This window comes from Brachypodium distachyon, chromosome 4 (genome assembly GCF_000005505.3).
Source record: "Brachypodium distachyon strain Bd21 chromosome 4, Brachypodium_distachyon_v3.0, whole genome shotgun sequence".
NCBI classification, from domain to species: domain Eukaryota; kingdom Viridiplantae; phylum Streptophyta; class Magnoliopsida; order Poales; family Poaceae; genus Brachypodium; species Brachypodium distachyon.
The window spans coordinates 9,568,332-9,638,098 of NC_016134.3; the positions used below are offsets into that span (position 1 = coordinate 9,568,332).

At 46.2% G+C, this 69,767-nt stretch overlaps 6 protein-coding genes across 9 annotated transcripts; 4 read left to right on the plus strand and 2 right to left on the minus strand.

Annotated features, from left to right (window-relative positions):
* Positions 1-36,270: 36,270 nt before the first annotated feature.
* On the minus strand, positions 36,271-42,010 carry LOC100845516. 3 transcript variants are annotated; one of them, XM_014902965.2, is made up of 10 exons: positions 41,868-42,010; positions 41,650-41,798; positions 41,494-41,564; positions 41,296-41,385; positions 40,735-40,832; positions 40,297-40,411; positions 40,090-40,166; positions 38,756-38,857; positions 38,389-38,640; positions 36,271-37,017 (listed from the first exon to the last, which is right to left on the minus strand). In XM_014902965.2, exons 1-10 carry the CDS (start codon positions 41,915-41,917, stop codon positions 36,546-36,548), a joined length of 1,476 nt encoding a protein of 491 aa, XP_014758451.1. In that variant the 5' UTR covers positions 41,918-42,010; the 3' UTR covers positions 36,271-36,545. The 3 variants fall into 3 exon arrangements, with proteins under 3 accessions (XP_014758451.1, XP_003575673.1, XP_024319120.1); XM_003575625.4 differs by having other exon boundaries at positions 40,090-40,181; XM_024463352.1 differs by lacking the exon at positions 36,271-37,017 and having other exon boundaries at positions 38,440-38,626; positions 40,090-40,181.
* Positions 42,011-42,157: 147 nt separating this feature from the next.
* LOC104584435 lies at positions 42,158-43,220 on the plus strand. Its single transcript, XM_010239096.3, has 2 exons — positions 42,158-42,294; positions 42,399-43,220. Exon 2 carries the CDS (start codon positions 42,401-42,403, stop codon positions 42,809-42,811), a length of 411 nt encoding a protein of 136 aa, XP_010237398.1. The 5' UTR covers positions 42,158-42,294; positions 42,399-42,400; the 3' UTR covers positions 42,812-43,220.
* A 290-nt stretch (positions 43,221-43,510) lies between these two features.
* Positions 43,511-50,737, minus strand: LOC100845823 (dual specificity protein kinase splA). Of its 2 annotated transcripts, none has more exons than XM_024463351.1 (13): positions 49,763-50,737; positions 48,775-49,204; positions 48,034-48,688; positions 47,453-47,493; positions 47,302-47,370; positions 46,997-47,097; positions 45,942-46,020; positions 45,376-45,474; positions 45,244-45,312; positions 45,072-45,121; positions 44,905-44,986; positions 44,238-44,332; positions 43,511-44,169 (listed from the first exon to the last, which is right to left on the minus strand). In XM_024463351.1, exons 1-13 carry the CDS (start codon positions 50,125-50,127, stop codon positions 44,043-44,045), a joined length of 2,262 nt encoding a protein of 753 aa, XP_024319119.1. In that variant the 5' UTR covers positions 50,128-50,737; the 3' UTR covers positions 43,511-44,042. The 2 variants fall into 2 exon arrangements, with proteins under 2 accessions (XP_024319119.1, XP_010237399.1); XM_010239097.3 differs by having other exon boundaries at positions 43,550-44,169; positions 48,034-48,652; positions 49,763-50,723.
* Positions 50,738-54,122: 3,385 nt separating this feature from the next.
* Positions 54,123-59,352, plus strand: LOC100822676 (ribonucleases P/MRP protein subunit POP1). The gene is made up of 10 exons (XM_010239098.3): positions 54,123-54,583; positions 55,112-55,208; positions 55,295-55,411; positions 55,490-55,720; positions 56,321-56,439; positions 56,528-57,049; positions 57,547-57,655; positions 57,910-58,457; positions 58,744-58,926; positions 59,022-59,352. Exons 1-10 carry the CDS (start codon positions 54,162-54,164, stop codon positions 59,218-59,220), a joined length of 2,547 nt encoding a protein of 848 aa, XP_010237400.1. The 5' UTR covers positions 54,123-54,161; the 3' UTR covers positions 59,221-59,352.
* Positions 59,353-59,485: 133 nt separating this feature from the next.
* On the plus strand, positions 59,486-61,598 carry LOC104584436 (uncharacterized protein KIAA0754-like). Its single transcript, XM_010239099.3, has one exon. It carries the CDS (start codon positions 59,724-59,726, stop codon positions 61,317-61,319), a length of 1,596 nt encoding a protein of 531 aa, XP_010237401.1. The 5' UTR covers positions 59,486-59,723; the 3' UTR covers positions 61,320-61,598.
* A 4,773-nt stretch (positions 61,599-66,371) lies between these two features.
* LOC100846126 (fibrous sheath CABYR-binding protein) lies at positions 66,372-68,460 on the plus strand. The gene has a single exon (XM_010239100.3). The coding sequence runs from the start codon at positions 66,409-66,411 to the stop codon at positions 68,173-68,175; it is 1,767 nt and encodes a 588-aa protein (XP_010237402.1). The 5' UTR covers positions 66,372-66,408; the 3' UTR covers positions 68,176-68,460.
* The last annotated feature ends 1,307 nt before the right edge of the window (positions 68,461-69,767 follow it).

Genomic DNA, 69,767 nt, shown 5'->3' on the forward strand with positions numbered 1-69,767 from the left:
TATACATGGCACTCCATCCTTCAGTTACTCCCTAGCTAGCTACTACATGATTAACGGTTTTCTCGCATGTGTATACAAGATTGGGGAAATGGAATATCTGTTGTTCATGGATTAAGCAAAAATCTAAATTTATGTCTTAAATTCACACGGCTACAAAACTGATGATTTCTCAAAACTGTTACATGCATCTGGAGAGAACTATTATGTTTGTGCACTCACGCTATTTTAGTATACACTTGACTAATGCATATCCAGCTTGATAAAGGCCATGTGGCAATATCTCCTTCTCCATATCCAGCATGTAACAATTAGAGAAAGAATAGATATATAGATAGAAAGGAAAAGAGGCAGGATATAATGGACACCTCGTCCCCTCCGCCGTCGCCCCCTCCCACACACACATCCCATGGAGATTCCTCACCCACCCCACCTCCGCCCCTCGTCGGGTCCTCGTCGGCAATTCAATTATCCCCATCTCGGGCTCGGACCCTATATAGCTGGCTTGGTCCCCTCCAATCACCCATGGCTTCTTGCACCCTCCCCTGGCACTTCACCGCTCAGATCGTCCGAGATGCAACTTCGGTCGCCTCCTCCAGATCTGCCACCCTGAAGCATATCGGAGCTTCCTTCGTGTCCTGGGAGCCTTCATCGCCTCCAGATCTGTCGATTCAGGGACCCCTGGGGCGATGGAGCGGTCAGATCGGTGGTGTCACCCCACGCGGTGGCCTTGCTTACTTCTAGACAGATCGACGGCGGGTGCACCTCCTTCGGCTTGCAGGGAAGAAAGCACCTCTGTAGGGCCTGACGAAGCCGCCTCAGGTGTTGGAGATGTAGATCCACCGACTCTCCTTCGGGATGGCGTCGTCGGACATCAGCTCGGCATCCCTATGATGACAGAGGCCACGCGCCAAGTCTTCATTGACGCTGTCCGCAAGCCTCTCGCGGCTTCCCCTCCATGCCAGTCCAGCAGGAATCCTGTCATTCTACATGACAGGCCAGGTTCGGCCTTTCTTGGCTCCATGTTACTTCAATTCCACTTCATGGTTTTCCTCCCCCACTCGCCGCTTTGTTGCTTTGCCTCTATCGTTTTCGCTCTGGATCACGCCACAATAATCTTAGCAAAGTTCATAATTTTTTTTGTAAAAAGTGCGTTGAACTTAAATTTTAATTGTTACCTGCATTGCTTTATGGTCCACTCGAACAGAGTCACCATTTTCAAATCTTCAGTTCTTTCATGTGATGTTCTGATTTCTTTTGTTTGTTTGATCTTTTAAGTTCGGCGTGGATGTTGTCCACATTTATGCTTGCCATAATGCTACTCTATCCCAGTGCTTGGGCCTCCATCTCTGTTGTGAGGCCCATGAAGGCCAACTTAGATTGCTCTCAAAAAAAAAAGGCCTTACCTATGTCTCAAGGCCCAATAGGGTCAACCAAGGTCCGACACACCCCCTTGGGAGCTACCTCTACTAGCTAGGCCCACTTTGCAGCCAGATGTCTCGGCTAGCTATTCTAGACCCGGAACCGCCGAGCAGTGCGCAATACCTCTGAATTTTACAGGCCCCCTCCTCCCCTGTTTTGTATTGGCCCCTGGTACACTGCTCCGGGAGGAAACAGCTACCAAGCCAGCAACCAGAAACAACATCGTACAATCAAATTGTTCTTCGAGTAACATGAAGACCTAATTATGAGAACATGATACATCATATAATAGGAATACAAATCAAACAATTCCCCGCGGGATGTTTTTTCGAGTAGACAAGCCAACCTACATGCAATGCACCTCCGCCTTCATTTTCTGCCATGGCATTAGCTCCATCCTAAAATACAAAATTCCACATGCCCCCCCCCCCTCTCCCCCCGCCGCCGGTTCACCACCCAATAAAAAACTCAGCCCTCGTATATATATGGAACAGAAAGAAAAGTTCCACACACAACCAAGTACTCCCTCCGATCCTAAATTGTTGTCGAAATATTACATGTATCTAGACGCTTTTTAAGAATAGATACATCCATATTTGGGCAAATTTGAGTCAAGAATTTAGGATCAGAGGGAGTACTTGACTACTTATATCGTTATATAACATATCACTAAATGAGAGGTAGGGTATTGATTAGGCTCACATAACCCCCTAATCTGTGATGACTAACGGTTCACTTAACCACCCCTAGATTGGGATTAGACCATCAAAACTGGGTGTTTGGAATCCTGGAACACCGACTCATACAATGGGGAAAAGGCGACACAATTCAGCCATGGTGATGGCATTGGTGATTAAACAACATTACGTTAATTCGGCCCTACGTGATGAATGCAATCGAACGGCTGCAGTGCCTTGGGGTCTTTGTTCATGCATGTGCACGTACGCCATCGTGTTGAATGCTCAGGCGCCTTGGGGTCTTCTTTCATAGAATAGAACTTTTTCCAAAAGATACATATGAATTTTCCTGAGGTGAGCAAACACTCTGAAAGTAAACTGGATTTGTTATCAATACCCTAGAAAACTCAAATATTTTTGTGCTTTCAGTGGGCCTAAAATAATAATGGATGGATAAACTATGTCAAAGATTTGTTTTTTGTGTCTCTTATCGGATTTCATTAAGTTTCCAATATCATGACCCGGGTAAATGTTTTCATGCGGTTTTTGACCGGTCATAAAATCGTTGTACGGTCTATTTTCGTGGGCTATCTTGACACCTAGCTAGTACATGTTTTTCGCCAGTCAAGAAAAATCGCTGTTCTGGCTGTTTTCGCGAGTCAGAAAAATCACTGTTCCGGACGATTTTCCGACATCATGACCCTGCTACACAGGGTCAGGCAGTTCTGAGCTTCTGACGAAAAATCACCGTTTTGGCACTTTGTGTGGGCTGCAGCCCATGTTTCTTGGGTTTTCGGTCCATTTTACGATATCGTGACTTTCGGTACAAGGTTTCGGTCCTTTTTGCACCGGTGCAAAAACAAAACCGTTTTTCGATATCGTGACCCTCGCTACACGGTTTCAGACCATTTTTGGCATATCAAGAAAATCATTGTTTTGTTCGTTTCTGTGGGCTATAGCCCTTGTTCTTGTTTTGTCCAATATAATGATCCTGGTACATGATTTTGAGCCGGTTTGGGTCGATGCAAAAGAATCACAGTTTGGGCCGATAGCTTGCATTTTTGGGTTTTCGGACGATTTTTTAGTATCATGACCCCGATAGACATTTTTGGGCTGTTTTGGGCTAGCGTACAAAAAACAAATCACCTTTTTTGGCTATTTTCTTCGACCGTTGGCTCAATGATTTTTTTTCAGTGTTTGGCTTATTTTCGGGCCATTTTGGGCCGGTGCTGAAAAAACAAAGGTTTGGCAATTTTCATGCGCTATAGCTTATGTTTTTCTTCAACCAATTTTCGATACCGTGAACGGCGATACATGGTGTCATACCTTTTTGGGCATGTCCAGAAAAATCACCGTTTTTGCTCCCATGTTGCTTTGGGTTTTCGGTCGATTTTCTGATATCGTGATCCCTGGTGCACGATATCGGGCCCTTTTTAGCTGGTGTAGAGAAAACATTGTTTTGTCAGTTTTTTTGGATTTGGGACGCACCGCTGCCGATGTAGAAAAAAACAGCATTTTGGTCGTCTTAGTTTTTTTTAGAATGATGTGTATTCAAATTCGATATCCATTGTAGGTATAGTGATTTGGGTAAAGAATCAATGAACTATAAAAGTAACTCTTAGAACTAAGAATTACATTGAAGTCTTTCAAAATAAATCTTCTCCATGGTATCAATCTTGGCAACACTAAGTACCGTCAATGCTTAGATAAAGATATATCAATCAGACCGGAGCGGCGATATCGCCATTCGAACACCTACCCAAACTTTACTACCTTCGAAAGTTTCCCAAAGCCCCTTTAGTTGCCCATGCAAGAAAAGATGGGAAACCATGAGCGTTAAATGTACTTGGACCAGAGAAGATCGCCTGAAGGTACAGGTTGTCGAACCATAAGATCTTTATTGGAATGCGAGAGAAGGATTCCAAATCCACAGAAGATCAAGCCAATAAAAGCACCGAGATATGTTTAAAAAAAACCATTTGATCCGTATGAATGGTTCTGCGTGGACACACAAGATCGGACACACCAAACTTGCGGACGGAAAAACCCTTTGGGTCAATGGCATTGCCCGGTAAAGCATGCCAAAGAAGAGGAAGAATCAGGGTATCTTTATTATAAACAACGCCGCACCTACCATCTACCAAAGCGTTGTCGACGAGGAACTCAAACGAGTAATTAAACCTTTCTTACAACCTCTAGAAAGATCGAAGGTTACCTCATGTCACACCATCAAGATGGCGACTGGAGACGAGGGGAATCGACAAATCCCTGCTGTAGCTAGCTACAACGTCGTGGTCTTCCTTTCCTCCTGGAACCTAAGCACTTGCCGCGCCAGGGGTTGTCAGGGATTATTGAGAACCGATAGTATATTCTGCAGTCTGGCACCACAAGGCCCAAATAAAAGCCCATTGAAAATGCCGAGCAAGCACCCCACCCCACTGCACCAAATCGGCAAGAGAAATTACTCCATCCAGGGGGACCAAATCGCAAAAGCTCTACTGGTTTCAGTTTCTTTCGTCTTAACACTACTACAAAACGGTCTATATGCAACGGCAGATCAGTAACGGGTCTGGCGCGACCGTTACTGATGAACAACATCAGTGTCGGTCGCGGCCGCGACCGTTACTGATGAACACAACGGGCTCTGCCCGTCCCCGCCCAGCCATACATCAGTGGCGGTCGAGCGAGACGACCGCCACTGATGAACCATCATAGCTCGCGAGTTACATCAGTGGCGGTCGGCTAAGAGGCAACCGCCACTGATGAACCACGCATCAGTAACGGTCGCCCCAACGCGACCGTTACTGATGTGCCCACAATTATCAGTAACGGTCGCCCAATTCCCGACCGCCACTGATGATCATCGTGGTTTAAATTCGCTGGGCAGAGCCACAGCTCGTCGCGCTGCGCGTCGTAACGGACCAGCTGCGGCCCCTTCACTTCCGGCGACGGCAAGGCGCTGCCCGATGGCGCCATGGCCGCCGACGAGCCCCCCAGGTAGCCCCTCCTCCCTCCCCCTTCCTCCTCTCTCCCCCCCACACCGGCGGCACCGTCTCCATGGCCGGCGGGCGGCCATGGCCGTCGAGCTCCATTTTTAGAGCTCCGGCGGCCGGCGAGCTCCGATTCTCGACCCCGAAGCTTCCCTCTCCCTCCCGATCTCTCTCGTCGGCCTCCAATTTCTCTCCGAATGTCTCTAATTTCAAATTTTTAGTTAGCTCCGGTTAATTAACACAATGATTAGGCTAACTATTTTGCTTTGTTTTTTTTCTTGTGTATTGTGTTGTAGATCGAAGGACCGTTCTTGGATGTACGCCAAGGAAAGAATCAATGCTCGATGGATAACCGAATGGACGGTCTTTTTTGGAGTCGCGAAAGGTGATATGGAACGAAAAGGACTTTTGATGATGCGTTGTCCATGTCGCAAATGTGGAAACACATGCATGATGAAGCCTGAAGATGTTCAGATGCACGTGCTGGCATTGGGTTTTGTGGAAGGTTATTCTCACTGGACTTGTCACGGGGAGGATGCGGTTGATGTCGGTAGCGGTAGCAAAGATGATGATGTCCTGCGGTATGATCTGGCGAATGATTCCGAGGAAGAAACAAGGATCGATGAGGAGGCTAATGTGGAAGGTGAAGGAGCTCCACGTGGCAGGATTGCCGAAATGCTAGATGACCGTACCTACGGGACCAGCTGGAGGACCCCGAAGATGAGGCAGAGTCTGCTCAGTTCAAAAAATTGTTGGAGGACGTAAACACATCCTTGTATGATGGAGCTGACCAAGAAAACAACGTGCTTGAAGTGACGCTCGAACTTTTGAGGCTGAAGGCAGCATCATGCTGGTCAGACAAGGGCTTCACGAACTTGTTGAGTTACCTTGCTTCGGTTTTTCCACAGCCAAACAAGTTGCCCAAGAGCACATACGAGGCGAAGAAGATTACATGCCCGCTTGGATTAGATTGCGTGAAACATCATTCATGTCCAAACGACTGCATGGTATACATTGGAGAGTACGAGAATCATGAGAGCTGCCACATATGCGGTCTATCGAGATACAAGAAGAAAAACGCCAGAGCTGGCGAAGACGATGGGGAAGAAGTGATGAAGGGCAGGCCGACAAAGACTGTCTGGTATCTTACGGCAGGTGGCCGAGTTGAGCGTTGGATGCAGAACGTTAAGGACACGAGGTATCTCGTCTATCACGATCCGGCGCAGGCTGCATTCGATCCTGACGGGCACTACCGTGTGGAGGAAGCTGGAGTCCTAAGACACCCTGCCAATGGGACTCAGTGGAGGAACTTCGACACGGCATTTCTAGATTTCATGGCAGAGCCCAGAAACCTGAGGCTCGGTCTCAGCACTGACGGGATAAATCTTTTCGAAAACATGAACAACAAGCACAACACATGGCCAGTTATCTTGTTTGTCTACAACCTTCCTCCATGGTTAAACATGAAGAGAAAGTACATCCACATGTGCATGCTCATACAGGGTCCAAAGCAGCCGGGAGCTGACCTAAATGTGTATCTGCAGCTAGTGAAGGATGAGCTGAAGCAGCTTTGGAACCCTGGCAGAGTGGTTTGGGACGCAAATAAGAGGGAGTACTTCACGATAAGAGCAGCGCTTCTGACCTGCGTGCATGACTACCCCGCGAATGGAAATAATTAATGCTAGGTGACACATGGCTACAAGGCCTGTACAAAGTGCGGGGAAAACACGACATCAGAGAAGTTGCCCGCTTCATCCAAAATTGTTTACAAGGGCCACCGAAAGTGGTTGGATGCTAAAGACCCTTGGAGGGATGACAAGGAAAGGTTCAATGGGAAGACGGAGCACGGGACAGCGCCGAAGGAGAAGTCTGGTATGCAAATCCTTGAAATTGTGAACGATCTTGAGGTTGTCCCCGAAAAGATTGCTGCGAAGAAATATAAGGAACCTGAAGGCGTCGTGTGGAAAAGGAGGTCCGTATTCTGGAACCTGGAGTACTGGGCACATTTAGAATGCCGCCACAGCATAGATGTCATGCAGGTGGAGAAAAATGTATGCGACAGCGTGCTGGGGTTGCTGATGAACATTTCAGGGAAGACGAAAGATGGACCCAATGCACGGAAGGACCTAGCACTCATGTCTATCAGGAAAGAGTTGTGGGGCAAAAATCAAGTGTCGGCAGCCGACAAGAATGGTTTTGTGACGGTGACCACGCGGTGTCGTCTTGCATGTTACAACCTGTACAAAGACGAGTTGCATAGGATGTGCCAGTGCCTGCAGGGCATTAAAGTCCCATCGAACTACTCGTCGAGCATCAAGCATCTAGTTAACATGAAGAGTCACAAGCTATCTGGCATGAAGTCTCACGACAACCATGTCATACTCACTCAGTTACTTCCAGTCGGAATCAGAGGTATCATGGAGCCGCACGTAAGGGAGACAATCATGAAGCTTTCTGACTTCTTTGACAGCATCTCACAGAAGTCAATCACCGTTAGACGATGCCAGATACTGAAAGATAGTATGATACAGATTCTGTGCGAGCTCGAGATGTTCTTCCCTCCATCATTCTTCGATATCATGGTCCATCTAATGATTCACATATGCGATGAGATCTTGTCTCTAGGGCCCTCGTTCCTGCATAACATGTATGGCCCTGAATGATACAATGGGGTTCCGAAGCGGTATGTTCGTAACAGATCGTGTCCGGAAGGTAGCATCGTGGAAGGTTTTAGTGCAGAAGAGTGCATCGAATTCTGCACGGATTGGTTGGCCGATTAGAAATCAATAGGTGTTCCCGAATCACGGCACAAGGGCAAGCTCGATGGCGAAGGTGGCCTTGGACATACATACCTTAATGTCTATGGAAGAGGAAGTGAAGCTGACTTTGAAAGAGCACATTTGGTTGTGTTGCAAACTGTCGATTGCTGCCGGCTTTATCAGGAAATGCACATGGAACAACTGCGAAATGAAAATCCTAAAAGAGGAGAAGTCTGGATCCACTGGGAGCACAATAAAACATTCGCAGCTAAGCTGAAGAATTATTGGTACGGCAGGGAGACGACCAATGTATCAGAAGAGACGGTTGCATGTTTGTCACGGGAATCTGCTTACCACGTCTCTACTTGGCAATCATATGCGATCAACGGCTATAACTTCTACGCTGCGTCTCAGGACCGTAAAAGCACGTATCAAAATAGTAGTGTAGTCATGACTTCTGAGACCGCGACCGACGACAACAGCAAAACCAAAGCGTTCTTTGGCGTTATCGAGGAGATCTAGGAATTGGAGTACTCGATCACAAAGATCCCAATGTTCCGTGTAAGATGGACCAAAGGTGACAAAGAATAAAGTCACAGGTTCACGACGATGGTGCTACCTCCTGAGATCCCTCGTTAACAAGTTGACGTGAGAAAAATCATGCAAGAGAGGAACCATGGGTCTTTGCTAAACAATGCAAGTAGGTTTTCTACATAGACGACCCGGCAAATAAAGGCCGCGTCGTAGTAAGAAGAGGGAAAAGAAGCATTGTTGGAGTGGACGGAGTTACTTCACAAGAAGACTACGAAGGTTTCCATGATCCGACGACCACCGCAGATGACGAAGAAGCGGAACGCACAATATTAATGAGGAAAAGGAGAGGGAAAAGAAGAAGTGATGGGAGCGAGAGCGAGAAAATAACACAAAAACCCTACCTCGGAAGCAGTTCTGCGAGGAGTCAAGTTATGACTTACCGAAGGAAGGAGAAGCACTAGTAGTCACATTGTAAAAATGTACACGTACTGAATATTAATGCAAACTTTGTACTAACTGAAATTATGTGTGATCCATGTACTTTTGTGTATGCATGTTAGTACATGGCTTTATGTGATGAATTTTTTTAATTAAATTTATCACAAATACTAGACAAAATGCATGAATTTATTCATCAAACTTTCACTTTTTTGTTTCATCTATTGAATGTGACAAATGCATGTCCTAAAACACTCAAAAGGATAGGTTTTAAAAAATTTAAACATTCCTGTAATTTAAATTGGTACAAAGCTCAACAAGGATACATGCACATCAGTAACGGTCGGCTGGTTAACTGCCCGTTACTGATGTGCATCTATACATCAGTGGCGGTCGCCTTCCCACGCGACCGTTACTGATGTGCATCTATACATCAGTAACGGTCGAGTGGGAGGGCGACTGCCAATGATGTACTTGGGCATATAAAAGCGAAGCGCCGAAACCCTAGCTCGTTACTTCTCGCCTGCGTGTCGCTTTCCTCTAGCAGACCAGCAGTGGGCGCTCCTCCTCCTCGGGCGAAGCCCTGCCGGACTTCCGCGCTGCCGCTCGGGGTAGGAGGCGGCGGTGGTCAGGGTCATCCAAAAAGATGAGAAACCATGCCGCCCCGTCCATCAACATAGCAGTCCGCAATGGACTTGCTAATTGGAAACCACCGCTAGAAAGTGGATGGACAAACCCAACGAGATCATCAAGAAGAAATGGCCGTCGGTAACTGATAAGGCCGAATGGGAAAAGTTCAAGAAGGAATCGTCTAACCCTGCCTTCATTGCGAAGAGTGAACGCATGAAGGCGTTGCGCGCGAGGAAGCTCTTGAACCACAGGCTAGGGAGTGCAGGGAAAGAGGGAAAGAAGAAGGTCTGGCACAAGCAGAACCGAATTCTCGAGGCGGCAGGCAGGGTGCCTCCAGTGCATGATATGCTGGAGGACCAACGTGCTAGAGAATATGCACGTCAGCACATGACACCCGAGGAGTGGGCGGGCATTGAGCCAATGCAGCCGCCTGTTAAAAAATTTACGGTAAGGGTTGACGTGCATTTAGTTGTTTTCAACGTTAATTATGACACTCCTGATCCATATAGACTCACGTCATGTCTTATATGATAATAGGAAAATACCCACAAATGGGAGAAGAGCAAGAGGTCAGAAACCTCCGACAACTCCGTGCAGAGCAAGAGGTGGGAGTCGGCTGTGACCGCCGGCTTGCAAAAGGCGGAGCACACGGGCCGTGTTCTAGAAGAAGGCGAAGGGGCCTGCTGGGATGATTATTTCCCGCCTGCTCCGAAGCGAAGCAGGGTCCAGAAAAAGCTCCCCGCTTCTTCTGAGATAATAGAACAAGCTAAGGCGGAGGCGCGAGAGCAGGCATCTATCGTGTCTCAAAACGTGTCGCAGGAATATGCAGTGCAAGCCGTCCATCATTTGGTGTCGGCATTGGCCAATGACCACCCCGCCCTTGACGCCATACTTGGGGGAGGAGTGGAAAGTTTGAGGAACCTCCTTCCTCCTCTTCCCCCGCGAAAGAGCACCCTGCTGAAGAGCAGCGCCGCCTCCGACACACGTATGGAGGACGAAGACACCTACACCCCAGGTTACAGCCCGGCTCCTAGCATGGACAACCCCCCCCCCCCCCTAACCAACCTTCCCCAAGCGAGGGCATCCGGGATAACGATCCGGGTCCGAGTGACAACATCCTTGTAAGCAATCTTTTCAAACTCTTTTTCACTCCTTACCTTCATGAATAAAGATCTTACACACATATGCGTTCTTCTTGTTATGCGCAGGCACCGGTGAAGTGTCGTATCCACGTTGACAAGCCTGGGAAGCCTGTAGGCGCCATTGGCCGCCTGATGCCCAGACAATCACCGCCACTGGTGCACGGCATTCTCATGAACGACGCACAAGTGAGTGTGATGGTGGACTCCGTCGTCGAGGAGCATCGGGATTATGCTATCCCGCTACCTTTGGAGGAAGGCGTGGATATCCTAGGTGGTTGTCCAAACTACCGCATTATGTGGCCTAGGAGCTTGGTGTTGGATATATGCCCTAGAGGCAATCATATGATGATGTTATTTCCTATGTATTCATGAGTTATTGTTGTTGTCTTTGAACATCATCACTGATATGTACCAATAAATACGTGATTTGTTTGTGAGACTATGTATTCTATGATGTTGTTCTAAATGGTCCCTGGTCATTGAGGTTATGCGGACACATAACCTAGACTAGCAATGTGAATCAGTATGATGACTATGTTTCACAAGTCATAGGGCAAGGTGTTGCGGACTGATAGCATGGACTCGACTATGAGATTGTTGAGTCGGACAGACCCGCACTGAGACACAACGAGATGATTGTCATTTGTTAGTCTCAAGTACGATGTATATGCCAGTCCTAGACCTGAGGTCATCGCATGAGCTTGGAATGTGAATCGGCCTACTTAGAGGTTGCCAAACGCTACTCCGTAACTGGGTGGTTATAAAGGTAGCTTTCGGGTTTGCTGAGAAGCATGCTGCGAGTCATGGTTGATCAAGATGGAATTTGTCCCTCCTATTCGGAGAGATATCTCTGGGCCCTCTCGAGTGATCAGATTCGGAAAGCATGGCCACGCGACTTGGGTTAAGTATTAACCCGTTCGGAAATCTGTATCACAGGAACGAGAAGAGAGTCGAGCTATCCACAAGGATGACAAACACTCGCCTTGAGATCGACACACATATCGTGAGGCAAAAGGAATGTTGCATATGACACAATTGTATGGTTCGTCAATATACCTTGTGGTCACTCGGGAGTTGGCACGTGCTGCTAGGCGCCGCTACCAACTATCGACTTGAGTCGGTGCCAGTGGACGAGTAAGGTGTTACTCGGGCCCGCAGTCCGAGCTCGTAGTCGTGTCCGACTGACCGCGAACCTGAAGGGTCACAGGCTTAAGGGGTGGGGACCGAGTTGGATCGGATCCAATTCGTATCGGGCTTAGACTCCTAACGGGCCTCAAGTGTTGAGCCCACTAGGGACGTCTATATAAGTGGAGGAGACCAACCCGGCTAGGGTTACACCAGTCCATACGCGAATTATACTCGGCCGTCACACCTCCACGCCCAAAACCTTGTGATCGGATCTAGCAGTCCGCCGCACGGAGTTCCTCCCTGTACGTGTGGATACCTCGGAGGCGCCGCACCTGCGGCGCTTGGACAAACTGCTCGTGGGATCGGCGAGGAGGAGCAGGCCGAACGACTACTCGGCATCGACACGCATCATCGACTCTACTTCCGCTACGGGTCTGCGCGTCTAGTGGTAATCTCGTGATCCATTATCTACGGCATTGATCCGGGTGGAATCGGTAGAATTTTTATTTTGTGCTAGCGTAGCCTACCGCGTTCCCCAACACTTGGTATCTCTCTACAACCAGCGTCGGCCCTCTATGACTCCATCTCCCTCCGCCCACAAAGGTACTTCTCATTCGCCGCTCAGCCTTTGCCCTAGGATACTTTTGTTGGAAATATGCCCTAGAGGCAATAATAAATTTGTTATTATCATATTTCATTGTTCTTGATAAATGTTTATTGCCCATGCTATAATTGTATTGATTGGAAACTCAAATACATGTGTGGATAAATAAACAAATACCGTGTCCCTAATACGCCTCTACTAGATTAGCTCGTTGATTAAAGATGGTTAAGGTTTCCTAACCATAGACATGTGTTGTCATTTAATAACGAGGTCATATCATTAGGAGAATGATGTGATGGACAGACCCAAAACTAAACATAGCTTTTGATCGTGTCACTTAAGTTTAAGTTGCTTATGTTTTATTATGTCAAGTATTATTTCTTTAGACCATGAGATCATGCCACTCCCTAGTACCGGAAGAATACTTTGTGGGCATCAACCGTCATCTCGTAACTGGGTGATCATAAAGGTGTTTTTCAGGTATCCCAGAAGGTGCTTGTTGGGTTGTATGGATCAAGACTGGGATTTGTCACTCCTTGTGACGGAGAGATATCTCTGGGCCCTCTCGGTAATATAACATCCTAATGAGCTTGCAAGCATGCGACTAATGTGTTTAGTTGCGGGGGTATTATATTACGGAACGAGTAAAGAGAACTTGCCGGTAACGAGATTAAACTAGGTATGGCGATACCGACGATCAAATCTCAGGCAAGTAATATATCGCGAGACAAAGAGAATTGGATACTGGATTAATTGAATCCTCGACATAGTGGTTCAACCGATGAGATCTTCGTGGAATATGTGGGAACTATTATGGACATCCAGGTCCCGCTATTGGTTATTGATATTTGATCATGTCCACATGTTCTCGAACCCGTAGGGTCACACACTTAACGTTTCATGTTGCTTGGGTTAGATGAGATAAATGATGATGATATCGAATTATGATTCGGAGTCTTGGATGGGATCCTAGACGCAACGAGGAGCTCCGGAATGTTCTGGAGATAAAGATTTATATATGGAAAGTTGTTTTCAGGGTTCTGGAAAGTTTGGAATATTTCCCGGTTTTGACCGGGAAGCTTCTAGAAGGTTCCGGAGGGATCCGGAGGGTTCCACCTTGAGGCCCACCTATCCCTGGGCTAAATGGGCCTGTGAGGGAGCACCCTGGCCTTAATGGGCCGAGGGGCTAGCCCACAGGGCCCATGCGGCCAGGAGGAGAGTCCTGGCCGCGGGAGAGTCCTGGCCGCATGAGAGTCCTGGCCGCGGGAGAGTCCTGGCCATGGGATAGTCCTGGCCGGCCACGCCTCCTCTACCCCTATATAAATAGAAGGGGGGGCAAGGGAGAGAGACACCCCAAGCTTTCAGTTGGATCTCTCTCCCCTGAGCCCTCCTCTCCTCCTCTTCTCACGCGCACGGCGTAGCCCTGCCCGTGAGAATATTCACCATAGTCACCACGCCGTCGTGCTGCCGGGATCTCGTCTACCTCTCCCTCTCGCTTGCTGGATCGAGGAAGGAGGAGATAACGTGAAGCTGAACGTGTGGATACCAAGGAGGTGCTGTCCGTTCGGCACTGAGATTGATCTCATTGAAAATTCCACTACACCAACAACGATCTCGTGATCGTAACGCTTAGCGGTCTACGAGGGTATGGTGTTCATGATCCCTCTCGTTACATACATCTAGTATATATATTCTTGGGTTTCTTCCGCTCTTCTCGTAGGAAAATTTTTGTTTCCTATGCAACGAACCCATCAACTTTCTCCTGTCGATGCCGGCGGAGGTGAAGAGCGGGCAATGTCGATGCCTGCACAGCTCAAAGACAGCCAGACCACAGGGTCGGCACAGGCTGGAAGCGTCCCTCCCACCTTCTCTCTCTTGGGTGCCGCTGAGTCCATGGGTGGCCGCAAGATTGATGACAAGTACAAGGCAGAGGAGCAGAAGGCATGGGACAGTAAGAGGAGGCATAAAAAGAGGGGGCGCGGCGGCAAGACCATCAAGGAGTCCTCCAATGTCACTCAAGATGAGATGCACCATGTGCCTGACATAACTGGAGTCTGTGAGGACAATAGGCCTGACATTCTCATCAAGAACCCATATCAAGGCCAGAGATTCGAAAACGGATCCTATTTCGTGGCTAGGGAGTTCGACCGGGTGCTTCTTTACTATCCTGGAAGACCGACGGTCACCGAAGATTCCCTGCGTGCCGTGTCCAGAGAGATGCAAGAGGTTCATCAGTTCTACATGCAAGCATCAGCTGATTCTCAACAGCATGCCCAACAGATCAATGTTAGAATCCCAAAAGACTATGGCTTCTTTGACCAAGAAACCGGGATGATTCAGGAACGTTCTATCACCTTTGGTGTGGAGTTTCAACGAACTGTTCCACCTCTCCAACCGCCAAAAGCTTGATATCAACCTCTTAAGGCTGTGGTCTGCCAACCAAAGAAGAGAACTGCGGCGATTGGAGGTCAAAAAAGTAGCCATTCTAGACCCCGCGATGTTCAACTACGGTGACATCGGTCTTGAGCCAGAAAAGGATGCCTCAAGAACCATGGCATCTAAATACTTGGTGGCATGTCTCGAGAAATTCGCGGACCACGACTTCATCCTCTTCTTCCTTAATTTGGAGTAAGTTCAATTTTATATATGGAACCGTTTGTATTTTCTAATTCAGTCTTTCTTATACACCCTTAGATACTAAAGTTTGTTTCTTTTGAAAACAGAGACCATTGGGTCACGCTACTCATTTGTTTGCCTTGGTCCGTGGCTGCTACTGATGTCATATCCTTATGGAGAATGCCAGCATGTTCAAGCCTGAGTGGAAGGGGTTAGTCGCGGCGATGGAAGAGCACTAGCAGCCCCGAATGACAATGGGACACCGACCTAAATGGGTCGTCTGTAACATTCAAAGGTAGTTCGCCCATGTCATAAACAATGAGGTCATCAAGCCTAGTGGGGACTTCTACGAACACGTGGAACAAGTCGTGTCTAGGGTTCACCCACGACAATAGATATTCAAACTTGAAATAAGATACATTTGTATTCTTTATATGCTTCTATGAAATTTTGACACTTTGTAATTATGCTTCTATGAAATTTTGACACTTTGTAATCAATGTCGTGAACTGAGATACATTTGTATTCTTTATATGTTTTATATGATGCGGCTTATATACATTTGTATAATTTAAATGATGTGATGTGATGTGATGTGATGCGGCTTTATATGTATTTTTCTGTGATGAGATACATTTTTCTGTGCTGTATATATTATTCTGTGTATTTCCTGTGTATTTTCTGTGGTTTTAATTATTATTTTAAATAACGAAAATGTATCAGTATCGGTCGCTCGACCGACACTGATGTGGCAACGCGACCGTTACTGATGATGGGTATCATCAGTAACACGAAGTTAGTAACGGCGGCCCCGACCGTTACTGATGTTGTTTTTCGACCATTAGTGATAAGCATTTCTGTAGTAGTAGACGTTGAATCCCATTTCATAAACCGTCGAGTAGATCGAGAAGCATCACCGGCGACCAAGAGATTCAGAGGAAGCCATGAAGGAGGTGGCGAGGAGAGAGAGGCTATGCAAACCTTGACAGAGAGTGTGGGAACAAAGGGTACTGCAGATGGCTAAAGTTGCGCTCACTCACGTGGCTGCGCTTATCTGGATACTGATAGTTAGATAGGTCTTCCATGAACGCAGATGTCGAAACTTACCCTTCAATGTTGCATCACTGAAGTGATACTTTCTCTCTCTCCGGTTCTCTATTGAAAGGTTCGTGAATTGCGAACGGCGGCCGATACATTGCGCCGTGTTTAGCAAAAGAATTACCGAGGAGTGCTTGTGCTTCTGTGACTTGCGTAAAAAGAAAATTGCACGGTTATTAAGGCTAATGAAAAGATGTGATCAGGAGAACAGATCCCACCAGTCAGTTTCAACATGGCACACCATCTCAAGAAATGACGGCCGCAATTTGGTCGCAGATGGCTGAAGAGATCACGTACGAATACGACCGACTGCAGAAGCGGCTTTGCTCGCGGCGGCGGCGTTGCACATGCAACAAGCGTGGGGCCCTGATTGTTTGTTTGGGTTTCTACTTCAAATTTTGATGTTTTTAACAATTTCAAAAGCATTTCTTTCGTTTACACAACCAAAAGCTGAAGCAGAAATCCGAACAAACGTTGGGCCGGCCGGGGGCGGTGCGGCTGAAAAACAGATTGGGCTCGGTAGAGCTCGGGCCGAGCCCATCTTCTCATCAGCCAGAGCGGGCTGAAGATTTGACCACCTGACCCCAGCCAAGTCGCCCCTTTCACCACCCCGGCCCAGTCCACAACGGTCAGAGCCGCACCGGGTTTGTGCGATGGTTTTGTGGAACTTATTTATACCAAAAGGTTGAGATTATGGCCGAAAAACGAGTTCACCATTGGGTGGGCGGAATGCATCCTATTACACCGAAATTAATGATGTTGCTAGTCCTCTGTTCTCCTGAGTGTATGATGGATGAAAGTCCTCTGTTCACTTCCCCCACAAAGTGTGAAACTTCAGTCGTCCAGACTCCATCCGGAGCCATTCAGTTTTCCATCAGCAAAGTCAAATACGACCTTGGATGCACAAAATATAGACCAATGGATCAAACTGTTCCTCCTACATGGTCTCGAAAGATCGTCATGTCACCAGCCCTTGTCTCAAGACAAACCGATGAATTTCAAAAGTTTCAGGCTCCATCACATTTTCTGAGGATGTATTCATGTACCTGCTATACTAACAGACATTGTACTTTGTAGACACAAAAATTAGGGACAACACTAACTTCCTTGATGTAGGTTTGCGAAAATTGCCGACACAACAATTGATTTACTGACAACAAGAGGAAGATTGTTTCTGTTTGTCTACAACACAAATTCTATATGGGCAACCGATGAAAACTCCCGTTCAGTGAAAATCTGAAAACTTCGGTCCTAAGCCGTTAGATCAAGAATACACGGTTCAGATCAGAGGTGGGACTCCCACAAGCCACTTAAACAACATTTTACGGAAAACCTCCTGCTCTTAATCTTTTTCTTGGAAACTGATTCACCGGAAAGGGGAAAAAAAAGGCACGAATTGTCTTCTATCCGTCTGGCTCTGGCGATGCCGCCGCCAGGAGGCGCTTCCCAGGCCGGGCGCTGACGCTGGCCGTCCCATGGAGAGTAAAGCAAAGCAATAACTCTGTTTTTTTCAGCAAAGCAATAACTCTGTTTTCGTCAGCAAAATAGCAGGTTCGGCAGTATGTAGCTTCAGTAACTTTCTTCAGCAAAGGAACAGGTGCAAATGCAGGTCCCGTCCCATGGAGAGTGGTCGCAGCATCAGGTCGCCGTCGCATGGAGTCTGAAGGTTGTGCCGTCGCATGGAGGTCGTGGCATGCCGTCGATTCGCCGGGTCGTGGAGGCCGCCGCCATCAGGTCAGCACCGCCGCTGCCAGTTGCGCGTGGGGAGGAGATTACCTAGGGAGAGGCCACCTCCTCCAGCGGGTGGGCCGTGGCCGAGTCGCAGTCAGGGCCGTCGATGTCGCCATGGAGGAAGGGCCGAGCTCATGGGTGGGGATTGGAGGAATTGTTACGTCGCCGCGAGGAAAATGCAGGGGGATTTGCACAAAAGTGCGTTTAGGAATTCCTACGTCTGATTTGAGCTGTGTATTCTTGATCTAACGGCTCAGGATGAAAGTTTTCAGGTTTTCACTGGACGGGAGTTTTCACCGGATACGTCACCTTCTATATGTACAAGCTGCCTGTGCATCTCTTTGCAGATTTCAATATCAGCTGAGCAAATCCAGCTAGTGAAGGTATCTCAACTTATATAGAGACACCGTGTCGTCCACCATAGCACCGCCGATCTGCAATGGTTTTCGTAGAAAGTTGTGACACCCTTACTGTTGATGGTATGAGCATCTTACCACTAGTCTTCAAAACGCCATCGGAATGATGAAACCATGGATTTTTCATGAGGGAAACAAAATGTATGAAGCGACGCATTCCTGATCACACAGAGCGAGCAGAGCATCGATCTCTCCGTGAAATATAAATATGTGCGGTTACCTGGTTTCATGGTTCGCTTGGTTATAGGTTGAGTTTCGTCCAAAGATTAGGATGCTATGTTCGATTAAGCTTGTCCACGTATGAGAGATTGGAGGCAAACAAAATGAAGCTGTATGTGATAGTTTTTCATGGACCGCGGTAGTGTATCCATGTTTCGGTAAATACGAGGCCCGTCGGAGTTGGGCAATATCCAACACTCAACGCCTGACTGATTCCATGTCTTCCCGTCTCCATCCCAAAGTCACCGACTTTAACACCGTCCGGCCAGAATCCTCCCCTTTCTGGGCCTTCTTCACTCACTTTGTCGTCCGTCCGTCGAGGTTAGCAGCAGTGCAAAGATCTTACTGTCGAGTAGATCAAGAACCATCACCAACGGCTAATAGAGGAGGAGGACCATGTGATTAGCAGTGGAAGACTGCCGGTGTGCTGCACCGTCGAGGGGCGTCTCTACGGCCAGGAAGAACAAGATGCAGCAACCTCGGCCAGCGCCTATGTCGGACCACAGACGAGGCGGCGCCCGCGTTGCCTGTCCATGGCGGCGACCGGCGGCGCGGCTGACAAACAGACTGGGCTCCGTGCAGCTCAACCACCCCGGCCCAGTCCACCACGGTCACAGCATCACAGGTGGTTTTTTTTAAGAAAAAGAACTACCGAAAACCAGCAATTATGTGCCACAAACCCCTTCAGTGTTATGGTTTTGTGCAAAAACAAATATTTATCGCATGGATTTGTGCAATTTATTAGTACCAAAAGGATGAGATTAAGGCCGAAAAACGAGTTCGCCATTGGCTGGGCGTAATGCATCCTCTGACCCCTAAAGAATGCACCTTCTTTTTAGCAAAACAATGTCATTAATTACGACATAACCAAATAGTCCAGAAAACTGTTGCGGCCTACTAAAATGAGGGGACGCAAATTCTTGTCCACCCCAACAACTAAGGATAAAAAATGTGAACCATATTGTTTGGAAGTACAATATTAAAAGCCAAATTGACTGCTCTCCAAGCAACCTTTGCCATTGTGCAGTCAAGAAAAAGGTGTTGGATAGTCTCTTGTTCATAGCAGAAAACACAACGAGTGTCCCCTTGCCACCTATGCTTAATCGAGTTGTCATTTGTTAGTATAACCCCCCGACAAATAAACCAAAGACTTTTGAGCGGTAGCTTTATTAGACGCCAAAATAATTTCGATCTAAAGCGGACCCATATGTTCATAAATCTTGAATACATTGACTTAACGAAAAAAATCACTAAGGTAAGGAGGTTCCATCGGATGGAGTCTTGTTCGGTCGTTAAATTAACTGAAGCAACCGGAACAATAATTTGGTTCCATGCCTCAAGGTGGTGGCCGAGCAATGTTCGGCGGAACTCAACATGTGGGTGAGAGACTCCAAGAACCAAAGCCACCGTGACATGTTGTGTTCAACTAAGCTTGCCCACATATGAGAGATTGGAGGCAAACAAAATAAAGCAGCGTGTGACAATTTTTCCTGGACCGCGGCAATGTATCCGTCTTTGACTCACTAGGAGGCCCATCAGAGTTGCGCAATATCCAACACTGAACGCCCGACTTCTCCGATATCGCGGCCATGCCCATCCCAAAGTAACCGAGGTTAACAGCGTCCGGCCGGAATGTTCTGCTTCCTCAGCCTTCCTCCCTCCCTCCGTCGTCTCTCCGTCGAGGTTAGCATGAGGTGAGAGAGCCGGAGAAAAGCATGAAGGAGGTAGCGAGAAGGGGAGGCTATGCAAACCTTGATCGGTGGGACGGGAACAGAGGGTATGGCTAAAGTTGGGCTTATGTGGCTGCACTTAATTATCTGGATAATAGCTAGCTAGATATGTCTTCCATGATTGTAGATGTCAAAACTTCAGGTTACATGCATGTTGGGTTTTTGAAAGAAAGGAAAAAGCACAAAACCGGCAAGTGCCACCAGCCCCTTCAATACGATGGTGGTGAGATTTTAGGCCCAAGAAACGAGTTCTTCACTGGCTGGGGTAATGCATCCTCGGGCACCAAAATGAATGATGTTACTAGTCCTTGGAGTGTTTGCTCTCGTTTGAAACTAGCAGAGGGATGCCAGAATTCAGCAACAGAAAGCCAACGAATATGGATGAATTCTTGTCGCTCTTAGTTAGCCTTCCAAGTTCCAATGTTTGTTCCATTCAAATAACTTTTAACTTTGTATGTTCTTGATTGAATGTAGAAATTGTATGTTCATTCGTTAGGTGCTGGTCATTATATTTGGCTTCTGTCCACATCGGTTGTTTACCTGTATTCCCCTGAACATGATGGATCAAAGTCCTTTATTCTGATCTCTGCTACAGTTTAGGGGAAAACCCTAGCGCCCCATCAACCACTCATGCGACTCCCACGGCGATTTCCCGCCGCCACCCCCAACCACCCCGTTCTCCGCCCATCTCTCTCCCTGCCGCTGCCGCCAGCGGCCGCCGGCCGGTCCGCAGTGGCGGCAGGGCCTTCTAGCCGCTGTCCTTCCATCTCCTCCTCTCACCCCTCTTCCCTCCCCTCTCTCTAACATGCGTGGCGGCATGTTTCTGACGACGGGGGCCAGACGTGCTGCGGTCCGATTCCTGCAACGAAGGTTGGGCTTGCGGTGGTGCTAGCGCGCAGTCCTCGTGTTTAGACAAAGAATTACAAGAAGTTCTCCTGTGATACAAATAAAATCGAAGAGAAAATTACGCAAAACCACCACCTTTGAGGCACATCTCTAGAAAAGCCACCTTTTTTTATTTTTTTCAAATCACCACCACTTTTGTGGTCCGCTGTACTCCCACGCACTGATTTCGTTGTTGATCGTGTTTTGACGGTATTAACAGTGGGCCCCACCTGTCGGTGCCACCGTGGCGCCATGCTGTACAAACCGTCCGAGCTGTCCTAACCAGAATGCACCAAAGATGCTCGTTGGACCTGGGTTCTGTCTCGAAGAAGACGAAGGCATCCGCCCTCGCTGCGGTTCTCGCCGCCTCACAACCAGATCCCAAGCCTATGCCGGTGTAGGCTGCCACCGTCGGCCACCCATAGCCCCATGCGAACCATGGCATCCGGCACCTGGTCATAGAAGAACTCGAGCTGGCCGACGAAGGTGAACACCTCGCCGGCGCTGATGACGAAGTACTGTGGCACCTGCCGGAAGATGGAGAAGCCACGGGTTCCGATGACGTGGAGGCGGACGAGCTCGAGGATCCCGGCCGTGAGCATGGCGAGGATGGAGATCACGGCACGCTCTACCGCCACCCGCGCCCCGGCGACTCCCCGCTCATCCTTGCCGCGCAGGTGCTCGTCGCCGCCGCCTGCAAGTGGAATCTCCTCGAGCCGCGAGCCGCTGTACGAGACCCCCGACAAGGAGTCCAGAATCGAGGGCAGCCACAAGCTCGAGCGCGCCCACGACGGCGACGTGCTGGCGGCGGCGACGGTCTCCGATGCGGGCAGATTCCGGTGCGAGCCTTTGCGGCGAGGGATTCGAAAAGTCGACGCGGTGCTCCCGCGTGCGGCGTCTCGACATGGTTGCCTCGGGAGGAGGATTTTGGATGCGGCGGCTCTTGGGGAAGAGAAAGAGCGGAGGGGGAAGAAGAGAGCTACCAAGGGACACCCCGGTCGCGTCGACCCCTCCCGGCGCCGCTCGCGCCGACGCGCTTGCCGTCGCTGCTAGCTAGCCGCCGCCTGCGCTTCTGGCGCAGCCTGCACCTTGCCACCTCAACGGCATCATCAGCCACGAGCGCGTCCCACGGGTGCTGCAGCTCGGCTTGAGGAGAAAATGAGGGAGGGACGATGGGGAGAAGGAGAGCGTGGGGAGGGGAAGAGAGGTGAAGCCCGGGGCCGGGGGATAAGAAGATGGAGACGGGCGGCAGGGCCAGCCGGAGCAGTGGCCGCAGGACAGAGATTGGACGGCAAGGGGACGGGACCAATTTGTGCAGGACAGATATGGGACAGCTCTTGCAATGTGGCGTCACGGTGGCACCGACAGGTGGGTCTCCTGTCAGTTTTACCGTCAAAATGCAATCAACAACGAAATCCATCAGACCGCAAAAGTGATGGTAATTTGAAAAAAATAAAAAAATGTGGCTTTCTTATAAATGTGTCTCAAATGCAGAGGTTTTGCGTAATTTTCTCTAAAATTGAATGATTATTGAAGCTAATGAAAAGATGTGATTAGCAGTGGACTACCGCCGGTGTGCTGACTCTACGGCCAGGAAGAGAATGCTCTGCTCTTGTGCTGATGGGGCCAGCAATATGATGCAGCAGCGTCAGCACAGCACAGGGCTGACAAACAGAGACTGGCTCGGTGCAGCTCGGCCCGAGCCCATCTTCTCATCAGCCCGAGCAGAGCTGAATTTCCCAACGCGTTTAGCAGTCCGGGCGGAGCCTGGCTCGAGGCCCAGAGCGGCCCGAAGATTTGACCACCCCGGCTGAGTTTGTTTGCCAGCCCGTTTGACCACCCTGGCCCGGTCCACCACGGTCACAGGTGGTATTTTGAAGAAAAAAAAATACTCCAGCAATTATATGCCACCAGCCCCTTCAGTGACGTGATGGTTCAGTGCAATTTATTACATTACTAGCGAGAGGATGAGATTAAGGCCCAAAATTGATAGAGTTCACCATTAATTGGCTGGGTGTAATGCGTCCTCTGACACCCAAATGATATTACTCCGTATTAATCTTTGGAGCGTTTGCTCATTTGAAACTAGCAAAATGATCCTCCACATGGCAAGTAAGCCAATAAATTTGTATGCATTCTCGTTGCTCTTACCTTTCCGAGTTCAAATTGTTCATTTTATTCAAAGCCCTTTTCAGTTCATATGTTCATATGTTAGGTTCATATATTAGGTACTTTGTACATTATATCTGGCTTCTGTCCTATCCACCTCGGTTATTTAACTTGTACGACGGATGGAAGTCCTCTGTTCCCCTCAAAGGAAACTTCACTCGTCCAGGCTCCATCTGGATCAAACTGTTCCTCCTACATGGCCTCCAAAGATCACCATGTCACGATACTGCCTCTGGCCACCAAAAATTGTAGGACACAAGCTGCCTACCAAAAAATCCTTTACTTGCGAACTTGGGTTTTTTCGAAAAAATCAGATTGTTCTCAGAAGCACAACCTTGGACCAAAAACCATAGATCGTGCCTTTCTTGGCTACATATATACTCCTTGAAGCAGTGGAAAGCACTCTGTTTTCACATATCTCACCATCCACGGGTCTCACCAAACACGAAACATGGACTGAAACTCACTAGACACGACCCACTAAACTGTGGCAAGCCAATTATGTCATGGATAACATGGTTCGTATGTTCAGCCTGACCATGCACTTGCAAAAAAAATTAGGTCCTCTATCTCTGGCGGACAAATTAACATTTTGTTTCCCTCCAATCCCCCAACCCTCGGGTTGATATGGTACGTACAGTGTGACCAACTGACCATTACTGAATCTATCTGGAGTACAAAGAGCTAAAAGGGCTTATACGTCCTCGATTCTTCCCTTGATGGGTGTGTATGTCTATGTCAATTCGAGGCACAATCACTGCTAGATCAACTCAGCTAGAATTTGCGAATATATAGCTTCAAGACCTCCCACTTAATTACTATTCCCTCTGTTCCTAAATACTTGTCGTGGTTTTAGTGCAAATTTACACTAAAACCACGACGAAGTATTTAGGAATGGAGGAAGTAGCTTGCAAACGGCACCAAAGTTGTGAGGAGGCCTTCTCACAACTATCATCATATATCCATGTTTGACTCTGAGGAGAAGGGTTGTTCGATGCCGAAATCTCTCTACAGCATGCATGTTGCTTGCTGTTCCTTTGTGGGAGTTGTGATTTCTTGGCTGTTGATGCATGCATGGGCATCGATCTTACCATTATGTTTCAAAACGCCATTCGAATGATGAAAGCATGGATCTTTCATGAGGGAAACAAAATGTATGAAGCGGCGCATTCCTGACGCAGAGAGAGCAGAGCATCTCGATATATGCAATATAAATATGTGTAGTTACCTGATTTCGTGGTTCGCTGGGTTATGGGTTGACTTTGGTCCAAAAATTAGGATGCTGTGCTCATTAAGTTTGTTCACGTACGTACGAGAGATTGGAGGCAAACAAAATAAAGCAAAGCAGCATGTGACAACTTTTCATGGACCGCGGGAGTGTAGCTATGTTTGAGTCAGTATGAGGCATGTCGGCGCTGGGCAATATCCAACACTGAACGCGCGACTACTCCCATGACTTCCGGTCTCCATTCCAAAATCTCCCAATTTAACACCATCCCGCCAGAATTCTTCGCCTTCCTCCCTGGCTGGTTAGCACTAGTGTAAGATATCTTGCGGTCCAGTAGATCGAGGCTGGCGGCGGGTGAGATCGAGAAGCATCACCAGCTACTAGACAGCCGGAGGAAACAGGAAGGAGCTGGCGAGAAGAAGAGGCTATGCAAACCTTGAGAAGTTAACGAGGGGACGCTCGCTTATCTGAAACGCGGATGTCAAAAATTTCAGATACATGTAGCATCCATGTGCAATATGTCGTTTGTAAAAGATTTATGAATTGCGGACCGCGGAATGCACTGAACCGTTTTTAGCAAAAAGGATTACAAGAAGGACTTATATACTCATTCCGTCCCGAATTAACTGACGTGGATTTGTATAGATTCCACGTCAGTTAATTTGGGACGGAGGAAGTGTGCTTCCTGTAAGAAAAGATCGCACGATTTTTAAAGCTAATGAACAAGCGAGTCCTGGAGCAGGCGGCAGCATTGCACATGCAACAAGCATCGTGGCTGGCAGTTTGGATATGGGCCTAATCTCCCGGCGAGCAGGGGCGCGGAAGGCGGCGACCGGCGGCCAGGTTGCAGCGGCGCGGCTGACAAACAGAAGACTGGGCTCGAGCCCATCTTCTCAACAGCCCAAAGCAGAGCTGAATTTCTACAGAGCGGCCCGAACATTTGATCAGCACAGCCCAGTCTTTTTGCCAGCCCGTTTCTCCACCCCGGCCCAGTCCACCACGGTCACAGGATGGGTTTTTAAGGAAAAAAAACGAAAACCGGCAATTATGTGCAATTTATTACTACCAAGGATGAGATTAAGGTCAAAAAACGATCGAGTTTTTCATTGGCTCGGGCACCAAAATGATGTTAGTAATCCTTGGAGTGTTTGCTCATTTGAAACTAGCAGATTGATGCCAGAATTCAGCAGAATTCAGCAACAGAAAGCCAACGAATATGTGTGAATTCTTGTTGCTCTTACCCTTCCAAGTTCCAATTGTTCGTTTCATTCGAATGCCTTTTAAATTTGTATGTTCTTGATTGAATCTAGAAATTTTATGTGTCATCCGTTAGGTGCTGGCCAGTATTATTGGCTTCTGTCCACCTCGGTTGTTTACCTGTATTCCCTTGAATATGATGGATGAAAGTCTTGTGTTCCCCCTCAAAGGAAACTTCAGTGGTCCAGAGACTCCAGCCTATCTGGAGCCATTCAGTGTTTCATCAGGAAAGTCGAATACGACCTTGGATGTACTGCAAAATATAGACGAACTGATCAAACCGTTCCTCTTACATGGCCTCAAAAGATCACCATGTCGCAAGACTGTCTATAGCCTCTCGTCTCAAAACAAACTGAAATTTCAGAAGTTTCAGGCTTATTTTCTGAGGATGTGCCTGCTATTCCAAAAGACACTGTTGTACTTCGTAGACAAGAAAATTACGGGCAATAATAACTTCATTGGTGTATGTCTGTGAAAATTTCCTACACAACATATGATTCACCGACAACGGGACGAATTTTTTTTCTGCTTGTCTACAACCTGAAATCCTATATGTACAAGCTGCCTGTGCATCTCTTTGTAGATTTCAAAATCAGCTGAGGTAATGGGCAATGGCTCCAACGGTCTACTCCCCTCTGGAGGCGACTCCGAAGGCGATTGCCGCCCTCGCCCCACCCACCGCTTCCTCCCCATCTCCGGCCACCACCACGCCCCCCACGTCACCCTTTTCTAGGCCCTCCGCACTCCCGCTCACCTCTTCCTCCGCCTTGGCTTCCCCGGATGAGGATTGGACCCTTGCCGCCCTCCGTCTTCAAGCTTATTTCGACCAACTCACCTCACCCTCCGTCAACCTTGAGGCCCCCTCGTGTGCTGCCTTCTCTTTCGTGGAGCTCTTCCAGGATCTGGTTGACGCGGGTTATGATCCCTTGGAGGCTTTCCGCTGCGTCTGCCGCGAAGATGCCGCTCGACGCCGCTCTGGAGCTGTCACTACTCCGTTTCTTGCGGAGTTTCTTCAAGCCTTTCCCCAGTTCGTCCCCGTTACTTTGCCTGCTCCCCCTTCCCGCACACTTTCCACCACTTGCTCTTCTCGCCCGGTTCTTTCGTCAGGAACAGAGGACCTTCCCCTGCTGGATTACAGTCCAAGCCACTCCTTCGCCAGGGAAATCTTCCACAAACTTCGGCAACCTGTTCACCCCCTCAGTCAACGGCAGAACTTCCTCTTGGTTGTTTCTTTCGGGCGGGCCAATTTCCGCCTTTTCCACACCTCGGTTGCTCAGGCGATCGAAGCTGCTACGGGTGGGAGAGCCAATCTTCTGCAGGTCCTCCACCTGAGTGGACAGGTGTTCAGATTCTCTGTCAGCAGCAAGAAAGTTGGTCTGGAGCTCATTCATCTGCGGTCTTTCTCATGTAAGAGCTTCAAATGCTTTTTCCATCTCTGGAGTGGGGGAGGACCAAATTGGAGGAAAGAATTCTCCTCTTGGTCTAAAGAGCAGGAAGAGGAATGGCAAGTGGTCTGTTCTAATCGCCGGAGGATCTCTGCTACTTTCGCGGCCATGTCTAATGGTAGAAAGTTCGGAATTCGCCCCATTCTCAAGCGACCTGGTCATGCCCGTTCAAGCTCCAAGCGGTTGGCCTTCGCGGATCGCCTCTCCTATGCTGCCTGCCCTGGATATGATTTTCTGGCGTCCAAACTTCGGCGATCGGCTCCCTCCTTTGCCGTCGGAGAGATTCAAGTCCCGTTGCTGTCTGAACCCAAGCTCCCCTTGGTTCTTGGGCTCCGACCTGCTCCGGCCAATCGGGTCATGGCTAAGACACTTGATGGGACGAGACAGAACGGGCTGGAGTGTTCTGTCAACCAGGGGATTTTTTATTCTAATCCTCTTTTGCAAGGCAATGATGACCTGAGAAGGCATCACGCCATCTCTGACCAGCGTCTAGTCAAGTCAACTTCGAAGGACTCCCTTCGCCCCTCTGTCCTGAACGTTTGCTCGGTCCCGAGAGGTCTATCACATAGCCTTTTGTCCGGTATGCGGGCTACGGGGCGTAGCCTCTCAGCTCTCTCTTGGGCCGTCTCCGTGCGTGGGCTTCTCCCTCTCCTGATGGAACACGTGGCCTCCCTTGGGCCCCCCTGTAAGCTTCCAGGTCCTGGATCCCACTGGAGCATTACTCCCAGCTGCCTCGGTTCCAATGTCCCATCTCTTGGGCTTCCTTCTCACTTAACCTGGGAGGAGAAAACCCCAATCCCACCGCTCCCCATTCCATCGCCTCTACCACCACCTAACTTCACCATGTCCAACTTCAACTTCGATCCCACGCCCTGGGTCCCCGCCGGAATGTAGTGGCTAGACGGCAGTGAGGAGCAAAACCTTGAGGAGCACATCTTCTTTGGCGGTATTCCGGCCCGCCACCATGAGGACCACGCCATCACCATTGTTGAGCCGGAGGTGCCGGTCTTCGAGCGCATCCCGGCGCTGCAGCAAATCATCAACACCATCACCCCCCCCCCTTCAACGTCGTCGTCCAAGGATCTTGGACTCACGTCTTCAGAGTTGGAGTCCTCCAGCTCGAGGATGTTCTTGCGCGGGATCGCCTTGTCGGTCAGCCGCTCATACAGATGGAAGGCTGCCGCGAGCTTTACTTCATCCGCCACGACGAGGCCACCAATGCACGCTGCACCGACGCGTCCGGATTTACTACATCATGTATTTTGGCTGGCCGCTCGATTTCATCGATGCCAACTTCTTTCGCCGAGCGGTCTCAAGGTTTGGGGTGCTGCTTAACTGGGTTGACCGGCACAACCAGAAGACCTACATCCTTCTCCGCTGCCTGGTCAAGGATAACCTCATGGTTCCTCGCAGTACGATCGTTGAGCACATCAGTGAGACGGGTGGAAGAGGACGGTCCTGGACGGTCCCCATGATTGTCCTTGTCGGAGACTTTGACGACATGCTCCCTTTTGAGGAGGAGCTCCCGGAGAATCACAATAGGCACATCCTCATGCCACCCTCCCCCCATGATGAAGGCTAGGACCCCTGGGGCGCTCCTCAAGAGGAACCCGCCCATATCGGCGGTTGGCCAGGTCAAGAGGACCTACTGGAGGAGCCGGAGCTACCGGGTTCGCCGGTTGATCGTCGAGCGCCCAACATTCTTCCCCGACGCGCTATCAGGGGGCCGGCGAGATCCAGCTCTTCTGAACCTCCGTCCCCCAAGGCGAGGCGCCTCCTTTCTCTGTCCGTGGCAAGCAACAAGGGATTTGCATCAGAGAAGATCGTGCCGCCCATGCAGCTGACTCAGTGGACGACTTGCTGCATCAGCTTGGCGAGGTTCATGCCCCCCTGCCTTCACACTTTGATTCTGATGTTCAACTCCAGTTAGCACCACTTGAGTAGCATGAATTAGATCAGAATCTTCAGTTATCTCTTGCTCCACCGGAGGACCCTTTTGATAGAAAAGGGAAAACACCGATTTTTTTTCGACCTTTTGGGGAGGGATCTGCAGCTATGGGTGCTGCTATGGGTCCAGCGCTCGCCAAAAAATCCATGCAGCTTATCCAACCTCATGTCCCGGGTCTCACGCCCCGGCGATCGGAGATCCCTAGATCACTTGGGAATCAAGATACTGCCGAACCGATCATCACACCCTCAGTCCCCGCCCCCATCAGTGAGACTGGTTCAGTTGGCGCTGCTGTTCTTGATATCATCTGTCAAAACAAGGAGATCATGCAGAACATTGCTCCCACTAGTGGCAAGAAGAAACTCCTGCAATGTTACCTCAATGATCTCTTGGAACGGCTCTCCGATGAGCCTGATGTGGATTCTGAAGATGAGATCTCTCCTATCCGCAAATGCAACATCCAAGCGTCTCCTGAAGAATCTGCCAAGCCCATTCACAAGGAGCACCTTCACTCTGCTCACCCTGCTGACTCCATATCACCCAAGCGCGCCAAGAGCTGTAGTATCACATACTCATGAAGGAGCAAGAAGACCCCCTCCCCTGCGGCATCACATGGGGACGTTTCTTCCCGCCCTTCTAATGCTGATTTTGTGGGCCGCTCCCATAGAAGGTCCAGGCCCATCCCAAGAGTTACATCCGAGGTCCACCGTAGCCCCAGAATTCAGAAGTAGTCACGGGGTTTCAAGCGTGACTATGTGGCCATGGGAAAAGGAAAGCAAACAACATCTTTGCCTCTTCCTGATTTTAGCATTGAGGCCTCTGGGCTGCAGATGGATGAGCTTCCGATGGAGTTTAGCCAGCATCTGAAGATGAAGACAGTACCAGACCCAATCACGCTCCAACTTGCAGCTTCGATTGCGGCTAACTTCTGTGGTGTACCCCCTGGTGAGGTGCAAGCGCTTGATCAACCAACTGCAGAGAAGATTGATGAAGATGAAGACCCAGGAGATGGAGACGAGGATCCAAGAGACTAGAGGTGGCTTTGAAGATAGCTTGGGATGGATTTACTTTTTTGTGCCAGACTTGTTTATGGCAGTTTCTGAGTTGAAATTGTGTTCCAACCATGGGATTTCTTTGTTAATTTGTGGTTATGTCTAGAACTTCTGTTACTTGTTGTTGTTCCTGGAACCTTTTATGCTGGAACATTAGAAGGGTGAATGCTTCTAAAAAACAGGATGTTGTTAAAGCTCGCGCTTCTCAAATTCGAGCTTCAATTATCTGTCTTCAGGAGACCAAGCGATCCCACTTTGATCATTTCTTCATTCGTCGTTTGGCCCCTCCTAACATTACTGATTTTGCTTTTGTCCCCGCTTCGGGCTCTATGGGCAATTCCGGGGGCATTCTCACTGCTTGGGATGGAAAACTTTTTGAATGGGCTGTTGTTGAAGCTCATTCTTTTGGGCTTTATATTTGTCTAAATTCTCGGATTTCTTCTGATTGCCTGCACATTATTAACATCTATGGGCCTTGTTCTGAGCCCCATAGAACAGAATTCTTGGATTGGTTAATGGGCCTGGAGATCGATGAAGCTGAAAACTGGCTTTTTCTGGGTGATTTTAACTTTTATCGCTCATTGGACAACCGTAATAAACCAGGAGGCAATTTCCAGGACATTTTATGCTTTAAAAATACTATTGCAGCCCTTGATCTGGCTGAACTCCCCATCATCGGTCGCGCCTTCACTTGGAGCAACATGCAAACTAATCCACTCCTGGAGCAAGTGGATTGGTTTTTCACCTCCAATGCTTGGAGCATCAATTACCCCAGCACCAAGGTTTTCCCCCTCGTTCAGGACATCTCGGATCATGTGCCCTGTCACGTTACTATCTCTTCGGCCATCCCCAAGGCTAATGTCTTCAGATTTGAGAATTTTTGGGTCAACTTGCCGGGCTTCCTCCAGGTTCCATGCTTACTGGAATCTACCCACCAGGCGTGGCACTTCTGCGGGTATTATTAGCTCCCAAGCTCAAATCTGTAAGGAGAGGCCTTAGAATTTGGAGCAAGCGTAAATCTCAATTCGATGTTTGGATCAGACATAGTGAAGCAATCATCATCATTCTTGATCTCGTGGAGGAATTAAGACAACTCAATCACATTGAATGGAATCTCAGAACACTTCTCAAGTAGCACGTTGTCAATCTTCGAACCAATCAGCATATATACTGGAAAAATAGATGCACTATTCGATGGACCAAGTTCGGGGATGAGAATTCTAAGTTCTTTCACTTGATAGCCACTAGAGCCCTCCGAAGAAATATTGTCCCTCACCTGAGGCGCTTGGATGGCTCCATCGCTGACACTCACCACGGCAAGGCTGAAGTCCTCTGGCAAACTTTTCAGGGAAGAATGGGGCAACATTCTAACTGTCACATGCACTTTAACCTGGAAGATTTAATCCCTGCACATGATGTGGATCTTTCTCTTCTTTCAACCCCTTTCTCTCAAACTGAAATTGAAAATGATGTTAAGGATATGCCTTCAGATAGAGCTCCAGGATCAGATGGATTTAATGGCTTATTCTTCAAAAAATGCTGGGATATCATCAAAGGGGATATCTTCAATCTCTGCAATGATTTTTGCTTTCATAATGTGGATCTTGCTTAAATTCCTCTTTCATCACCCTCATCCCAAAAATCACTGCCCCGGAGACTGTCAACGATTTCAGGCCTATTTCGCTGCTTAACTCCTGCCTTAAATTGATTACCAAGATCTTGGCAAACAGGCTCCAAAAAGTGATTCTGAAGCTCGTTCACAAAAATCAATATGGTTTTCTCAAGACCCGAACCATACAGGAATGCCTGGCTTGGACTCTGGAATATCTTCATCAATGCAAGCATTCTAGGAGGGAAATTGTTGTTGTTAAATTAGATTTTGAGAAGGCATTTGACCTTATTGATCACTCTGCCATCCTCCGCATGCTTGAGAGTTTGGGTTTTGATAAGAGATGGATTGATTGGATCGACAACATTCTTAGCTCAGGAACATCGGCTGTCCTTCTCAATGGCGTTCCTGGAAAGTTCTTCCACTGCAGGAGGGGTGTTAGACAAGGAGATCCCCTTCCCCCCCTTCTTTTTGTTTTGGCTGCTGATTTGCTTCAGGCAATTATCAACAAGGCATTCCGCATGCGTCTCCTTTCCCTCCCCATTCCCAATGGTGATATGGAATTTCCCATAATCCAATATGCGGATGATACGCTCCTGATCATGCAAGCCTCCAATTCACAGCTTCTCTGCCTTAAGGCTTTATTGGAAACCTTCGCGCAATCCACTAGTCTTAGAGTTAACTTTACCAAATCCTGTATTATACCGATCAACACTTCCTCTTTCAAGGCTAGTCTTCTTGCTAGGGTTTTGAATTGTAAAGTGGGCTCTTTCCCCTTTACCTACCTTGGCTGGCCTGTCGGAACCACCAGACTTAAGATCAAAGACCTTATGCCTGTTATTGATCGCATTGATCGCCGGTTGGCCGTCTGTTCCTCATACCTTTCCTTCAGAGGACGTCTGCAGGTGGTTAAGTCAGTAATCTTGGCCCTTCCCTCCTACGCTCTCAGCATCATTAAAGCACAAGAGCGATTTATCGATGCTATTGATAAAAGAAGGAGAATTGCCCTTTGGAATAAATCTGAATTTACTGGCAAATGTAAGGCTCTAGTGGCATGGGAACGAGTTTGCAAACCCTGGAGACAAGGTGGGCTCGGTGTCCTTGATCTCAGAATCTATAACGATGCTCAACTTCTCAAATTTCTCTACAAATTCTTCAATAAACATGATGTTCCCTGGGTCAACCTAATCTGGAAGAGTCACTATTCTGAAACTGTTCCCTCTCAAGATGACTCGAAAAGGTTCCTTCTGGTGGCATGATATCCTTTCTCTCCTGCCGGCTTTCAAAGACACTGCTAAGTGCCTTCCTGGAAATGGAACGACAATTTCCCTTTGGGATGACAAGTGGAAGGGGGACTGTCTGCGAGACAAATTTCCTAGAGCCTTCTCATTTGCCATCAATAAGGATATTAGATTGCACCACCTTGCGGAAGCCAGGATCCATTGGAGCTCCTTGCACAACTCGTCTCCCCTGAGGCCTCTGGGAATTTCAGCAAGTGCTGCAGCTTTTCCGCTCTGTTGCCCTTGATCCAGAAGATAATGACACTTGGTTAAGCATTTGGGGCGACGGTATTTATCGCCCAAAGGATTTCTACACGCAACACTTTACTCATTCTGGCAGCTCTCCTTCTTACGCCTGGATTTGGAAAAACAGATGCGTCCCGAAGCTCAAAGGATTTTGCTGGCTTCTTTCGATGGATAGGCTTAACACTAGGGATCTCATGGATAGAAAAAACTGCAACAAGGATGGCTGCACCGCCTGTACTCTTTGCAATATTGGCGTCAGGGAAACCAATGATCATCTATTCTTCAGATGCAGCTTTAGTGCTGCCTGTTGGGACTCTGTCGGAGTGGGTTCTTTTCCTTTTGGTGATTTTCGCCACAAGTGTGCTCATGCCAAGCAAATTCTCCCGATAAATTGCGCTAGTGAAATCTTTACCACGGCTTGCTGGAACATTTGGAAGCTTAGGAATAGGTCTATTTTTGATAAGGAGCATCCTTCTCGTGTTGCTTGGCGCAAACACTTCGAAGATGACCTTCGCCGTCAATCTGTGCGATTCTCGGATAGCAATAGGCTTCTCCTCCTAGACTGGCTTGTCTCTATTTCCTCTGTTCCTTAATGTCGAGCTAGCGCACCACCTTGTAACTCTCTCTCCCTGGTCCCCCTCCCCTTGTAAATATTTTTTTTATTAATTTATATATATATACGGTTGGAATCTTTCCTACAGTTTTCAGTAAAAAAAAAATCAGCTGAGCGAATCCAGCTAGTGAAGGTATTTCAAAATCAGAAAGTTGTGACACCCTTACGGTTGATGGTATGAGCATCTTACCATTAGTCTTCAAAACGCCATCGGAATGATGAAACCATGGGTTTTTCATGAGGGAAACAAATGTATGAAGCGACCCATTCCTGACACAGAGAGAGCAGATCATCGATCTAGCTCTGTGCGATATAAATATGTGTGGTTACCTGGTTTCATGGTTCGCTTGGTCATAGGTTGACTTTCGTCCAAAAATTAGGATGCGATGTTCGATTAAGCTAGCTTGTCCACGTATGAGAGATTGGAGGCGAACAAAATAAAGCAGTATGTGACAGTTTTTCATGGACTGCATGCGGCAGTGTGTCTATGTTTCGGTCAGTATGAGGCCCGTAGTAGTTGGGCAATATCCAACATTGAACGCAACACTGCTCGTCTGCTCCCATGTCTTCTCGTCTCCATCCCAAAGTCACTGAGTTTAACACAATCCGACCGGAACCCTTAGCTTCCTCCGCCTTCCTCCCTCCATCCGTAAGCGTCTCCGTAGGTTAGCAGCAGGGCAAAGATCTTATTGTCTAGATCGAGAAGCATCGCAATCGACTAAGAGAGGCAGAGTAAGCCAGGAACGAGGTGGCGGGCAGAGGGAGGCTATGCAACCGTTGAAAGAGGGGGCGGGAACAAAGGGTACTCCAGATGGCTAAAGTTGCGCTTATGTGGCTGCGCAGGGAGTAATAGTTATATAGATCTTCATGTATAAATGCAGATGTCAAAAAAGCGTATTCGCAAAAATATTTGAAAAAATAAGACTTATTTTCCATAGTACAATCTTACTGTTTAGTAAAATCAAGATCATTTGCTAGCAGCAACGAGCATCCAAAACCAAAGGGTTTTTCTGGGAAACAAACAAACAAATAATCTGGTTTTGGAATAATCTGAATTGACCTATCAAAAAACAATTCCAATTCTTTAATATGAATAATTTGGATTAATTAATGAATGTACTTTTATGTATCGAATTCCTCGGTACAATATTCTTAGAACAAACCCGTCCGATATATAGAATAAAAGTTTTTGGTATACTGTATGCTAAGTATTCTTTTCCTATCAATGAACTTTCCATAAAAGAATTGTCATAATAAAATATGAGAATTCTTTTATGAAAAGTGAAGTATTCTTGCAATAGGATTTAAAACTTCCAACTTCATGTTACATGTTGCATCGCTGAAGTGATACTTTCTCTCTCCCCGGTTCTCTATAAAAGGTTCGTGAATTGCGAACGCGGCCGCTACATTGTGCCATGTTTAGCAAAAGAATCACGCGAAGTGCTTCTGTGCTAAAAATAAAATTGCATGATTATTCATGGTAATGAAATGATGTGATTAGCAGTGGACGACCGCCGGTGTGCTGCACCGTTGAGGGGCGACCGGGCGACTGCGGCACGGCTGACAAACAGACTGGGCTCGGTGCAGCTCGGCCCGAGCCCATCTTCTCATCAGCCCGAGTGGCTTGAGGCCCAGAGCGGCCTACAGATTTGACCACCCCAGCTTAGTCTGTTTGCTAGCCCATTTCACCACCCCAGCCCAGTCCACCATGGTATTTTGAAGAAAAAAAACACTCCAGCAATTATGCGCCACCACCCACCAGCCGCTTCAGTGACGTGATGGTTTTGTGCAATTTAGATTAAGGCCCAAAATCGATCAAGTTCACCATTGGCTGGGTGTAATGCATCCTCGACACCTAAATGATGTTACTAATCTTTGGTTTTGCTCATTTGAAACTAGCAAAATGATCCTCCACATGCAAGAATGGAGCCACAGAAAGCCAATAAATATGTATGAATTCTCGTTGCTCTTACCCTTCCGATTTCAAATTGTTCATTTTGTTCAAGCCCCTTTTCAATTCATATGTTCTAGAATCTAGAATTTTTTTATGTTCATACGTTAGGTTCATACATTAGGTACCGCTGATCATTATATCTAGCTTCTGTCCTGTCTACCTCGGTTATTTACTTGTGTTCCGCTGGATATACGATGGATGAAAGTCCTCGGATTCCTCTCAAAGGAAACTTCACTCGTCCGGACTCCATCTGGATCAAACTGTTCCTCCTACATGGCCTCGAAAGATCGCCATGTCACGATACTGTCTCTAGCCTCTCGTCTCAAGACAAACTGATGAATTCCAGAAGTTTCAGGTTCCAGCACATTTTCTGAGGATGTGTACCTGCCATTCTGACAGACAATGTACTTTGTAGACACAAAAATTATGGACAATAATAACCTCGACAGTGTATGTTGGTGAAAATTGCAGACACAACTATTAATTTACCGACAGCAAGACGAAGATTGTTTCTGTCTTTCTACAACACAAAATCTATATGTACAAGCTGCCTGTGCATCTCTCTGTAGATTACAAAAGCAGCTGAGCGAATCCAGCTAGTGAAGATATCGCAATTTATACAGAGACACCGTGTCTGTCCACGACAGCACCGCCGATCTGCTCTCCCTCCAATCATAGCTTGGCATTGTTTTCGTAGAAAGATTACAAAATCAGCTGAGCGAATACAGCTAGTGAAGGTATCGCAATTTATATAGAGACACCGTGTCGTCCACGACAGCGCCGCCGATCTGCTCTCCCTCCAAGCATAGCTTGGCATGGTTTTCGTAGAAAGTAGTGACCACCTTGCTCTTTGCGAGTTGACGCACTGAAACGAGATTCATTTGGAGTCCGGGTACATAGAAGACGTCCTGGATCCTGATGTCTGGTGTCTGGATGTCACCAACCTTCGCGACAGCAAGCCGGGAACCATCTGCTGTGATGATGACCCTCCCGGTGGACAGATCACGAAGATTTATGAGAATTGTGCTGTCACCCACCATATGGCTACTGGCACCGGAATCTAGCCAGAGACACAGTGCCACGGTTCCCACATCACAAGACATAGATGATCTCGGCATCACTAGTGCATACATCTTCGAACCATGTCGTTCTTCACTGAAGTGGCTGGAGTTGAGCAGTGTTGATGTTCGTTCATCCAACCTAACAATGAGTGGAATTGAATTTGGTCAGTGATCAGCCATAATAGGAATTATTCTGCAACTTGCGGGTTCAAATCTGACACAAGCAGAAGAGTAATATGAAGCTGACCAGTAAATCATAATGTTCTATCAGCAGTCTTCGAGACTGGAGTAGTGCTAAGCTGCTAATATGTTAATGATGTCATGAATTAACTATTCAGGGTGGCCTCATTTTTTTTAAACTATTCAGGGTTTATATCTAAATGAGAAAAATGTGGGTTTATGTCATATTAGAAAACCGGAAGCACAATTTTACATTGTTTCTTGCAAATGTCATGCTGATCAATATGAGCACAATAAAATAAGCATACCCTTTCCCCAATAATTAATTACATATGATCATTTTCCCATATACAGTCCATTGTAGCTAGTGTGCTTTGGTATCTTTTCCTTATCCTTTATACTTACTAATTAATATGCTCCAATTCTTCTTACATAATTCAGCATTGCAATTGTGTTTCATACTCCATACTAGACAAGGTGAATAGAGTTGTGTTGACATAATAAACTATGAAGGCCATATACTCATTGGAGTCTTGGAGAAGCATAACAGTACAAATTTGATTTTGATTGACCCATACGATTTTCAACGCACTTCCTAGTGGACAAAACAATATACATTGCAAAGAAAAAAATTGAACTCGAATATACATTACAACTAACTGACTTTACATATTGAGTAAATTGCACAAAGACACACTTTCAAGGAATGGAGTAACAGAAAACATCGATTCCAAGGAATTTTTAGCAAAAAAAAAACATAGTTAGCTCCAAGACTAAGGAGTAACCAGGACAAGTTTACCATACAAACAAGTCGTCTCAAGATTAATTAAGCCGGCTCAGAGACCATGTGTATGACATGTGGGACCATCATGATTAAATGGTAAACTTGTGCATGTTTTGGGTTTTTTGTACTCCCTGCGATCCATAATAAGTGTCTCAGGTTTTGTACTAACTTAGAACAAAGTTGTACTGAATCTGAGACACTTATTATGGATCCGAGGGAGTAACTCATTAGTTTCAAGTTCTTGTTTTTTTGTTAAAATCCTTTGGGACTGTTGTTTTCTATTACTCCATCCCTTGAAGGTGTGTCTTTGTGCAATCTACTCTATTGAGCTTACATATCCTATTGCAGATAGATACAGCAATTCACAGTGCAGTAATTAAAATTCAGAGTCGGGTGATTCCCAGAAATTTGGGACTCGTTCATCGTGTCCAATAAGAAACCAGCCCTTTACATCTAAAAAAAACGCCCTTTTAGTGAGACCACGTTGCACAATTGCACAGTACAATGTTTGTGTCTATTTCGCACATATGCAGGAGAAGGCATTACCTGTATGTTGCGCTGGTATAACCGAGGAAAACCTCATTTGCATTTGGATGCTTTGAAAAGCATACAACTCCAGTACGGAACTTAGACACATGTGCTTTTGCAACAACTGAACCATCTCCATAAACAATATAAAACCAAGGTAATTTCTTCTTAATGTTAAGGGCAGCTTTAGGCATCATGAAGTATTTGTGGTCGAAGTCATCAGATAATACAGTGGCGAACAGCACCATCTGGACAACTGGGTGGTGCACACTGATAAATATTCAGGTAACAGAAGTTATATAAAGCACGAATTGGCAAAAAAAAACTGAAAAATTGCTGGGAATGGACGGTTCAAGACTAATTGAATCAATCGAAAGTATTATACCTGTAATGTTTTGGTACGTGCACACTGCCAGAACCAACCATTAAGTCAATGCCGCTCATTCCTGAGGGCGAGAATGAAAATTGAGTATCCTTAGTGGAGCCCCTGCAAAACATCGTTGATATCAGTTATAAATACATACTCCCTCCGTCCCAAAATAACTGACGTAGAATTGTATAGATTTTTATACAAATCCACGTCACTTATTTTGGGACGGAGGGAATATAATCAACAGGGCACATAGTGGAGAAACAAATTGGTAACCGCAATCTATGACATCATTTGAATTTGCACGAAAGTTTCTAAAAAGTTGGAAACCATTAGCAGAATCGATAATCTATGGTTAGCTCATAATGCAATGAAATGGTATGTCCTAGTTTCAACAGATAACAGTCACTCTACGATGATGATATTCCCTTGTGAGTACATTAGTCGCACCTGAGAATAACTAAATATCGATATTAGCTTGGCACGCATGTATATTTTAAATTCCAATATTTGGGCAACATGTTGAAAGCGCATTGCTAACCAAGGAAGATAATCAAGAAGAAAAAAAGGGGCACAAATTCAATGTGGAAAACTCTTTTGTAGAGGAAAACCAAAAGCGTACAGAGGCAAAAAAAATACAATACATGAAGAGGGTTAGAAAACAGGGGGGATGCTACGATGATGTGAACAAAACTCCTATGCTGCTACAGAGGCTATATGTGACAGTACAAAAATACCAAGACAGAGAAGAAAAAATCAGGTAAGTACTGGCCCGATAGGGATACAGCTTAGCATTCCATCAAAATTAAGATCATTAAACAATACAATAACTTTTTGTATAGATGTATAGTGACATAAAACCAATCAAGTGTTCCACAACAATATCCTCAAACAATCCCTCTAAATTTTCCACATAAGCTTCTGGTATAGATGTCGGTGTAAATTAATAGTACACTATGAATTCTCGCATGGCGTAAACATACAACTAAATCTTAAGTGAACTTACTTTCTTGATATCTTTACTAATTGCTATGGGTAAATGAGGAAGACTACCAAGAATTTCAGGAGTTGCAACCATCTATGAGTGGGGCTTATGATGTTTTAAACTGCAGAAATCGGGATTATGCTGGTTGTAGGGAGTAGGAGACACCAGAACAAGTACATATTGTAATATCAGTTGATACTACTGTTAATTGGAATCCTTTCTCGAGAAGAGTTTTTACCAGAACACGTACATATTGAATCCTTTCAGCGAGTGTAAACTATACCAACAATTAAGGCAGAGGTGAGAGGAGATGATCAAGTGTAATCTAACTAGGCATTGCAGAGTGGGCGGGGTGAACCTATACCTCGAATTGGATGCCACAGAGGCTCCAGGATTACCCTTTTCTGTCCGAGAAGAGCCAACGGCCGGCAGCTTGTCCTCCTGCGAATCAAAGTACTGCTCATGGAGACAGAGAGCGCGTCAAGTTGACTGCAAGAAATCTTCCACATGTAGAGCGAGTAATAGTGTTGTTGTCAGGAAGAGGCGTTGAACAATTAACTAATCTACTGACCCCGAAGAAGCGGGCGTGCACGACGGGGTGCTTGTCGGCGTCGGCGCACTCGGCGAGGATCCTCCGGTGCAGCAGCACCTCCTCCGCCTTGCTGACGTCCAAATCAATGTTGTAGCTGCAGGCATGCACCGATGATAAACAACAGACAAAGACATTGACCTTTTGCATTTTTCCTTGTTTGTGTTTTGGCTGGCTATGCTGGTGGTTTGTACTTGTGCACCTTGTTTGGCGCTTTGTCTAATACACTAAACGTGTGCTCGAGAAATGAAAAAAAGAAGAAGAAGAAAGCTGATAATCATAGCATCTAAACATCGCAATGTGCATCAGGATCATGTCGGGGTCCATGTGGGGCGCCCGACAGGCGAGAAGTGTTTAGTCTACTTATTTACTGATAATTACAGCATCTTATGACAAAATTGAGAAGGAGGTGACTCAAACCATTTAGAACGAGGTGTTTGATTTTCCAAATCAGCACGCAATTTTTGTTTTACCATGGCTTCACCAAGATCAAAACTATCCCAAGTGTCCCAAGTGTCCTGCAAGAAAGAAGAATGCAACAAAGAAGAAGATGGTGAATTAGGGCAATTAAATCGAAGAGGAACCCGTATTTGTCCCCTTTCCCCCAAAGAAAATATCATGAAACAAATTTTTACAAGAGTTCCTTTCAAGCAAGCAAGCGAAAGGTCAGGGGCGGAGCTAGGTGCAGCTTCCCTGGTGCACAGGCACCAGGGTCAGAAGACTTTTTATTAGTGATTAGGTCCTATAATATGTGAGTGCACCAGGTTAGGCCAACACGGGTGCACCGGGGTTGAGAATTTTGGTGCTGCAAGCTTGTAATCTAGGCGTATGAAACTATATGCTAAGATATAGAGAAGATATTTTGTTCAGTACTCTTTTTTTATAGAAGGTTGGATATGTTTTCATGTGCATGTCTAAGATGTGCACCAGGGTTATTTTTCTCTAGCTCCGCCCCTGCGAAAGGTTATGCTCGGATGTTACCTTAATATTCCAGCCGAGAGAAGCCAAGAAATCATCGTGCCACAGTGCATTCATGCGAGTAAGATGCTGACGTTCCATGTCTTCGATGGCCTGCAACCATGGATCCAATTCCCAAAATCCCTTTTCATTGACATAAGATTCTAGAGAAGAACTAGAGTCCAGCAATTAATTCAATACAAAATGAATTAGTGAATTTACGGTTCGGATGTCGGTGATGGTTCGCTCATCAGCAATCTTGTTCCCGTCATCATCGGTGACACTGATAGCCCCTGGTAACAAGGAAAAAGGATTGAAGTCTGTGTGGACTGTCATTGAGTCCACTGTAGTGATGGTGTGTCTAGAATCCGTGCTCACCGTGCCACAATCTGCTGTGGTAGTGGAGATCGGAGTCGTGGATGAGGAGGCCGTGCTCGTTGATGGCACAGGTGAGGACCCAGAGTCTGCTGAGGATTTCCACCCGTATGACCGTCGCGCGGTCGGAAGCATCGTTGTCGATCACAACCCTGCACGCACGCAAGAGTCAGATCATCTACCAAAAACCAAACAGCAACGGAGCATGATCAATCAATCACCTCAGCCGGTTGAGCTCGGCGTCATGGTAGTCTGTAAGAGATGTGGTCATGGCGGTGGCGGTGGCGGCGGCTGATCAACGGACCCTCTGTGTCCCTAGCTTCAGCTCACTGGCGTCGGGTGGGCGGCGCTTGTTCGGAGGCAGACAGAGGCGTGCTATGCAATGCACAAGCACAATGCTATGCCAGGGTTTTCCCGGTGGGGGATTTTTTCTGTGCAGTAGGCGGCCGGCCGGAGCGACAGTGAGGTGGTTGTCAGCTAGCTAGCGGCGGCGGAGAAGGCAAGGTAGTCACGATAGCTCCCTCCCGGACGTTCGCATCGAAGAAGCCGCCCGCTGTCGCCTTCCCCCAAATGCCGTATCCCCCTCGTCTCGACTCCTCATACCGAGCAGCTGCGATTCCTCGCCGCCGATTCCTCTCCGAGCAGCAGGTGCGCGCTAGGGTTCCTCTCCCTGAAATCCATCTTCCTTCCTCCCCCACCGATTTCGCTCTCCCAGACGAAGATTTGACCAGATCCTACACCGATCTCGGCAGCGATGCTCCAGGAGGACCTCCACCAACCCCGCCGCCGCCGGTACATCCTCGACTCCGTCGCCGCCGCCCACGCCACGGGCAGCGCGGACCTCCTCACCGCCAACCCTCCTCCTGATCCATCCAGCGCCAACTTCCACCGGCGCGACGGAAAGGCCCTCCCGGGCACCGCCGTGGGGATCATCTCCACGCCGCGGTTCGCGCTCCAGGGCGTGCTCCTCGTCCCGGACCTCGGGCCGGAGTCCGTCATCGTCTCCGTGCGCCAGCTCGCGCGCCGGGGCCTCGCCGTGACCTTCGGGGGCGAGGCTTGCAGCGTCAAGGAGCGCGGCACAGGGGTCGTCGTCGGGGAAGGCCGGATCCAGGAGGAAGACGGGCTCTACCACCTGGATTTCCTCAGAATCCCTCAAATAAGCTGATGGTGGCCGGGGAGGAATTTCCTTCGGCACCAACAGGGACATGGGGCAAGGTACAGCACTGAGCGCTGCACTGGATCTCCTCCACCGCCATTATCAACAAGTTCAAGCTATATCCAAGAGAGCGGAGACTCTGAGATGCTGTTCATCCAGTGTCATACAAAAAAAACCTTGAAAAAAATGAAGGAAAAAAGAAGAAGAAAAAGAGAGGGTTGCTATGGTAGTTAATTATGCTGTAATTCGCTATGTTAATTATGTATGTTGCCTGTCATGTGCAGTTCATCCTTTTGTGATTTTGTTGAAGGCTTTCTGGGGACATCTCTGGACATAGATGCAGTTACCTTATTGTCCAATGTATGTGTTGTGTTTTCATGGTTTAAGAGCCTTGTGTTTGCCCTTGGTTCATGCTGAATTTTTCTGTCCTTTGCTGGATGCTGCTATGGTTATTGGAATTTTGATATCAAAGTGGTTATCCTGAAAGAACTGAATGCTGCTTTTTTATGTCATAGTGGTTATCCTGAAAGATGTATTGCTTCAAGTTCTCCGGAACCCTGCTAATCTTTGAAGATCAATTCGCGCAAACTGGTTAGTAGTTTTGTGGTTGAGTAAGCGATATATGGTCATCATGTGGCTTTTCTTTTTCTTCGGCAGAATCCATCAATTTGATTTAGATAGATAGGAAATGGAAACAAAGACGGGAACTATCAAATCTCAAATTCATGAGTTCGAGTGCCAAAACAATTGTGCTGAACCTTTCTTTCTGTACTTGATTTAATCTCCAAAGTTTGCTGGCACCTGTGTATAGAGTGCTTTTGTGTCGATAGCCTTGGATGGATCACATTTACAGAGGAATTGCCTGCCCAAAATGATTCCGGGAGCCTTTGATTTGATTTTCAATCTGGTGTATTCTGTAATCTTGCAATTTAGTTTCCCTAGCTAACTTTAAATGTATGCAACTTTCCATATACAACACAATCTGCCACTAGTCAGAGACCAACTGATCAACTAACGCCTCGACTGTCCTCCAGTCTTCTTGTCTGAAGACAAACTGCATTTCCAAGCTTCAGGTTTGCGATTCGAGAAACCGAGGATGAATCACCACGGCACTCCTCTGGCTATAGTTCCTCCCGGAGGTAACCATGGAGGACACATCGAAAATCCAAGACTTGGACCCTGGCTATCTGTGCTCGCAATGGCGACTACAATGTCCATCCCAATTGGGGCCTGGAGCTAGCTAGCAATCTTCATCGATCACCTTCTCAGCGCCTTTTCCAGCCATTTTCCGCTGCAGGGCGTACTGCTTTTGCATCCCCCGGAGCCTCTCCAGGAGTTCTTGGAACGAAGGGCGGCGTTGTGGATCACTGCTCACAGAAAGGATGATCGTTTAACAGAATGCCTCTGATCAGTAGTACGCAATGTTAGTATTTACCTGTCCCAACAACTCTCGATCATCGAAGCCCATTGAGGATCCATGCCGCTGGGAATTTCCAGTCTCTGGTCCATGAATCCCACCGCTCCAATAACCTGCAGCACGGGGACAGTGTTAAAGAGTTTCATGTGCACTATTATGGTATATAAGCAAAAACTGGATTCATCTTAAATTGCAATGGTGATGATTTCAGTTATTGGAAAAGATTCACCATTCACCAATAAGCGAGTAGTATTTAATAAGGAAAATGGCTCTACAACGCAATAAAAAAGCGCATATCTATGGAGTTCCTTGGGTAAATGGACACCTTTTGGACAGGAGTACAACTTTAAGGACCTTTTACTTCGCAATTCTTCAACCGAATAACCATGCAGCGACAAGCATCTAGGTGTGAATTAATCTTGCTGCCAGGATAAAAGGAGAATGGAGGAAATATGAAGCAAAGAAACAATGAACTTTGTTATTATCATTTCTAGAGTTTTTTTGACAGGCATTACCACTCCCAGTGTTACTTGTGTATCTAAGTAGATTATTAATTTAGATCACCTGCGACTGTTTTCCACCTGCTGAAGGAATAAACAGCGCTACTGAATTCGCAGCCACATGGTCGCCACAAAATACATGATGGAATACCTAATTGACAGACAAACCCATAGCAAAAATGTACCTGCATTATATTGAGATTATCCCAAGGTATCTTCTCAGTAACGAGCTCCCACAGGACCACTCCGAAGCTGTACACGTCAGACCTGCCATTTACAAAAGGAAGAGATTAGTAACCATATGCAGATAGCAGGAACACCTATTGTTCAAGAATGTCAACATTGAACTTACTTTTCATTTGAAGGTTCATTACGTAACACCTCTGGGGCCATCCACTGTGGCTGGATATGACAGGTAAGATATCAGATATTTATTAAGTGAACACAAAAGTTATGGTAGCAAAAAGTCTAAGCCAATTTTTTAGAAAATGCATGTTAAAAGGTAAAGTTTTTCTTGTACTTACTGTTCCTTTCCCAGTTTTTGTTGACAGAAATGTTTCGACTTTTAGGCGTGAAAGACCAAAGTCCGCAACCTAATTGAACCAAGTGAATGAGAAGAGAAAATATGAAGTAGGGAAACTAAATCTCTCAGTTACCTTTACATTCCAGTTCTTATCAACCAACAGGTTTGATGATTTTAGATCACGATGAACAATAGTTGGGCTGCAATTGTGAAGATAATTCATGCCCCTTGCCTGCAAAAGTATAACTACATATGTTTTAAATATCTGCATGACAATCAAAACTTCTGTACGGCCACAATATGTACTTGTCAAACAAAATAAGAGTAACTATTATATCCAAGGTTTCAGAACCCGACAAGAACTAGCATGGAAAGAAATTGATTTCTTCGTTGAAGTATCAATGTTTCACATCAATTATGACCAGCCTTTGGTGGAGTATTAAGTCACAGTCCTAGTAACAGAATGCCTTTTCTTTTCCCGTTGTTTCACATGCTAAAGCTAACAGATATGGCTTAGTTTCGACTTCTCATCTAAGCTGTTGCAAAAAATGATTATGTATCTTTCAAAAAAGCCTCTGAATATCTACGAGTGACAAATATTCCATCCGTTACGGCTACTATGTTCATTACTCAGAGGTTTCTACTTTCTATTTGGTTTGCCATTTCTTAAACTATCTGCTCAAGACAAAATGCACTCACAATGTCTATAGCCATGTGAATTCGCCGTCTTGGATCCAGCTTGCCAGTGGTCCTTCGAAGCAAGGAAAATAAGCTCCCTCTGCATTACATGACTCGGTGAAGTGTGATGCAAAGCAAGTAAAAACATTGACCTTTTATGAGATTTCAAACAATTACAGAAGGATGTCAAAAACTAAATTTCTGATAGCAAATAAATGGTTCCAATCCCAGGAAAAAGGACTAGTTTGTAGTAAAAAAAATTGGTAAGTCAGCAATCATCAAGTATTTAAGGTAGCATAGGTAAAAGTTTAAGATGATCTTGCAGCACCAATACAAGAACATGGAAAAAGACCAATATTCAATCAAAGTCCACTGGGCCAGGCTTGTGTATTCTCGCTAGCCAACCTGGGGTAACATGATCGAATGTTAGTGAAACCAGGACAGCAGAAATACAAGTGGCATAGGCCGACATGCTATTTCGTTTTCTTCCGTGCATGTGAAGACTTTCAAAAATATCTCCATGAAGAACAGATCCCAATACAAAACTTTATGTGGATTATATAATTACTTAGAACCAGGGGCAGTAGGATGATGGTGATGCAAGGCCAGGAAACTCGAACTGGATCAAGTTTTGTGGCCCACTGGAATATAACCAAAGTTAGATGGTGCACTTTTCCAGAGTAATGATGCAGGGAAACTGGGCGAGGCGGGCATGTAGGGTTGAACTAAAGAGTGACAGAATCCTCAACTTTGTAAAGCATAAGTGCCATCCTTGATTATCTAAATCTCCTACCTCCATGTTGAACGCTGCACAGGCACAAAATCTACGGTATGGAACTTTAAAAAAAAAATGAATGCTTCCTTCAAAACATAGCCCACTGAGGGACCAGGGAAACCAACAAGAACCAGGCAGCTATTACTCGGATTTCTCTCCAAAAAAACTACTAAGATTTCAAACTCTGGCAGGCAGTTGAGGACACCTTAACAAAAGATATGGATTTTACTACTAATTGCCCAGATCATGTCATACAGATACAACAGCCACATAATAATAGTTTAGGAGATATAAAGCATACCGTGGAAGATATTCTGTAACAATACAAAGTCGTTGCTGAGACGCAACAGCACCCATGAAGAGTATTATATTGGGGTGGCGTAATTTTTTCATCAGTGACACCTACACATTTGAAGGGTGCAAATTTAGTCATGACCACAAACTATGGAAAATAAATCGTAGGAATAGGAATTAGAAAGTTCAACACAAAAAGTCTAACCATTAACAAACTGAAGATTTGTCAACAAGTGAATATAATTCCATTGGCAAATACAATTGCATGAGCATTGGAGTCCACAGAAAATGTATTTAGATATAGATGTCTACCTCTTGTCTAAAGGTCTGTATCATTTCTTCTGAGTAATCCTGCTTGGAGAATACTTTGACTGCCACATCCTACAGGGACATGGATGGACCATCAGAATTTACTGTTAAGATTTAAAGCTTCATTCATAATCACATAACAGACTGTACATACCGAGCCATACCACAAAGCATGATATACTGTTCCACAAGAACCTGCGTGGATCAAACATGAAAATAGCACAAATGAGCTATATCCATTACAAAAGGAGCAACAGTAGACCATGAAAAGGTGTATTCTTACTAAGTTTGTCTGATTATCTAGGTGAGCTTTCAGTAGGAAATGTAAAAAGGTTTTATTAACTTTCAAGCATAACTGTACAAAGGCAAAATGACATACTGTTAAGATATGAAATTGTAGCACTTCAAATTTATAAGGCTGGAGTAGACATTTGATGCCATCAAGACTATTGTAAACCCAGGGAAGTTGCATAGTATTTTGGCTACTGAAGATTACAAGAACCATACCAGATTTGGATTATGCCATAGAAGGATGAGCATAGAGGAGCTATTGTAAGATGAATGCAGCGTGAGAACTTAAAAGAACTAACTGCTTAAGTTCTTAAAATTACCAAAAAAAAACTTTTGAAGTACATGTCAACAAGAGATTAAAGTGCAGATGTAAAGATAAGAGAGCAATTGCAAATAATCTCTCAAAAACAAGAAGAAAACAAGTGCAATGGGAGAAGTAACTACCATGACCTACTTGTTCTCCAAGAGCTAGGTCTTCCCACAAGATATCATAATCTAGGCAGTCTGCTTCATAATCTGCTCGCTCGATAGGACTGCTGGTACTACTTACAGTGCTGCTCATAGTACTACTTGTGCTGTTATTATTGAAAGTCCACCAGGAACCCGAGACCTCATGTTTGCCTGCTCGGACATATTCAGTGTCTTGGCAGTCTGGAATTACGATAGGCTCTGGAATTGGAACTCCCTGACGACTCTGGACATTCTCTTGCTTAGCATGCAATTTTGGTGAGGTCACATTATTATTTCTGTAACCCCCATCATTTTCATTTCCTTTCCAAGGCCATGATATTCCCTTCTTGCTGAATAATGCCTCTGCCTTTGAACTAAAAAGCTTGTGAAGCCCTCCTTTTCCCTCTCCTGAATCATCGCTATTTATTGTTTTCGACTTCCCAGGGAAATTCTCTTCAGCAACAAAGGCACCTGGGGTGCTTGCTTCACTTGATGTCAGCTCCTCCCTGGCATAATGTCCAGAATACTGTCCCTCGCAGCCGCTATCATATTGTTCATCACAGTTCTGGCCTGTCTTGATCCGAGAACGAACTCTACTTGTAACCTTGGTAGCCTGTGTTGTGATTCTAAAAATCAAGAAAAGAATACACTGGGAAATAAATTAAGAAGAAATACCAGAAGAGAATCATTCTACTGAAACTAACAGAGTAGTGATTTCTTCTTTTTGGTCATTACCAAAGTTGTTATCTTGGAAGTGATGGCAGATTGGAGAGGTTGCTGGGAGTCAGAAGAACCTTTGTTTGGCAAGCCACTTTTAGGCCTGCTGATAACTTGTAAATGGGGCTTCGCTGAATTCAGATAGAATTTCGCTGAGGCCGAAGAACAAACCATTTCCTCCAATATCCGTGCATCACCTGACAGACAGGTGAGGCCCACCAAGCTACCATCTTCATCATATAAAGGAGTGTTATTGGCAACAACAGAAAACCGCTCTCCTGACTTGTGGTTAACAGGAAATTTCCCTCTCCAACACTTCCCCATAAATATACTCCTGATAATGTCGTTTGCTGGACCAAAGTCATCAGGATCACATATTAATTCAAGGAGATCCTGGCCAATTGCTTCTGATGCAGAATAGCCATACAGATGCTCGGCAAACCGGTTCCTAGGTTACAGCAAAGATGGGAAAATTGGTAAGAGATGTAGTCATTCATGGCATAAAATGGAGACCAGGATAATCAGGTTCATGTAGAATTGCATATTGCATGAAGAATTGTATATCCGGAGAGATTATATAGTTTTTTTAAGTGGCCTCGCCACACTATATACTTGCAGCATTGTTATCCTCAGTAATCAATTAGCAAAGAACAAACCAAATTTTCTGTGCTCTCACTGTAGTCCACGGAGCAGAGCAAGGCCTTCCAGCAGGGGCTAGATGAGGCGGCACGCTCTACTCCTGACCCTCAGACATGTAACAACAATGCACATAGCATCCATCATTCTGAAATTAGCAACTGGTTCCCTCCCAACAATACACACCTGGTTTCCCCTATGGCATAGTACAAAATACAACTAATGCAAGCAGGAATTTACCAAAAGTTGCTCCTAATGCAAGCAAGAATTTACACAAAAACAGCTCCAGCATTTCATCAAACACATGACGAGCATAGAGCAAAGCAAAGCCGCAGCTCGAACCAGGAGGGAGGGAGAAGTAAAAGCTCACCAGTAGAGGACCTTCCCTTCGAGGGAGATGACGTGCACGGCCTGCCCCAGCGACTGCAGTATCCTGTGGCAGTGCCTGTCTGACAGCCCGGCGCGGTGGTGGTGGTGCCGCGCCGACGCCGCCGCATGCGGGAGCAAGGCGAGCGCGCGCAGCCGCGGCGACGGGGCCTGCTGCTGCTGCTGCTGCTGTTGCTGTTGGAAGGGGCGGCGCGTGGAAGGGGACGCCGCCGCGGCAGCGGCGGAGGACTGCCCAGCACCACCGCCGCCGCCGCGCCGCTCCGGGATGAGCTTCCCAATCTCCCTCTTGAGCTCCGCCTGGCCCTCCTCCAGCACCCGTATCTTCTTCAGCAGCTCTTCCGCCTCCATGGCCGCCGAACAAATGGCACCAGCCCCGCCGCTTCCTCACCAGATTCCTGCCAAAATGGCGCTTTTTATCGGAGAAGAAGCTCCCCACGATCCCCACTCCTCCTCCTTGTCCGGTCGGCAACGGACAAATAATGCTCTGAAACCGAAGAGAAAGGCCAAAAGCTTCCGTCTTCCTTCCAGGGGCTTCTTGATCTCTCCCGAGGTGGTTCCAGGTTGGTGCCTGCCTACGCTACCATTGTCTCTTCTATTTGCTCAGAGCTGGAGCAAACGAGGATGGAATCTATCTACCCTCTTCTTATAATTTATTTCCTCGGCTCATGGATGGATGATGACGATGGTCTCCGGAGGGGCGCCGACGCCAGCCAGCGCGCCGCCTTCCGTCTCCATCTGCGACGCGGCGTTGCAACTTGCAAGAAAGAGTAGAGCCCTTCCCACGTCATCGCCTCGGGAAAAGCAAAGCTTCTGTGGCCATTAACGGCAATCCGGACGGACTATGATAAACAATTCGGGCCCTGGTTCTGTTTCTGGTTCTCCAGATTTCTGCATTATAGTATTATATCAGGATGATTAGTGTTCTTGTTGCTGGTAATTTTGTTGATGACGCTACTCTTTCTTCCTTTTTTTGGAAAAATGATGATGCTAGTCTTTTCTCTCCTTTTTGCTGGCTGGGTGTCATGTGATTGATGTCATGTCATCATATCTTGTTTTGGTGCTTAGCTGAGTAGTGCTTTGTATACTCCTGTCGTTGGTTTTCTGGGCCACTGAGCTTTGGATGCACAAAAAGGTCACACAGCTTTGCTTCCTTCACCGGGCTTCCCTCTCCCTGGTATTGTTTTACTTTATTTTATTTTATTTCTCATGAGTTTTATATGTTTTCCTGTGTGGTTGATCTATGCACATGTAGCATGCTCGGAAAAAGGTGTCGTGCATCCTAAATTTGAACGATAGAATGATAGGGATCGGCGTGAACCCTTAAGAGAGTGGATGGGTGAGACGCCTCTTAGAGTGTCCCGTTTTAATGCCGTAAATTAATGGAAGGTTGTATTTTTCGCCTGCGTTATTTCTCGCGTACTAATCTTGTTTTCCCTTGATGATGAGATAACTACGATGAGTTGCTTACAGGAGGAAGCAAAATCATCAACAACCGAATGAATCGTTATATCCAAGTACACGACACAAAGTGTTACATTGTGCGTGCCGTCATCCGAGTCTAACCATTTTGCATGTTGCGTGAGCTCTCCCTTGGCCATCTGTGGGTTACTCTTTCATGGAACTTGACTCTTTTTCGTAGGCCCGACAGCCCACAAGGCCTAGCAAGACAAAAATGGCCAAATCAACGAAAGGCCTGCGATTTTTCTAAGAGGATGCCAGCCGATCTATCAATCACAACCAATTGCACAGGCATCCATATTGCGAATCCAATGGCTCACAAGCATGGAGACGTGAGAGGCCACGAAAAAAGCCCGTTTTTAATGTCCTAAAAATGCGACCCACCGCAGTCTTGTCAAGATGATGTTCTATATTAACATGGTCCCTATAAGTATAACTTTGATCATTAACAATTTCTATTGTAGTAGAACTATGGAACCTAATAGAAATTATATGTTAACTCTTGAGACTATATGACTTTCGCTCGCCCAATCAGAATATTTAACGAATATTGGTGGTTAAAGTTCTAATGTTTGACTAAACGGTGTCCAAAACATCATGTTTTTAGGTAACAGAGAGGGTATTGAAGTATAGAACCAATATGTTAACACAATAAATTTAGATGAATCTACCAAATAATTCAAAACTACACCATGGAGCAAGTGCTCTAAAATGCCAATATAGTAATTTTGTGGAGGCAATGTTTCCAAGGAAAGCATGTGATCAGCTCATGTGTGTGTATATGTCTGGCTGATGCGTAAATTGCCAACAATGAATTAAGGTCAATCATTGTTAAAGATTGATAGGACATAAATTGGCGCGAAGAACACATGTGAGAATCCTTCCAAAGAGAGAGGAGACGAGGCAAGTTGGGGATCAATATATATAAGTAGGGAATGGTGTGTACGTGGACTTTGCATGTGTCCATAGCTAGAGCTGATCAGCTGTTGTTGGCTGCCCCCTCTGTGGAAACCCAAACTAAATTCTCCTCTCTAACTAAAATTAAATTTCTTTAGATCTTGTAGTATATATATAGACAGATAGCTAGGTAGAGCTCCATCGTCTCATCTGTCCTGTCTGCCTGTCTCCTTTCAAAGCAAGCAAAGCAGCCTCTGGATGGCTGCTTGTCGGCCGGGAGCCAGTGGCTTTGTATATTTGTGCGTGTCCCCGGTTTCCGAGGAAATTAAAAAAAAAGTTCTCCGTCGATTTGTTCCTTTGCGTTGTGCACTGTGCAGTGAGTAGTACTCCCTCCGGTATCTTTCTTGGAAAGGCTGAGCTCTGGCAATTCATTTACAGGAAGAGAGGTAGTGATTTGTCCCTGTCCTTCAAAGCAAGCAATGAGTTTATGCCACTTCAATTCAGAAAAACACAATTGTCATTTGAATCTTCAAAAATTGTCCATTACAATCGGTCAAAAGATAGCACTCTAGTGTTATTTTTCGAAAGGTGGAAATTGCAGTGACGTTTATAGGTAAGCACTGCTCATGACATGTCTTCCTCTATTTTTCAGCTTTGTAATTTATATGCCACTTCAATTCTTATGTATTCAGAAAAACACAATTGTCATTTGAATCTTCAAAAATTGTCCATTACAATCGGTCAAAAGATAGCACTCTAGTGTTATTTTTCGAAAGGTGGAAATTGCAGTGACGTTTATATGTAAGCACTGCTCATGGCATGCCTTCCTCTATTTTTCAGCTTTGTAATTAATAGAATGAGACAAAGATATGTTCCGTGACTTCAAACGTTTGATTTTTCAATACCTAAAATTTGACCATCTACGTGCTACTGGTACTCCGTCTTTTTCATCCACTTGCTTGCTTAGCTAGCGTACACACTTGACTTTCACTGCATTCATGTCGAAAAGGAAGTCAGTTCTAAAATATCACAACACTTATACATATTACCAAATACTATACTCCCTCCATCCAACAAAAGATGTCTCAAGTTTGTTAAAATTTGGATGTATCTAGACATGACTTTAGTGCATAGATGCATTCAAATTTAGTCAAACTTGAGACATCCTTTGTTGGACGGAGGGAGTATAAAAAGTATGAGTTTCATAATTTAATTGTTAGGATCCTCGATTTAGAATATTGATATACTTATTTTGGCTTAACTTAGTAATGGTGGAGCTCCTGCAGATATTCATCGGAATTTATACTTATTTCTTTTACATTGTAAGAGTATAAAAACCAAATAAGCCAGTCTGATGGTTTACCTAGCTACATCAAAAGTTGAAAAGATCTTGCTCGACTAAACAATGCTTTCTCCGTTGGGACAACCAAGGAAAGATTTATCCCGAAAAGGGCATGGAAGTTTATGAGTTTTACTGACGAATAGATTCCCCAGTAGGCAAATTGCACGGTCACATTAAGTAGAGTCGCAATTAAGAATCAGTTTGATAGAACATAGAGACTTGCCTAACATACGCAATTTTTTTCAAGATTTGGATTTGAAAGTTACGTTGCTGTCAAACGCACTTGAGTTTAGATTTGAAATTTTGCACTCATAAAAAACATCACTTCTCTGACATACGCATTTTTTTCGAGATTTTCTTGAACTATTTTTACAATGGTGTAATGGACTTTTCACTAGATATGATGCCAAAATTTATTACTACTAGTATCAATTTTTTATGTGATACTACCATTTACTTCAAACGGATATACACAATAAATGTTTCTACATACGTATTTATAAATTGCGGCTACAAATTGTGAAATTTATTTTGACACGGAGAAAGAATTTTTTTTTTCAAACAAAAGAGTAAGGAGTGGCTGTTGTTCAAGGGAGAAGAAGGGAAGATAACTTGAGGGGGCAAACCGCAAAACAGTCACACTAAACCCTCGCAAACCCTTCCTTCTCCCTCTCCCGTCCCAGCAATGGCGGGCGGCGGCGCGGTGCCCCCGCCGCCGCGGCAGCTGGAGGTCCGGCGCTACGCGGCGGCGCGCGCGGGCGAGCTCCGGTCGCTGCACGCCGCCGTCTCGGCCCGCCTCGGGGGCGAACGCTTCCAGCAGCCCCGCTCCGCGCGCCGCCGCACCACGGGGCACCTCCCCTCCAAGCGCCGCCGCGGCACCACGAGCAGAGACGCCTCCGCCGAGGAGACAACGGAGGAGGGGGGTCGTTCCGCGCCGCGCGTGTCCAGGAGGGTGAGGCGGCGGCGGGAGCTCGCGGGGAACCCGGCGGAGGGGTTCTCCGTCGCAGGGGACGGCGCGCGGCGGCTGCGTACGCACCTGTGGCACGCCAAGAGGTTCTCCATGGCCAGGCGGTGGGGGTTCGTCCTCCCCGTCGGTCCCCAGGGGAGGTGAGTGAGTGGCAACACAACCTCTTTGTTTTGTGTTCCTCTACAGAGGGGGGGAATTAGAGAGCTTTACTGAGTTCTCTGTTATAAAATGTTAATTTGTGTTATCTGACTGTATTTGAACCAGTGTTAGATCGATATCGTTGGACCAATTGATGCTGAGAGAGAAATACCATGATCCTGTTGTAGCTTACTTCTCAGTTCTGAATTCTGATTCCTGTGTGACTTCCTTTTCTGAAATAGCATTTTTTTGGATAGCGAAAATTCTAGATTTCTAGCTCATCTGTAGGGACAAAAGACAAAGCTTGTGTGTGAATCGGTGCTAACATGTTTCATCATTGAGTATAAATGGTGTGCGAATCGTTGCTAACATGTTTCATCGTTGAGTATAAATGGTCTGTCCAAGCTGGCGCTTGTCAGTCTACCTGAAGTTTATCTTATGTCAAGTTGACAGCCTTCGCGCTATGATTGGTCATATGTTTGAGTTTTATAAAGATAATTTACTAATGTGATTAACATTCCATCTTGCAGTGGAAGGGGTTCAAGGGCAGTTTTGAAGTGGCTACAGAATGGAACAGTGGTTCATGATGCTAGCTACTTCATTCCAATTCAGCTAGAAGGTCCAGAGGTACAAGTTCAGAGGTTCCTTCTTTTTCAGCTTAATCGAACAAACTAATCTAACTGAGTAATCTTCTTGCTGGATAATTTTTGCAGGACTCCCTGTTATCCATTCTCAGAATGGTTTTGTGTCCCCCTCCTGCAGATGAAACACCTGATTTGAAGCTCCTACAAGATAAAGTTATGCAAGGTGTTTGCTATGAGAATGCTATGGTATTTACATTTTTACCATAGACAGTACAGCTAGAAGAGTGTTTGGAATAACAACTGCGTCCTAATTGTTCTTTCTAGCTTTGGCGTACTGGGAGTCCCCATTATCAAATTGTTGGACCAGTGACATACATGTGGCGACCACACTCAGGAGAGAGTAGCAAATTGGAGGCCAAAGCAGATTTGTCCAATTCACAAACTAGATTTGATGAAGGAAGCTGGAATCCTTTACAACGCCAATTATGGATATGGATCCATCCTGCTGCTCTCGATGAAGGGCTTGCTGCAATCAAATTTGCATGCGAGAAACAGGTGCTTCCGCTATTTTCTTTTGTTAGGCTATACATGCTGCCTTTTGATTTCAAGATAGAAGTGTCATTCTGTAGAATCCATGCCCTTTTTTTATTGTAGTAATAAGTTCACTTTAAGTAATCTGTACGTGTACTTTCTATTTAAAGAGCTAAAATGTCCGCAACGCATATATCATACAACAATAACACATCAAAATTCGGGTTTAAGAGGAACAACAAGAGAACACTTGCTATTTCTCTTGCTTCGTGTGAGTCGCCTCATCTGAGTGTAACGTTGAGTTGACAAGCTATTCTTTAGGCAGGAAATAAGTCAATTTTGATGTTTCAGGATTAACAGAGCCTTAGTAATTTAGCAGAGTCAAATTTGTTGTTCATGATTAACTGTAAGGTACCTAGCAACTTAAGATTTCTTGAAATCCACTGAGGGACATCCATCTGCTGAGTAGTATCTGCTATTTGCTTGGGTTAATTAATTTTATGCAAGTATGCACTCAGTGCTTACTGCTTCATAACAATTGCAACCCCCAAAAAAGGAAAATGCCCTTCAGTGTCATCATTCTTACCCTTCTATCACCATTCAATATGTCACCTCACATTGCAGATGCAAGATTTTGGTGTTGTTGTCAACTGTTTCTCACTAGAGGGCAAACTTGCAAGATTGGAAGTCATGGGATCCAAGGCTATGGAATCTCTTAAGAGTGCATTGCACCCAGTTAGCAAGTAAGTTCTTTCCCACTCTTTTTTTTTCATTCAGAATATTGATCTCTAGGCGTGCTAACTTATGTTTTTCTTGCGAATATTGTTCAAGTATGATCGACAGGGTAATTAGTATGAGGAATACATCTAAACCAAGTGATCCTTCTCTGGATTCCTCTACTGGCTGTCATCTTTTGAAAGCATCTGCCATCAATCATGCTGAGATTCTGCAGCCTGGTGCTATACTGTCCATGATAGTTGGTGACCCCAGGGAAGTTCCATTTGAGGGAACGGATTCTCCTTTAAAATCAGTTCCAGACCAGGAGAACAAACACTTGGAGGAGGGAGGCCTAGTTCCAAATGTTGATGAGGCACCATCTGAGGAGAGAGACATAATGTCATCGATGCACCCTGGAAGACACGATTTGCTCCTTTCGGACTGTAGAGGAATGTGGGATTCCTGCTATAAGATAAACCCCCCTGTGGCTGAGGAGATCCTTTGTATGGAGAAACACCACAGGCGTATAAAGTTTTTCTGTCTGGATTCTGGAAATGATCAAGGAAAAGAAACTCAAGAGAAGGATCTTTTCAGTCAATCCTGCCCTGCTATTCTTCTGAAACAGGCTAAAGAAAGGTTGGTATCTGTAGGGTAAATCCAGCATTTTCATTTAGATGGGACATTGGTTTTCTTTTCCTGCTTGCTAGAGCATAGGACTAATATGTTAACATCTATTGGTATAGCTTTTGTATGGCTCCATGATTAAAATGTGTATGCTAGGGGCTACCTAAGCCCTAACAGTGTACATGAACATATCCCATGCCTATTTTCAGATTTAACACCTCAGTTATTTTAGCTTTTGCTTTGGAGAAAAATAATCCAATGCTAATTATCATGATTGACAGGATTGTTTGTTAAGTTGGCCTCTCTTGTTCCTCTTGCTGTCATATATAAGATATATTGTGTGACGGGAATTGTTTTGTTTAAGGTGTTTGTTTGAAAATCTTCCTAAATTAATAGGGTTTTGCTGTTTTGTATTCCATCATCATGTCACCCTCTTAATTCGAAGCTGTCTGATTGTTTCATGGTTTTCTTTTGAGCTGATTATTGTTTCATGTTCAATGAATGTACAGGTGGTCTCTTATTCTACCTTTGAGCTGGGTAAAGCCCTTTTGGCTCTTTCTAGTGTCTCATGGTGCACATGCGATTGGCTTAAGAGACAGGCGGTGGATTGCATCAAAGGTACTGTATGTGTAATACAGGGTTTCTTTCAACTGCTATTGTCTTCGCTGAATTAGCTTCCTGTTATAGCTCTCTATACTTGTATGCTGAGCATGGCCATTGGTACTATTTATTATATGGAACAATTGAAGTATAGTCAAATGTGTTGCATTAGGAGGATACTGAAGATTGAGCAGCTCTGGTTCAGCTTCCCTTGGTCATTGGAATCTGGGATTTATCTTGAGTACTAGCACACTGACACCTCCTTTTTGCAGTTCAAGATGCCATGCTTTCCTCATGATTATCCAGACAGCAAAGCGTATTCATCGTTTATGGCTGAAGAGGCTGCTGCTTTGGATAAAGCAGCTGAGTACCGCCCTTCTGCCAAGAGACCTCCAAGAGTTCCTGTACCACCCTTATGGCATTGCATCAAGGCTAGTTTAAATAAGGATGGCATAGTGAAAGGTCTTGAAGTAGATGACTTGAAGCGTTTTGCTACGGAGTTACCTGAATGTTTGCCAGTAAATTCCAACTGTGGAGATTCAGGTGTTGCATCCTTCCAACAAGTGGTGCCAAGAACCATCCAAACCTTGAGGCAGTATGTAAAAGAATTTGATATGAAGTCTTTGAGTTCTTCATATGAGATGGAAACAGATACTGACCAACCCAATTTAGTTTCTGGTGGTACCATTAAAATGTCATGTTCTGTAAGCGGATTGTGCCTTGTAAGGGTCCTGCTCCGAGCATTCAAGGAAGGTTCTTTTGAAGACGGCGCTGTTGTTTGTGCCCCATTTCCATCAGATCTTTCGGCTTGGAAAATCAGGTTAGTATCCCATGTAAGCATTTCATTTGTTGTTGGAGTCCTGAAGTCTGGAGTCTGGAGCTCTGTTAAGTATTCTGAAAACAGGTATAATGCTTTATAACATTTATGCTGTCCTCACTTTAGTTGTTTACAGATGCTTTCTTTAACTGATTTGGTTTTGTTTCTAGGAAACTCCATTTGCCAGATTCTTCTTAAAAAACATTTTTTTCTGTATCCCAGTGTTCTTCCATAGGAGAGGAGCTTAGGAAAAATATGTTTGAGAAAATAATGTATTTTCATGTAACAGAGCAGAGGACGAGGAAGAATGTATGGAAAATTGGGAAGTCCAGCTCCCCCAGTCCAATGTCAGTTCTCATTTCTCTTGGCTGGATCCTGGAACCAGCCACCTCGAATTGCCCAAAGACGAAGCTGCACTGAAGGCATTTAGGTGGCCGATAGGCTTCGTAACTACTGGTTTTGTCCATGGAAGGTGACACTCCCTCTGCTTTCACACTGCTACATGTCATTACCAGCGCTATATTGGCCAATGAACTCTAAACCCATCACCTGCTTCAATTCTTACAGTACTGGGAAAGATGCTGTTGCAGTCGCGTTCTGTGAAGCAAGGCTTCTCGCGGTGCTGCGACGACAACAGTGGGATCATGAGAGCATGCAGAGTCGAGAGATCTGCGTCCTTGTCAGGAACACGAGGTCGACGGCGTATCGACGAGCTCTCGCAACGGTTGTCCTGGAGCAACAGGAGGAAGATCTAGAGTTTCTGTAGTCGTCAGCAAGTGAAGTATTCTCTTGTCAGTTGTTTTACACTCAACATGGAAATTTTGCTACATGCATGATAACATTTCTTGGCCACAAATTCGAGTTAGATATAATCTGCTCTCTTTTTTCTCACGCAAAACTTTTGCCCTCTACATGTTTTCTCATCGACAGGTGGGATCTAAGCCCACATGTCACTAAGAGAACTAAATGAAAAACAAAAGGAGAATAACATTCCCTCGTCTTCAAAAAGAGGTGACTCCATTTTTAGCAAGCCCAGAAGGTATAATCCCTTCTCTTTTGGACTCCTGGCTTCACGGCACACGCCTAATCTTTGCCTGGCTAATTTTACAGGAGGAAGAGATTTAGTTTACAGATCACCGGCTGTCATTACATGCAGAATGCACAACATCAGCACAGCCTCTCGTTCCCTCTCTATCTCGCCCTTCAAATACCCTCCTCTCCCTCCAGTCCTCTCAAGCGAAAACATTTTACAGCACCACTGACCAAACCATGAGAACGGGGCTCTCCCTAGCGATCCTTCTCCTCGCTGCTGCCGCGTCGGCCGACGACCTTGGCTATGGCGGTGGTGGCGCCGAGAAGAAAGCTGAAGTAGTTGCCGAGAAGAAAGCCAAAGTGGCCGACGCCTATGCCGTGGAGAAGAAACCTGAAGCGGTTGCTGAGAAGAAAGCCGAAATTGTCGCCGAGAAGAAAGCTGAAGCAGCCGACGCCTATGCCGATGGGGTGAAGAAACCTGAAGCTGTTGGCGAGAAGAAAGCCGAAGTCGTCGCCGAGAAGAAAGCCGAAGTCAAAGCTGAGAAGAAAGCCGAAGTCAAAGCTGATGCCTACGCTGAGAAGAAAGCTGAGAAGAAAGCCGAGAAGAAAGCCGAAGTCAAAGCCGAAAAGAAAGCCGATGCCTACACCGAGAAGAAAGCTGAAGTGAAAGCCGAGAAGAAAGCCGAAGTGAAAGCCGAAAAGAAAGCTGAAGTTAAAGCCGATGCCTACGCGGAGAAGAAAGCTGAAGTGAAAGCCGAAGTCAAAGCCGAGAAGAAAGCGGAAGTAAAAGCCGAGAAGAAAGCCAAAGGCAAAAGTGATGCCTATGCCGAGAAGAAAGCTGAGAAGAAAGCCGAAGTAAAAGCCGAGAAGAAGGTCAAAGGTAAAGTAGAAGCCGCTAAGCCCGAGGCAGGCAAGGCCGAGAAGAAGGCCAAGCATGAGAAGCGTGAGAAGGCAAAGAAAGCCGAGTCCAAGGCACCCGACGCCTATGCCGCGCCTAAAGCTGAGCCGAAGAAGGAAGAGCCAAAGGCACCCGTGGCCATCACACCCGACGCCTATGCCGCTCCAACCAAGGAAGAGCCCAAAACACCTGCCAGCACACCTGAAGTGCCAAAGAAGGAAGAGCCTGCAGCCACCACCCCTGTGACACCAAACAAGGAAGAGCCCAAGGCACCGGCACCCGCGGCCGGCACCCCTGACGCCTACGCCGCCCCGAAGGCGAAGGCGCCCGCACCAGCTGCCGGCACACCCGACGCCTATGCCGCGCCGAAGAAGGAAGAGGCAACTGCACCCGCGCCAGCAGCACCAAAGGAAGAGGCAAAGGCGCTCGCCGGCACACCCGACGCTTACGCTGCCCCAAAGAAGGAAGAGGCACCGGCGCCGGCAGCCGGCACCCCCGATGCACTGAAGAAGGAAGTGGCGTCGGCTCCTGCGCTTGCGGCCGGCACACCCGATGCCTATGCCGCGCCAAAGAAGGAAGAAACACCGGCGCCAGCAGCAGCCGCCACAGCTCCAGCGGCCGGCACACCTGACGCCTACACCGTGCCAAAGAAGGAAGAGTCTAAGGAGACCACACCAGCACCTGAGTCAGCCGTCACGGAGAAGAAGGCCGAGCCCGAGACACCGGCGGCTGCCACAACCGACGCCTATGCCGCTCCAAAGACCGCCGAGCCAGCGACGCCCGCCGCCCCCATGACAACCGACGCCTACGCCGCGCCAAAGACAACCAAGCCGGAGACCCTAGCTGCCCCCGCCACAACCGACGCCTATGCCGTGCCTGGGGCAGGAGCCGACGCCTGGCACAAGAAGCTGAATCCTTTCTCCGCGAGGAACTGAGGCCGCACCACATTTGAACAGGATGGCTCAGTCTATTTCTGAGCATCTCCGACCTAAATAACTCTACAGCTCAGCCCAAGCATACACAGCCCACAATTGTTGCTTACCCCATGATGATTATCCACACACCCTACATCATCACTCACGCAATTTTGTATTACTATTTTGTAACGAAACTGTACTCACGGTGCATGTATGTTTCTTGGGCAATGACACCCGATATCTGTATTCACATGGATTACGGATATATATACATATATGTTTAAGAAATCCTGGTTCCGTTGATGTTTTCAGTATTCATCTTTTTTTTACAGAGTTGATCTATTACTTCTGGAATTTGGTACTCCCTCTAATTTCGAGTAATACAGAGTTTTTAATACTATAGATAATACATGCATTTTGGCTACAGTAGCTTTAATTGAGTATACATGAACTTGCGACCATTTCCCTAGTATGAAGATTTTGTAACCACGTTGCATACACTGGAAATATTTTCTATTACTGTGTAAATCAAAACTGTAGTAGTTCTGAAGAAAAGCATATACGATATGAAGAAAGAATCGCCAGCCAGTAGCGCTCCCTCCCTCCCTCTCTCTCTGCTCCGCTCCCCTGATCTCTCTCTTGCTCACTCTCCCTCTGTCTGTAATGGTTGTTGCTGCTGCTTAATTACCCAAAGGGGGAGCTTAACCACTGGTGACATATTTTGAAGGAGTAGTTGGTAAAGATCAATGCATATTTGGTTAAATAATACTCCCCCATTCTAAAGTATATGACATATTTTGTCTCACGTAACCACTGGTGACATATTTTGCAGTAGTAGTTGGTAAAGATCAATGCATATTTGGTTAAATAATACTCCCCCATTCTGAAGTATATGACATATTTTGTCTCATTGAAACAAATATTTGACCAAAATTTACGTAATTAATTAATATAGTAAAATGCACCAAAAGTCATAATAGTATCTTTATATTGTCAAGTTAGTCATAAATGTAATCGTGCAATCAAACTGACTTGAGCCATCCGATCTGCTACCTGTGGCTATGATTTTCGTGCGGAGTTTCCACCTCTACTTTTGTGAAAACCTCCCCAGTCTTCTTGGCCAAACAGATTGTTTCTTCCCTGCGTCGATCTTCTAGGTTGCCTCACCGCGTCTGGCCGACACCGTATTCGTCGGTGCGCGCACTGCCCTAGAACAATCTGCTACCCCTGCACTGCAGGGACCCAGTGGTTTGATCCCTTCTTCCCTTTCAAGTCATGCTGATGGCTGCATCTCTCTTTTGCGTACAGACGAGCAAGGATATCAATTTATGTTCCAGTTGCTGCATCCCCCTCTCCTCTCTCTCTCTCCCCCCACCCCAGCCCCCAGTCCCCACCCAATATGGATGAGCAATGCAGTGGTCAGTGCATGCAGACTTGCAGTGAAGATAAGAAATATTTTCTGAAGCTGATGACCATGGAATTGTCTGAATTGACATGGTTCGGGTGACTAATTAAACCATCCATGTTGGTCGGAGAAACAGAAATATTTGTTCAGTAATCACAGTTCATAACAAATTGGAGGAACTGATCACCAACAAAGTACTACGACTAGCTACAAGCTTCTAAGTTGATAGCACTTCTGAGGTTTCTGAAGCTCCCGTCCTTCTGTTTCAGTTAACAAAAAGCACCATTTTTGAACAAGCATTATAAATCAAGGGTTTAGCTATTTTGACTTGTCGATGAACCGTGTCAGGTTACTTCCCGGTTAATTTGGCTTGTCCATATAACAGTAGTTAAGAGCATCACGGTTAATTCCTTTGGTGCTCTTGTTCCAGAGACATTCATTTTTGTGTTTGTATTACCTTCAGAACCACATCTTTATAGTTTACATTCTAAACAAAAAGCGACCTCAAAAAATACAATCTGAGCAGTGATTTTCAACCACAATGCTAAGTCAATTTGAAATTAGAATCCAAGAAAAATTAAAACACAAATAGGCAGAAGAGAGATGCAGCCATGAGCCCATGAGCATGACGTTGAGCTTTTCACTCTGGAGAAGAAGGGATCAAATCACTGGGGCCTGTTGTGCAGGATAGGCGGATCCTTTCGGTGCAGTGGGCTCACAGACGAATCCGTTCGTTAGGTCGGCCGGCTGGTCGGTAGCAGCGAGACACGGTCAGCGACCTAGAAGATCGATGTAGAGAAGAGAAGATTGGGGAGGTTGATTGCAGGTTTTTTTTCACAAAACCAAGCCTTGGTGGGAGGGCTTTTTCGCAAAGATTAAGTGGAGGTGGAAACTCCGCGTGAAAATCGTAGCCACACGAAACAGATCGGATGGAATACGTGCACGATGCATTTGTGAGGTGATTGCACAGCAGATGGACCCTTTAGCTTCTAAAAATACATAAGTAGTCATCGCAGGTCCTATTCAAGGTTCAACCCAAATGAGTGCTGACTTAGTCTCCCTTTGTTTAAGCTTTTGCTGGAGCTTATTTGGCTTCCACGAGGTAGAAGCCACCAAGCCTAAACAAACATCAATTTCCCAGCCAGCTGCACATCGGAAGCTCCAGCCCACTTCAGCCAAATTTGCACTACGGGCTAGAAGCACGGAAATCGTTGCTTCTTGAATCGGCTGGAGCCGAAACATTTCCCACCTCCCAGATGCCCTTCCAACTTAAAGCCTATTTGCAAACAAAATGCCTTTGAACCGTTATTCTCTCTGTTTCCTCTCCTCCACGCCCAACTCATCTTCCCGTGCGTCTGTCTCTGGGCGAGAGACCCTGCGCCCGGGTTTGGTGTTGTGGCGGCGCCGGCTGCACCGGTCCTCCTCCCTTGCTCGCGCCACGACCCTCATCGCCGGCATTCCTTGGCCCACTTCCTCCGATCCCGCATCTACCCGAGCTCGCCCTTTTCCTCCTTCACGAGCAGCGGCGGCGGCTGCTCGATTCTAGGGTTCCGGCCGGCTCCCCGTCTCAGCTCCTCAACCCATGCAGATCCTGCGGTTCCACGATGGAGGACACGTACGAGGTGTTCCAGGGCAAGGTCCTCCACCCGCCGTTTGTTTGTTGGACTCCGGCAACCAACGACCCTCCACGATGGAAAGATAAAAAAAGCTCATGTCGCAGAACAGCTCCCAGCCGGCCATGAAGCAGTGATGCGGCAAATCACAATACGTGCTCCAAGTTCTCATGCTATTGATTGTACGTGGTGCTCCATGGTTTCCATTTTCGGGGAATTTTGTGAGTACATGCTGTTCGTGCCATTGTATGGGTCAAGTGTGGGTGAAATCAATAAATTCACCCACACTTTAAGATAAATTCAGTCAATTTGGTATTTTACTCTGAAATCGACTTTTAAACTCGTCATTTGCAATCACATCAACAAACTCAACACTTGATCAAAATTTGCAGCAAACAGGAACATTTCGGACATTCCACTCTCATCCAGCTGCAACTACAATTTCACGATCACTAAACGAACAACAAGTCAGATTTCAGCTTCAGCCTTCCAGCTCCAGCAGAAAATTAGTTTCTTCCAGTTTCAGTTAGCTTGTTTTCAGCTCCAGCCTAAACAAAGACAGCCTTATAAGTGTGGCTGGTTAATATATCACTGCTACGTACATTAAGGATCCACACGCAGCTATCTACTCCCTCCGTCCACCTTTACCAGCCGTTTTATTTGAATAGCCTCGTTCGCATATACCAGGCGTATTAGATTTGGACTAGGGCAGAACGCAACTGATTGGGTCAGAAAAGTGCGTGAACCAATTGCAGGCGATCCATGCGCTAAGAGGCTAGCTGTCTTGGTACTTGTGAAGAAACTAGCGTGCCTACTAAAAGCGGACGGAGGGAGTAAAAGACAATGAAATTTGCATACCTACTAGCCGAGCACGATACAACATCCGTCGGCCATGGGCACGTGGCAAGCTGCATCTTTTGTTTAAGCTCAATGGCCTGCAATAGACCCCAGCCTTTAAGGGAGAGCATGTTCTATTTGAATAGAGTATATTAGTTAGTACTTGTGCATTTTACCAGAGGAAAGTACAAGAACTACTAACTAATATATGAGTGCTAACTACTCCTTCCGTTTCTAAATACTTGTCGTGGTTTTAGTGCAAATTGTACTAACTAGTATATGTGATTAATGAGATAACATCATACAATGATAAGAAAGTACTTTCCGAAACGAGTACTTAATAAAACAAAATAGATGGCGTATCCAGTACAGACCTTCATTCGGTGTAAACTATCTATGACTATCAATTCTAAAACGTGTGGTGCAGATGAAAGGTGTTATCAAGAGTTACCAATTGTGGGATAAGTACGGGTCTCATGTGAAAAAGGTGTTTAGATGGATGTTTTGATTCCCACCTTCGATTTGCACCACATGTTTTAAATCCGATGATGGTTCAATGAATAGTTTGCAAGTTTGCACAGAGAAAAGTTTTGCACCGTATATGTAACTAAAAAAATATGCTATATATTTTGGGGGAATACTAAGTAAATAAAAATTATGGCTTGTAAGCACACATTTCTTAGGAGCTAATTTTTTTTGGCAAACCTTAGGAGCTGAATATAAAGTTCGAAACTAGAAAATGGCTACCCTAAAATAGTTGGAGCAGAAGGGAGTTTCTTTTGGCAAACCTTAGGAGCTGAATAGAAAGTTCGAAACTAAGAAAATGGCTACCTAATATAGTTGGAGCAGAAGGGAGTTTTTTTTTGGACTGGAAATTCCTTGAAAATATGTCGTTTTAAGCAAAAAAAAAAGTTCTATACATTCTGGAACATATTTCATACCATATATAGTACAGTAATAGCTTTGATTCCTTTTTTAGCAAAGCAACATGAGGTAAATTCCAAGTCTACCTTGCACTATTAACTAGCTTCCATTATTCCTCCTGTCTTCACGGCAGGCGCTTAATTTTACAGGAGGTCAGATACTAACCATCCAACCATTCACGGGAAAACTCCAGAGACCAAAGACGACCTCTGGTTTCCCGCCAAATGCGGCCTGTCACATGCTCTCCCTCCCAATTCAAATACCCCTTAGCCCTCTTTCAAACCTCCACTCCAAACTTTCCCCTGCACCACCTGCCATCCCTGTCTTGATGATCACGATGAGAGCACACGTCCTTCTCCTCCTCCTCGCCGTTGCCACGGTGCCGCTCACATCGACGGCACTTAGCCCCGACGGGCTAGCGCCTAGCACCTACGCCGCCGAGCAGCAGAAACCAGCGCCGGCGGCCGATGCCAAAGAAGAAGCCCCTAAGGTTGTTGCCGGGGCAAATAGCAATGTTATGGGTGGTGCCGCCAGCGGCCTCAACTATGCTGGTGGTGAGAAGAAACCCAAAGGTAAGAGTGACGACGCCGTGAAGAAACCTATGGAGAACCCGGAGGCCAAGGTCATCCCTGGAGTCAAAGCTGCAGAGAAGAGCAATGTCTACGAGAATGCCGTGGCCTCTGACAAGAAAGCCCTCGATGCTATGAAGAAATCTAAAATCAAGAGTGAAGAAGCCGAGGAGAAAGCTGACGAGAAGAAATTAAAAAGTAAGAGCGAGTCCTTTGGGTATGACAAAACCGAGAGGAAATCCAAGAACAAGAGCGACGACATGGAGGACGCCGAGGCCAAGAAGAAACCCAAGAACAAGAGCGACGACATCGAGGACGCGGAGGCCAAGAAGAAACCCAAGAACAAGAGTGACGACATCGAGGACGCTGACGCCAAGAAGAAATCCAAGAACAAGAGTGACGACATCGAGGATGCCGAGGCCAAGAAGAAACCCGAGAAAAAGAGTGACTCCTACGAGGACGCCGGTGCCAAGAAAAAAGAAAAGAAACCCAAGAGCAAGGAGGATGACTCCTCGGAGGACACCAAGAAGAAATCCGAAAGCAAGAGTGAAGCCTACGAGGATGGAAGCACCAAGAAGAAGTCCAAAAAGAAGAAGAAGAGCGGGTCATCATCCGAGGAAGATTTCGATGCGGTCCCCATGGAGACGCCCGCCGACGAGTCGACGCCGGCGGCCGACACGCCCGATGGTTACCAAGCACCGACAACACAAACAATGACCGCGACCGACTCACCCGACGGCTACACTGCGCCGACAACACAAACAATGGCCGCGACCGACTCGCCCGACGGCTACGTCCCGGCATCCGACTCACCCGACGGCAACATCCCGGCGTCCGACTCACCTGACGGCTACGCTGCGCCGACAACACAAACAATGGCCGCGACCGACTCGCCAGATGGCTACGTCCCGGCGACAGACTCACCGGATGGTGAGGTCCCGGCATCCGACTCGCCGGACGGCTACGACGCCTCCACAGAGAAATCCAGCAGCAGCAACAAGGTCAATGTGCAGTCCTTCGATGACATAGCACTCCCAGTCCCACAGCCGGTGCTCAAAATGCTAAGCCCACTCATCAAGGCCCAGTGCGCCAAGACTGAATACCCTTCCGTCTGCGAGACCTCCATCGCCAAGCTCCCCTTCATTCCCCCGGTGCTCGACAGCGTGGGCGTGCTCAAGCTCGCCATGGACGCCGTGCGCGCCAGGATCCAGGAGGCCAAGAACGACGCCCTGGAGGTGGCCAACGAGCCGGGCACCAGCAAGCTCGCCAAGGGCGCCATCAGCGACTGCCTCCAGCTCTACGACGACATCAGCTACAGCTACGACAACGCCCTGGCGGCGCTCAAGCGCGGCGACAAGGCGTCGGCGGTGGCCGCCGTCGACGGCGCCCGCACCGACATCGACACCTGCGACAGCGGCTTCAGGCAAAGCTCCAAGGGCAAGCCTCCCTTGGCCGGACAGGAGAAGCTCCTCGCAAAGCTCTCCAGCAATGTCCTCTGCATGAACAGAAACCTCAAACTTTATTGATTAAATTCAATTCATTCATTCACCTGGCTGCCTGGCCATGGGTTTAAATTACCATCACTTGATCGCTTCTTGTACCAAATGTCCTCCAACAGAGTCTTGCTTGCATCTGTAATATGTAAGTATGTGTATCACTATTTATATGGTTGTGTACTTGTGTCTATATGTTGCCATGTACTGACATTCATTCACCTCCTGTTAAACTTCCTTTTTTTTTTCTTCCTAGTGATTCATTCATCACTGTTGATGTTTAATTAATCTAGATGAGAATTTGAAATTTGCACATAAGATTTGTTGAGAAATTTTGGGGTGTATCTTGCTAATCTGGACTGGGATGTGAACATTTCGCACAAAATTAAGATGGTTTAGAATGTCCTGCAAATTAAGCTTTGATTTGAAAACTGCAACCAGAAGAAATATATTGAAAAAAAGAGGGGCAATCCAAGAATCATATATCACTAGACCAAATGGGCGCCCTTGACTCTATTTTTAATCCGGTATCAGCTTTACTAATCCTCCTTAATTTCCTCATTACCAATCGGTCCAATCGGCTTTATTGGTTACCCAGGCAATAGTTCATCCAACTTCCTCTGGTCCCAAAATGTAAGGCCCAACACATGTCAAAATTTACATTCAGACAAGAACTCGACTAATAAAACCGAGCATATATAGAGAGAGTGACACAAAAAGTAATCTTGAATAAAAATCTAAAAGATATCAGTCTTTTGTTTTTCAAGGCGCACAACCACCACCTACAGCTACAGATGGGTTCGAATCCTCAACAATTAATATAGGACGCAACTAATTGGCGGAGCTCCGCTGAAACGCAACCTGGCGGTCGATTCCGACCAGGTGCTTTGCCTCTGTGTGCACGCGTATCTCCATTCGATTGCATGCTGCTGGTCTGATGATAGCCCAAACGAGTACCGGGCCTGTTGGGCTTCCTCTTTTTCCCTTTTCCCTCTTTAAGCATTCTTTTACGTGAGAAAAAACTGGACTATTGGGCTTTCCTATTTTCCCCTTATCCCTTTTTGGGAGAATGGTTTTTAGGGAATTAAGCGGGTGGGAAAATATCGCTAAAAAAAGTGGGTGTGGGAACACTTTCAATCATATATGCTAGTCACTTTCAGTGGTAATGTTGAAGTTTTAAATTTTTCATAAAATCAAACTTTATGTTCTTTTGTGATAGAGTTTCAAATTTTAAAATAAATAGAAAGCTTAACTCAAAGGCCGCTCGCAAAGTACTAAAAGTCTGCTCGAGAAGTATTAAAAATCCGTTCGAGAAATATTAAAAGTCCGCTCGAAAAGCAGTAAAAGTCCGATAAAAAAAGTATTAAAAGTCCGCTCGAAAAGGATTAAAAGTCCGCTCAAGAAGTACTAAAAGTCCGCTCGAGAAAGTACTAAAAGTCCGCTCGAGAATTATTAAAAGTCCGTGCGAAAAGTACTAAAAGTCCGATCGAAAAAGTAAAATCTGCTCGAAAAGTAGTAAAAGTCCGATCGTTCAGACAAACTTTTAATATTTGCGGAACAAAAATTTTACAAAAATTCTGAACAATTTCATGAGAAAAAGCAAGAAATATAAAAAATAAAAAGAT

What these genes read in the sequence shown, in the direction of transcription:
- LOC100845516 (XM_003575625.4), bottom strand. Translation starts at nt 41,917, where the DNA reads ATGACCACATCTCTTACAGACTACCATGACGCCGAGCTCAACCGGCTG. An exon ending in CCATCACCGACATCCGAACC is followed by an intron (nt 41,386 to 41,493) that starts GTAAATTCACTA and finishes CCATGGTTGCAG; the next exon opens with GCCATCGAAGACATGGAACG. An exon ending in TGCACGCCCGCTTCTTCGGG is followed by an intron (nt 40,182 to 40,296) that starts GTCAGTAGATTA and finishes CTCCATGAGCAG; the next exon opens with TACTTTGATTCGCAGGAGGA.
- LOC104584435 (XM_010239096.3), top strand. Translation starts at nt 42,401, where the DNA reads ATGCTCCAGGAGGACCTCCACCAACCCCGCCGCCGCCGGTACATCCTC.
- LOC100845823 (XM_024463351.1), bottom strand. Translation starts at nt 50,127, where the DNA reads ATGGAGGCGGAAGAGCTGCTGAAGAAGATACGGGTGCTGGAGGAGGGC. An exon ending in GAAGGGAAGGTCCTCTACTG is followed by an intron (nt 49,205 to 49,762) that starts GTGAGCTTTTAC and finishes GCTGTAACCTAG; the next exon opens with GAACCGGTTTGCCGAGCATC. An exon ending in ATGCTTTGTGGTATGGCTCG is followed by an intron (nt 47,371 to 47,452) that starts GTATGTACAGTC and finishes ATGTCCCTGTAG; the next exon opens with GATGTGGCAGTCAAAGTATT.
- LOC100822676 (XM_010239098.3), top strand. Translation starts at nt 54,162, where the DNA reads ATGGCGGGCGGCGGCGCGGTGCCCCCGCCGCCGCGGCAGCTGGAGGTC. An exon ending in GGCGGTGGATTGCATCAAAG is followed by an intron (nt 57,656 to 57,909) that starts GTACTGTATGTG and finishes TCCTTTTTGCAG; the next exon opens with TTCAAGATGCCATGCTTTCC. An exon ending in ACTGGTTTTGTCCATGGAAG is followed by an intron (nt 58,927 to 59,021) that starts GTGACACTCCCT and finishes CAATTCTTACAG; the next exon opens with TACTGGGAAAGATGCTGTTG.
- LOC104584436 (XM_010239099.3), top strand. Translation starts at nt 59,724, where the DNA reads ATGAGAACGGGGCTCTCCCTAGCGATCCTTCTCCTCGCTGCTGCCGCG.
- LOC100846126 (XM_010239100.3), top strand. Translation starts at nt 66,409, where the DNA reads ATGATCACGATGAGAGCACACGTCCTTCTCCTCCTCCTCGCCGTTGCC.